Source organism: Cajanus cajan, chromosome 10, assembly GCF_000230855.2.
Source record: "Cajanus cajan strain Asha chromosome 10, NIPB_CcT2T_4, whole genome shotgun sequence".
Lineage (NCBI taxonomy): Eukaryota > Viridiplantae > Streptophyta > Magnoliopsida > Fabales > Fabaceae > Cajanus > Cajanus cajan.
The window spans coordinates 31,435,210-31,507,298 of NC_138526.1; the positions used below are offsets into that span (position 1 = coordinate 31,435,210).

At 34.8% G+C, this 72,089-nt stretch overlaps 5 protein-coding genes and 1 long non-coding RNA gene across 16 annotated transcripts in view; all 6 read left to right on the forward strand.

The window, feature by feature from the left end:
* LOC109790572 (scopoletin 8-hydroxylase) overlaps nucleotides 1–3,534 on the forward strand; it is a 6,663-nt gene extending 3,129 nt beyond the window's left edge. The window contains exon 3 of the mRNA XM_020349750.3: nucleotides 2,927–3,534. Coding sequence (XP_020205339.1) covers nucleotides 2,927–3,184 — 258 coding nt within the window. The 3' untranslated portion in view covers nucleotides 3,185–3,534. The remainder of the gene's footprint in view (nucleotides 1–2,926) is intronic.
* An 18,735-nt stretch (nucleotides 3,535–22,269) lies between these two features.
* Nucleotides 22,270–26,602, forward strand: LOC145952429 (uncharacterized). The gene is made up of 2 exons (XM_083064792.1): nucleotides 22,270–23,429; nucleotides 23,610–26,602. Exons 1-2 carry the CDS (start codon nucleotides 22,270–22,272, stop codon nucleotides 26,599–26,601), a joined length of 4,152 nt encoding a protein of 1,383 aa, XP_082920918.1. The 3' UTR covers nucleotide 26,602.
* Nucleotides 26,603–26,661: 59 nt separating this feature from the next.
* On the forward strand, nucleotides 26,662–27,362 carry LOC145952430 (uncharacterized). The gene is made up of 2 exons (XM_083064793.1): nucleotides 26,662–26,667; nucleotides 26,730–27,362. Exons 1-2 carry the CDS (start codon nucleotides 26,662–26,664, stop codon nucleotides 27,360–27,362), a joined length of 639 nt encoding a protein of 212 aa, XP_082920919.1.
* Nucleotides 27,363–46,151: 18,789 nt separating this feature from the next.
* Nucleotides 46,152–49,717, forward strand: LOC109818815 (scopoletin 8-hydroxylase). The gene is made up of 3 exons (XM_020384341.3): nucleotides 46,152–46,780; nucleotides 48,452–48,794; nucleotides 49,254–49,717. Exons 1-3 carry the CDS (start codon nucleotides 46,281–46,283, stop codon nucleotides 49,503–49,505), a joined length of 1,095 nt encoding a protein of 364 aa, XP_020239930.1. The 5' UTR covers nucleotides 46,152–46,280; the 3' UTR covers nucleotides 49,506–49,717.
* Nucleotides 49,718–51,992: 2,275 nt separating this feature from the next.
* Nucleotides 51,993–53,851, forward strand: LOC114915002 (uncharacterized). The gene is made up of 3 exons (XR_003802846.2): nucleotides 51,993–52,219; nucleotides 52,303–52,369; nucleotides 53,424–53,851. It is a non-coding gene; the product is annotated as an uncharacterized LOC114915002 (long non-coding RNA).
* Nucleotides 53,852–61,289: 7,438 nt separating this feature from the next.
* The window catches only part of LOC145952588 (ERBB-3 BINDING PROTEIN 1), a 14,399-nt gene continuing 3,599 nt past the window's right edge, over nucleotides 61,290–72,089 (forward strand). The window contains exons 1-8 of one of the 11 annotated variants that reach the window (XM_083065232.1): nucleotides 61,308–62,102; nucleotides 62,305–62,379; nucleotides 62,853–63,011; nucleotides 63,600–63,634; nucleotides 64,138–64,281; nucleotides 64,374–64,509; nucleotides 64,674–64,823; nucleotides 64,948–65,101. In XM_083065232.1, the coding sequence (XP_082921358.1) occupies nucleotides 64,475–64,509; nucleotides 64,674–64,823; nucleotides 64,948–65,101 (339 nt within the window). In that variant the 5' untranslated portion in view covers nucleotides 61,308–62,102; nucleotides 62,305–62,379; nucleotides 62,853–63,011; ... (1 more) ...; nucleotides 64,138–64,281; nucleotides 64,374–64,474. Of the gene's footprint in view, nucleotides 62,103–62,304; nucleotides 62,380–62,852; nucleotides 63,012–63,599; nucleotides 63,635–64,137; nucleotides 64,282–64,373; nucleotides 64,510–64,673; nucleotides 64,824–64,947; nucleotides 65,459–72,089 lie in introns of those variants that run through there. The other 10 variants (XM_083065234.1, XM_083065235.1, XM_083065233.1 and 7 more) reach the window with 10 other exon arrangements.

Below are 72,089 nucleotides of genomic sequence, written 5' to 3' on the forward strand. Positions count from 1 at the left end.
CCCCTTTCTCAATTAGAGATTTTCAACATCCATTACACTCTCTCTTTCTCTCACACACACTCCCCTCAAATTTATTTAATATTTCGTTTCATTAATTTAAATTGACTTATATTCATAAAAACATATTACACGTCAATTTGAATTAATGAAATGAAGTATCAAATAATTTTCAAATTCTATAAAAAACTTGTAGACTTGACCTATTTATTAAAAACGTTCAATTTAGCAGTTGAATTTAGCTTTGAATAATTGGATCCCCCATATACATACAAGAATAACTCTTGGTAGAATTAATCTACTCAATAACTAATGACATACGATGAATTTCAAAGATTTAACTGTTAAATTAAAACTTTTAATGAGAATATCAAATCTACAATTTTTACAAAATTTGAAAATTAATTAATATTTCGTTATATAAATTTAAATTAATATATAATATGCTTATATATATATATATATATATATATAAACCTAAATAACGAAATATCAAATAATCTTAGAATTTTATAAAAATATTTGTAAACTTTATCTATTTATTAAAAAAATTAATTTAATGATTAGTTGAAATTTAATGTAAATAATAATTTATTGAATGAAGTAACTTTTAGTAAAGTTACTTCACTCAATAACTTGTACATTGAATTTCAATGATCCAACTATTAAATTAAAAATTCTTAATGAATAAATCAAATTTATAAATTTTTATTAAATTTAAAAACTATTTAATATTTCATTATATTAATTCAAATTAATTTTTATTAACAAAATCATATTATACATCAATTAAAATTAATGAAATAAAATATTATAAATATGTGTAGACTTGATCTATTTAGTATAAAGTTTTAATTTAAAGGTATGATTGTTGATATTCATTATAAAGTTGTATATGTTTATTACAAATTTTAATATTAATATAATTTAAAATTTCAAAAATAATTGTTTATTATGAATCATATTTATAATTATATAAAATAAATAATTATTTTGTGCGATATATGCATATGTTAAGTTTAGTATAAAAGTTAATATATTAATAAGGATAAAAAAGAATACATATAATGATAATATTTTGTTGATAACAAACAATGTCATACTCATAAATTGAATGAAAAATTCGATACATCTTTTTAAAATTTGCGACAACTACATTATTCTTTTAATGTAATAAAAGTGTATATTTTTAATGAAATGTTGTGTCTAATTTTTTATTTTATTTTATGTAGTATATGTCTAATTTGAAGTCGTATTTATTATTTGGCTTTGACTCATAAAATGCCATGATACTCAATATTAAAAATAAAATAAAATGTCATGATAGACCATCCATCACGAGAGATCCTGATAGAGGATTGTATCAAAGGAAAGGCTAAATAGAGAGAATTCTAAGAAAGAAAGACCTACCATCATCATACCCATCTCCACGTATAATCATATAATAGCCAAAATTCACCAAACATCATGGGCCTATATTATTGAATTGAAAAAGATAACACAATTTTAATATATAATATCGAGATAAAACTTTAATTTTAATTGAAAAATAACAATTATCAAACTTAATAAAGTATATATCTAAACTTCATTTTGAAAAGTGATCTGATGACACTATAAAGTCTGATTGCTACAATTTGGAGGGCCTTCATGGTGATTGCTTCAAATCAAAAAGCAGACTAAAACAAGAGAGAAAAAACAAAAGGGAGAGAAAAGAAAAATATTAAGAGAGAGAGAGAGAGAGGAAAAAAGTGACACTTTAGACGACAATGAACGGTAGTGTATGGCGAGTGACGATCATGCATGATTGTCAGAGGTTGGAGAGAGGAAGCAACAATAGGGCTTGTTGGCCACTTTAAATTAAAAGAAAATAAAAATACTAAAAATAAAAAATTTAAAAATTATTATCAAAATAAATAGTTTGTAATTTAATTTTAAAAATTATATCTATTTATTTTTCATTTTTAAAATTTATAAAAAATAAATTTAAATATTAATTTTATTATATGTGTAGATTTAAGATAATATTTATAATTTTATTTATTTATTTATTTAGTTTTTAATATATTATGAATATGATAAGTTGTTTATTAGATTAGATAAAATGAAATTGATTTATTTTAATATTTTTACTTAAATTTAATTGTATAAATTTTGTGATTTTTCATCAATTTTTCTTACTTTAATATGATGCCTTCTCGTAAGCGTTTTCTATTCGAGTGACCCATGATAAAACATGGAAAACAAAATGTTTAAGAGAAATATTTTCTATTCAAATACTCTATGTTTAAAATGCCAATTCTAGAAGTGTTTTTTTAATCCTATCCAAGGCTGATACAAACTATTTTATCAGCTTTAGAATAGGGTAATAATATCTTGTCAATGTGGGAAACAACTCATTAATTAAAACAAAATTAATAATTTAACTTCGATTCGTTGATTATTGAGTTCTATAATAATAATAATTACTATAAAAGTAAGCTGTGGACAATTGTTTTCTACGTGAAAATCATTTTCTGTTTTTAATAAAAAAAAACTTGTTTGAAAAGAGTAGTGTTTAATTTGAAAACTGTTCTCAAAACTAATAACTTGTTTTAGTTTTAAAAACCAAAGCAGAACGTTTCTAAGTTGTTTAGGTTTTCTACTTTTAATTTTTTAATACCCACGTTTTCCCTAAACTTCTACATCTTTTCCCATTTTTACTCTTTAAATTATATATATATATATATATATATATATTTTAAACGGATATTAAAAAATAAAAAAGAAAAAAATAATCAAACACGCTCTAAAAGTATCATTATATAAGTTGGTTGCATGTAAAAATATAAATGCATTGATTTAGTACTGTATCAAAATTAAACTCATGAACATACCAATGTATCATAATAACCATTAATTGTTGGTAATTCTATGTTGAATATGTAAGATACTGAGCAATGGGAGGTACAAGAGTGCTGAACACCGTACAAGAACAACTAGATCCCAACCTAGGATATCCATTCCATTCTTTATTCAGCCTTTACCTGTGGGGAAGATTGGTCCATTCTCAGAGGTGGTGAAGAATGACGGATTTGCTCGATACAAAGAAGTTGAAATACAAGATTACATGGACAACTTTTTTGGGAATGCTCATGAGGGAAAAAACAAGTCTCTTGATTTTGCAAGGATCAATTCTACCAAATGATGAGTTCAATGCTATATATAAGAGCTAACATTTATGTTTCTTTTACGTATCCCATAATAATGAGTTATATTCCATATATACAATCGGTTTCCTTATCTTTCTTTTAATTTGGTGTATGAGAGGATGGGCTTAATAAAAGCACCCAAAGAAAGAAAATTAAGTGACTTTTAAATATTTTATAGAATAACTTGAAATATTATTGTATTTATTTATTAGTATAAGTTTTATTTCAATTTCATAACAATAATAGGTGATGACGCATGTTGAGTTGTCATTCATTGTGTTTGTTATTTAATGTAAGGTTTACATTGTATTGAGGTATCAATAAAAGAATTTGAATATTATTCCTATTATAATATTTTTTATTTTCTCCTTGATTCTAAATTCTAATGATAACTTTAGGTTATTTTCTAGTAGTGTAGCTTTAGCATGCTATTAGTGTCACTTGTCAAATTTTCTTAGTAATGACTAGCTATATGCTAAGGTTTCAAGTTTGATTTCTTTAAGACTGGGCTCCAGATTAAGTAGTTTAATCCCTTAACCTCAACCCCTAGTCCCCCACGAAACGCACAAATTTCAAAATTCAACACATATTAAAACAAAAATAAAAAAGAGCAACTCAACAAAAAGAGCATTTTTTCTAAGGTAAGCTTAGAGAGAAAGTGAAAAATACCCTTGTTGTCAAACTTAAGGTTTTGGGAAACTAGTAGGATTTTGTCCGAGGAGAAGAGCCCGAGCCTCAATTAGGAACAAGTGAAGAGGTGAGTGTTGCTAGGAAGAGTGGCGAACGTTGTGAGTGTATATGTTTCATGACTCACTCCGTCTACCTTATGCCTTCTCGATCTGTTTACTTTACTTTCCTACTTCTTGGAATGGTAGAATTGACATGTTAGGGTTCAATGGGAGTACAAGAAAAAGGGGGCGTGAGCCACATTAGGACTTAAGTTCATATTCTGCTTTTGGGAAGGGAAAATTTGATTAGTTAGGGTTCATTGAGAGTGAATACAGAAGGGGCATGAGCCATACTAGAACTCAGGGTTCATGTTTTGCTTTCAGGAAGGGGAGAATTGATGAGTTAGGGTAGATGTAGAAGGGGGCGTGAGACACATTAGAACTTGGGGTTCATGTTTAATGTGTGAAAGATTTTGACTTGGACGATTTTAGTGAGTTTCAACCCTTTTCGGGTTTCTTTATTCGTATAATTAGTTTTATTAATTAATTTTCAATTCTTTGTGTCAGCTAAACAGACACTAATATTTAATATATTATTTTTTATAAAACAAACTGATTGAGTAATGACTTTCGTCCATAATTATAAATTTTTAAAAATATATAGTGTTGGCTAAACCAACACTAACATCTATGATAATATATATTAAAATAAAATTTATTATTTAGCGGCTGCTTTGATCGAAGTAAATGAAATAATTAATGAAATAATATAAAATATTACATGACTTATGTTTATTGTCCTTCTAGAGTTACCTTAATTGACGTTATATGCGTCTGCTCCATGCCCGACGCTGTGTGGCCAACGCTACTTTTGTGCATTCTTGTAGTGAATCAAGCCCTACAAACAATCATGTATTCTTGTTTTGAATCCACTGCTTCCATTCTTGTCCTTGCATAATAGGCATCCGATAGATCCCTACCCCAAATTGTGTAACACCAATGTCTATAATTTTCCACCTCACCCCTTCCTCCACCAACTCCTCCTCCCCCACCTTTCATTGGCCCTAGCACCTCCCACATACCACCTCCTTATCAACCCTTCTTCCTATTTGCCCCACCACCCTAGTATTTTTCAACACAACAAGGCAAAACCCTAAACATCAATTAAACCCATTTGACGATTTTGAGCCCCTATATTGGATTTTTTAGGTCATCTAGTTTTTCCAATTTTACCATGTCCCATGGGACCAATGTGTTCACATTTTTTGGATTTTACATGAAAGGGGAGGCATTGAGCTAGTATGAATGGATGATTTAGAATCACCAATTCTCGAATTGGTTTTTCATCCTTCCAGCTTTAGAACTTCGATTTGGCCCTTCGTATTTAAGAATCACCAAGATGAGTTATTCAAGTTGCATAAGTATGGATCAAAGGAAGACTACCATGCCCAATTCAAAAAGATTTCTAATTGAATTTTGGGTTAACCTCAGATGTGAGTCTTCACTTTTTTTTTTTTTTTTTTACTAGTCTTAACCTATAAATAATATATCAAGAGATCACCATCCTCCAACCACCATATTTTCAAAGTTGTAGGTCTAGCCATGCTCGTTGAATTCAAGTTACATGATTTTAATTATCCCTACACCTACTATAAATAATCTTTCACCCCACCCAACCACCAACCCTATGAATCTACCTCTAACTTCCAATACCCTACCTATTGTTTGTTTAACCTAGGCTCAATTATAAGAACATAGAGCAGACAGGTTGTGTTACAATTGTGATGAACATTTTGTGTCTGATCACAAATGTTCTACCAATTTTGTTTACTTCTCCTTTCTAATGAGTCATTTAATGAATTAGACCCCCTTTTTTTAAGGAACCTTTGATCTTTACACTTGACGAGGAACCCATACACCTCCATGTCCCTAAGGCCCTCAATTGTCTCCCATCCTTTCAAACCTTCAAATTTAAGGGCTTTATACTTGGCCTACAAGTATTTGTGTTAGTTGATGCATGTAGCTCCCACAACATCCTTCAACCAGACTTAGCTACTCACCTTAAAGTTATCTCCACTCCAATCCCTCCCTTTTTTCATAATGGTCGATGATGGCAAAGAAGTTGCTTGCCATGGCCTTTACTCCCACATCCCATTCACTCTTCAACGCCACACATCTCATATTACCTTATACTTGATTCTTATTGATTGAAGGGGTCAATGTAATTTTAAGTATAAATTGGTTGTATTCAATTTCCCCCATTTAGGTTGATTTTACCCCACCCCAAATCTTCTTTATTCTACAGTAATACCCTTATTACCTTATTAGGTGACTCAACCTTTTTACCCAAACCAACATCTTACCACCAACTATGCCATTACCTTCCCACTAAGGCTACTATTTCCTTCCATCTCCTTACCATATCCCTATTCCCTAAATCACCCCTTACCGACCATATCACTCTATCTCATAACATTCCTCAAATGCTTCAAGCCACCATTCACAAATATTCACATGTCTTTTCCACTCCAATGGCTTTCCTCACCCACCATATCACTCTACCATTATTTATGGCATGCTCGCCAAGGGAATTATTACCCTTAACAAAATCTTTTTTTCCTCACCCATTTTACTTGTTAAAAGAAAAGGACGACTCTTGATGCTTTTGCACCAATTACCAAGCCTTAAATGCAGTTACTATGTGTGATCAATTTCCTGATGTGCAGGAATGCAAGTATACTATATAGTTAAGTAATAAAATGTATCGAATCCACAAGGACCATGTGTTTGGAAACATAATTTCTAAATTAGCGAGATTAAAACGAGAATTTAGAATTGAATTGTTAATTTAAATGTTTGATAATTTGAATAGAAAACTAAGTGCTAATAAAAATAGATTTAGGATTTAATTGAGACTCAATAAATTAATTATCCACCTTTATGTTTCACTTGTTCTCATTTAGGGTGAAATAACCTAATGTATCTTTCATTCTTTCTCAAAAGACAAAAGCGTATCTAATTAAATTGACCTTACTTTCCTAGTAGCTTTGTTCAATTAGATCTTTTTCGCTATTTGTTAATTCAATTAATCCCCAAAGCTTTCACCTACTCTTGTAGTTTAGACCTATGTTCTTTCCCTATGGATCAATTAATTTGGGTTCACCTCTCAATTCTTTCCCAAATCCATAAAATGATATATAATGCTAGCCAATTTGTTTTGCATAAATTAACACAATAAGAAAGAAATAAAGAAGAGAAACAAGATTCACATAAAAGGAAGAAAATCAATTCATAAAGCTAAACCAAATCCTAAAATAAAGAAAGACTACTCACCATAAAATCGTCCTATAACGTACCATTAATATTTCATGTTACTCAATTTACACATATAAACCAATATATCTTCACCCAACTATCATAACATGTTCCTTTACAGTTTCCCATGGGAACCCATAGGGATCTCATATCATGTAATTGTCAACCAAAACATGCAATTAATCATACAATCAAACAATTCATGCCATTAGTTATGTACAAGAAAAAGAATAGAAGCAAAAAAATAAAATTGGGAAAAACCCCTTTTGCACAGACAATTAATAGAGACATGATTGGGTCAATCCCATTATCCAATATACAAATCCACACATTAACGCAAGGTTTCTCACTCCCTCTTTACCTTGTTAAGTAGAAGAAGATGAATACACAATCCTGTGATGATTTCCTTTCTATTCCTATTCTTCGAGCTCTCAACGTAAAACAAAGTGTGTATGTGAAAAATGTAAAATGAAGGAGCATAAAAAGAAAATCGTTCAAAACTGCTCCCTTTAAAATATTAACTCCTTTATAATCCTCCAGTTAAATATTAAATGCTCATAAATCACTTCCCTTTTATTTAATTAAGTAAAATATTTAATTAAAACAACTTATATAATACTCCAATACATGTCAAGTAAATAAAATAAATATTAACACAATTATATTAATTAAAACAAAAATACCAAAAATATTTATTAAATACTTATATTATATTTAATGAAAAATAGGGGGTTACATTCTTTATCATTCATTTCAGATTCAAGTATGAAATATCCAATCTAAAAGAAAATGAAACCAAAAGTGTAACAAATTCACGAAAGGAAAAAATAATAAAAATATACTAAGATCAAAATCTATACATTAGAAATATGCAAAGTTTGGATTACCATCCCGAAGACTTATACAAGACTGTCATCCACACATTTGATAGACACTATGAATTCCTAGTGCTGCCATTTGGTCTTTGTAAAGCCCTATCAACATTTCAAGCTACTATGAACAACCTCTTATGTCTTTACTTAAGACAGTTTGTTCAAGTTTTTTCTCTATGATATCCTAAGTTTTAGCAATTTAATTATATCGAGTGATGAGTTGAAAGATCCACAAATACTACTACAAGTGTCTACATTTCTACTTTTTCAATTGATATTACTTCAAGCTAGCAATTGTATGATTTCACTTGTATGCTTAGATGGTATCAAGGAATTGTTTAGAAATTTTAAGCAACTAAACCGTGTAGCCAACCAGAACTATTTTAACATTTGCTACCTTGTTAAGCCAAAAACTTGAATTTGTTTTGTTTCATTAGAATCCATAACCAAAAGAATAATAATTGTAACCTATGCCTTAAGGGTTAGGAGAAGAATTAGTAGTGATGGATAATAAGTTTGGTGTGGGTATCTACTGCACCCATATAATCTAGTGCCTCTTCTGTCGTAAGAAATTCAAAAAAAAAGAAAAAAAAAAGATAACAACAAAGGGAGACTACATTGTAATCTAAAAGGAAATGATAGGATATCTAAAATAATTTGTTGAAGAATGAGACATTGGAGAAAGATTTGAATAATGTCATGACCGAATGTTCTATTAATCTTAGGTGTTTTTGTAAATTCAAAAAAATAATGAATAACATGGTAGCTTATTCACATCACAAGCTTGAAAGTCCTTTGTGATCCTTGCATACTTGTGTTATTGTATGATTGTTTTGTAAAGCAAAGACAAAGAACAAAGTTAAATTGGATAATTTTGATGTGTGGATTTGAGTGAAACATACCCCTAATTTACACTTGAAATGACGCTAATTGGTGAAGTGAGAAAGTGTATTGGAATTTCATGATTTTGATTGTTGTGATTTTTAGTCTCTTTGAAATTTCTTCATGTATCTTGAATCTGAATCTGACATGGATACCATGGTTGGCAATGTGATTACTTGAGTACTTGGGAAAATGAACCTTTTGTTTAATTATATGATATGTATAATTTGAGATATTCAAGTTTGCTTAGTACTTGAGTATGCTTAATCTAAAGAATTGACATATCATATCCTTTGTACGCAAAAGACGACCTAATGCATAAATCTCAGGTTTAAGTAAGAACACCCGACAAGGATGGATTTGGCATGGCTCGAGGCTAGCGATCCATGCCAACGATTAATGCGCATAGATAAATTTCTTGAAAGAAAAATTAAATTTGCATTTTAAGCATTAGTATAGAAGCATCATTACACTGCATGCATATGACAATTATGCACAAAAGGGGTATAAGTTCACCATATAAAAAAAATCCAATTCATTTTGGCTTTGCATTGCATCTTACATCTTCGCGTTTCTTTCTTTGTGTCTACCACAGTGAGCTCTTGAGCTAAAGCTCTTGTGGATGCCAAAAAGCTCGACAACCAAGCAAGGCCTCAAAAGCTAAAAGACCACATCAATCAAAGGGAATTAGAAGCTTAGCCTAGGAGTACTCCCTACAAGTAGTTTCGGGTAGCCATTAAGCAAAGAAAAATACAACAGCAGCAAGACAAAGCAAAATCTAGCATCATACATCCAAATAAATAAATAAATAATCATAAAAAGGCAAACTTCATTTCATCTTAGAAAAAGTAACAAGAAAAAGGAAAACTTTATACATGTTAAAAGAGTCGAAGCATTCATAAAAAAGGAAAAAAGTAGCAAGAAAAACGCAAGCTTCAAACTGGATAAAAGGCCGAACCTAAGAAAATAAAAATTCATAAATGTACCATTCAAAACACCCCAACCAAGCCATCCAAAGACGAATAGCCGTTTAGGCTATTGGATATCAGATATCCAAATAAGGGGGCCGAGTCACCGTACCTCCTTCCAAAACATAGTCATCACTCTCTCCCTAAAAAGAACCAGTTGAGACCTAAAGCAAGATATCCAACACAAGTGGACACCAAGCATCCTTTGACCATCACCAACATAGGGGCACTTCCAACAAATCATCTACAAACAATCTGATTCAAGCAGCAACCACACACCTGGAAAGGCATCACAATACTCACTTTGGTAAAAATGACACCATATTCTTGCCAACCACATACTTCTCCAAGGAAGACAGCTAGAGAGACATCATAATACTCACTTAGAGAGAGAAACACATTATTCTCGCCACACACACATCCTCAAGGAAGACGCTTGAAGAGGCATCTCAATACTCACACAACAGGAACAACACCATAATCCCTGCCACTCATCTCATTCCCTAACGAAAACACCTGGAAAGGCACTACAATAGTCACCTAACGTTGTATCACACATCTCGTTAGCCCTTTCCCAAAACGGGGGGCATCTTAGGCATTCCCCTACTTGTCAACCCGAGGGGCATCACATAACATTAGTGAGAGGACACTATCGAGTTCCCCAAGTACAAGAACGAAAAATGTTACTAGACCCTCAAAACTAGCACAAGAGCAGAAAAAGTTGTTAGACCCTCAAAACTAGTGCAAGAGCAGAAAAGGTTGCTAGACCCTCAAAATTAGTACAAGAGCAGAAAAGGTTGTTAGACCCTCAAAACTAGTACAAGAGAAAAAAAGGTTGCTAGACCCTCAAAACTAGTACAATAGCAGAAAAGGTTGCTAGACCCTCAAAACTAGTACAAGAGTTGAAAAGGTTGTTGCACCCTCAAAACTAGTACAAGTTCAGAAATGGTTGCTAGACCTCCAAAACTAGCACTTGACTCAAATTGGGCTGGCTGAAGCCTTAAACATTAGCCCAGCCTGGAGAGGCTGAGCTTAGAACATACTCCCTCTTTAGCAAGCAATGAATAAAATCACACTATCACAAAATAAGTAGAAGCAACATGGGATATCTACATCAAGTCGAAAGCCTAGATGGTACAATTTACCATCCTTGTCACCAAACAGAGCACGCAATCCAACACTCAGCTACTCCAAGGGGCAAGGAAATAGGAGGTAAACACCATCTACCTAAAGGAAGCAATGTGGAGACATCTGTTAAGTCTCAATTATACCTCTTTCTGAATGAGATTTATTGTACAATTCTACTCATTCTTAGCACCATTGCAAGATAATTGTTCCCTTTTTGATTCATCTTTTGTGCAGATATAGCTAACCCATTTTAGCTAACAATACCTTAATACACCTCTTTTTTTGTGCAGGTATTGAGCTAGAGATTTGAGGATTGAAGATCTGTGGGATTGGAAACATAAGGAGCCAAGGAGCAGAGCAGAGCGGCTGCGCCGGGCGCAAGATGACGCTGCACCGGGCTTGAGAAGAACAGAGCAGTGGATCTCTAGAAGTCATACATGCGCCGAGCGCGAGACTCCACCACGCCGGGTGTGATCAAGGCAGAGAGTACCTCAAAACTCTCTGGAATGAATTGTGCCGGGCTTAATAGAGAATTGCGCCGGGCTTTCTCTAAGGCAGAGAATGCTGGAAAGCCTCTGGAATACATTGCGCCGGGCTTATAATGAGGCAGAAAGTGCTCAGAAGACTATGAGCCGGGCGCGAAGACTTAGGCACCGGGCGCGAAACCCTAATCTGACCTCCCAGACTCGTATTTGAAGCCATTTTCGAGGGTTTCTCCCTCATTCACACATTGGACGAGTTTTAGGAGCTGTGGAAGGGATTCCCGGAGCTTGGAGCTGTTCGTGTGTGGGTCTTTCCTTCGGTTTCTTCATTTCTCCCTTCATCTCTATTTTGTTTTGCCCTCAATTTTGAGTGGTTCCACCCATTTTTTGTGGGGTTAGATGTAACCAACGAATTCTAGTGTAATCCTAACGTTTTCAATGATATATATATATATATATGTTGTTCATTCATTGTTGTGTTGTTTCTATTCTTAATGCTTGCCTTGGATTGATTCTCCTTGCATGATATAGGTTCCATGGGTATTGGAAAATAACCTTTGAAACTAGCTCTGAAACAAATGCCTAGTGGGAAATGTATCTAGGAATGGATGTCGCCACCCGCCGAAACGAACCTTGGCAATCGCGACGATGGTTGGACTCTTTTTAATGTTTTGAAAGTGGTGGATTGCTAGAACGACTTATTCTCAAACTGAGACCTTGTCGAGCTAACAATTTTATTAAATGATTCACCAATCCATGTTAATCCCAAGCGGGACCCTCCATGGATTAGTGGTTTTCGTAAAAAGAAGGGTTCTTGGAGTCGCCACCAATGTTTTACTCAAAACATTGGAAAAAGGGATAAGGCAATTGATTTTCGCAAATCAACCTTGGCCATTACAACCAGAGTTGGGTAAGGGAGTCGGTTACGTGTGGGGAAGGTGTTAGCACCCCACAACGCCCCTTTCGGGTTCCCTATGACGGATTATTTATTAAATAATAGCGTAAAATTACTAAATTACCCCTATTTATTATAAGCGATTATATATTAAATATCTACATGATGACGAATTTAAATATGCAACAATCAGAAAGCGGTAAAAGAAGGGATTTTTAGAGAAGAAACCTCTTGAAGCGTGCTTTTTATATATCAATGAAGTTTAGGAGGCTTTTTGGCGCTCCCTCCCTCTACAAGCTCGCTCGCTCCTTCCTAAAAAATAATTTTTACTATGGAAATCCAAAAGATTTCCCTTCGACTAAGTTCGAATCTCCAAGCTAAATGCTCGGAATTCCAGAACTTCGTCGGATCGACTCCCAGAGAGATTTCTAGGGCAGAACACTGCTCAAAAACCCCAGAATACTCAAGGAGGGAGTCAAAACTGTGTGAAAAAGTGTGGAATGACGTCCAAATGACGTCCTATTTATAGGGATGAGGCGCAGTACGGCCCCTGGGTTCAATACGGCCCATATTGAGTTTTTGTACTTCAATACGGCCGTATTGAATTCAGTACGGCCGTATTGAAATACAGAAACTTCAATACGGCCGTATTGGTTTCAGTACGGCCGTATTGTAGTACAAAATGTGCAGTATGGCCGTACTGAACTCCAAGGAGGCCGTATTGAGCTCCAAACCTCCCACTTTCTTATTTTTGGCTACTCTAAGACCTCTAAACCTACAGATAGTCATCCTATGGTCTTCTGGGAGTCCTTCTGGCTGACTTTCCTTTGATCTTCGAGAGTCTTCAAGCTTTATTTCCGACCCGGACAATTTTAGGGGTCTACAGCTGCCCCCATTTTACTTAGTCGGACGGCCTTTTGGTGTACCGGCTGACAAGTAAAGGAGTTGACCCAATTGTCCGGGTGATGTGCCATCCTTCTGACTTGTAGCGTCTTCCGGTGGAAAATTGTTGAGTAGCCTCTCCAGGTTGAGTATTAGTCGTCGCCTCTCCAGGCTCATGCATACCTCAGTGTTTCTGACAACCTCGGTAGCTGAGTACCCGCCTCTCCAGGCCCTGCCTCTCAACATGAGGCAGTTGAGTATCGCCTCTCCAGGCCCTGCCTCTCAACATGAGTCAGTTGAGTATCGCCTCTCCAGGCCCTGCCTCTCAACATGAGGCAGTTGAGTATCGCCTCTCCAGGCCCTGCCTCTCAACATGAGGCAGTTGAGTATCGCCTCTCCAGGCCCTGCCTCTCAACATGAGGCAGTTGAGTATCGCCTCTCCAGGCCCTGCCTCTCAACATGAGGCAGTTGAGTATCGCCTCTCCAGGCCCTGCCTCTCAACATGAGGCAGTTGAGTTTGCCCTCTCCAGGGTTTTGAGATAAGTTTGTCTCCACAGTCCACAATGCTGCTTCGACGGTTTGTTTTTCTGATTTTGTGCCGCTGAGGGCTGGATAACGCAGGGATCCGTCTAGGGGATGTGCAGTCATTCATAGGTTTTTGTGCCCCAACTTGCATTGCTTAGTTGGTACCCATGGGGAATTTCTGACTCCTTGGGGTGTAGACACAGATGCTCTCTCTCTGAGTTGAGCGATGCCTTATGTTTGGCTGACGTCCTTTTGACGTAAGTGGAGTATCCCGGTTGTCCTTATTCGGGTGTCTCTTTTGATTTTCTGATTTTTGTAGCCTCTGTGTAGGCTGTTATCCGCTGGGGGATTCTGTCGTTCAATTCTTGACTGGCCTCTTCTGTTAGGCAAATCATCTTGATGTTCGGTGTTTGGCTGGATGCCGAATTCCGCTTGGGGAATATTTATTGATATTTTTTATTTTTCTCCTTTTGTGGGGGTGCCTCTTGAGTAGGCGACTGGGGATTTGGGGATCTTATGTATCCCAGAGTATTATTTAGGAAGCCTCTGCAGGCTTAGCCTCACTCAGCGCTTGAGTCAGAGAGCTATCTTCCACTGAGGAAGTTTCAAGTCCTTTGACTGAATATTTTGCTTGGATGATCGCGCTTCCATTGGGGATTTTGACGATCTTGCTTTGATAGCTCTCGCTGGGGATTTGTTCCATGAGCTTAAGTTGAGGTTTCTCTGGGGAGTATTATTTCTGCGAGCCTCTCCAGGCTCAGTTATTCTGAGAGAGTATTATTTCGGCGAGCCTCTCCAGGCTCAATTATTCTAAGAGGGAGTATTGTTTCGGCAAGCCTCTCCAGGCTCAATTATTCTGAGAGAGTATTATTTCGGCGAGCCTCTCCAGGCTCAGTTATTCTGAGAGAGTATTATTTCAGCAAGCCTCTCCAGGCTCAGTTATTCTGTGGGAGTATTATTTCGGCAAGCCTCTCCAGGCTCAGTTATTCTGAGAGAGTATTATTTCGGCAAGCCTCTCCAGGCTCAGTTATTCTGAGAGAGTATTATTTTGGCAAGCCTCTCCAGGCTCAATTATTCTGTACAATTGGGGATCTTTATGTTTGCCTTTTATCGATGTTTTTGGCTTTTTCTGTGTCTTGCCTTTTTTGTTAATTTTGGCTTTTGCTGTACAGAAATAAAAAATGCTAAAAAATTTGAATTCAAAAGTGGCAAATTTCATTACTAAAAATGAATTTGTACAAAGAAAATTAAGAAATGGGGCTAAGCCCAATCAAACAAATGCACGAAAAGCAAGAAAAGAGTAGCCGGTCTTCACTCCTCTGCCGGCGGGTCCTGTGTCGGGTCCGGAAAGCGGCGAAGCATCCAGACGGACAGGCTGTCAAACCCCTGTCTGAGGGCCTCGATACCCTGCTGATGAGCATCAAAGCGAGCATCAAAACTCTGCTGCAAGGCACTGATGCTATGCTGAGTGGCATCAAATCGACTGTCGATGCTCTGCTGTAAGGCATCGAAGCGGGCATCGAAGTAGGCCCTGCCATGCTGGGAGGTGCCGGCCTCATGCTGCGAGTCCTCATCTCCCGGGAGCTCAATATCTGCGAAGAGCTCGCTGAAGTCGTCGGTGGCCCTCACGTATTGCCTCCCTACCTTGACAATCATCTTCATGTTGAGTAAGGTGGGAGCACCAATGGGTTTAGGTGCCAAATCCGCCGCATCCATGCCGTCGGGACATCCCCAAGCCTCGGCGAGTGTTGATAGGAGTGTGGAGACCATAATGTATCCCCGCCGGGCTTCGCTTCCCTCTCTTGCCCCCAGATTCTTTATGTGCTCAAGGAAGAAGAATCTGGGGTTGGCCTTCTGACTAGTGGCCATGCAATATAGAGCCAGCAAGTCCTGTCGTGTCACCGACTCTGGGCTCTTCTGCCTTGCATGAATGGAGCCTGTGATTAGCTTGTGGCAGATTCGGAGTGCAGTAGGGAGCCGAGTACCCTTCACTCCAGCGTGGTAGTCTGTCTGACCTGTGATCTCTCTCCACATCTCATTTTGGGTCAGACCATCCGGATACTCGCAAACGGCATCCCTATACTTCAGTTGAGCAGCCCGTGTGAAAAATCCGGCCTGGACGTTGAACTCGTCCAATGACAAAGAACGGTACCCCCCGTTCATCCAAAAGTCTACCGAGTAGACCGTCTCGCCGAAGTTGTTCATCGACTGTGTGACGCCGACGGTAGCCAAGAACTCCTTTGTCGCTGTCGGGAAGATCTTGGAATGAGGGCTAAGGAGGAACCCCCATCCTATGGCGTTGATATAGCCTAGGACCTCGTTCTCCCACTCCATCGCTTGGAGGATGCTAACGTCGAGTACCCTTGATGGCTTGAAGACAAACGACTCAAAAAGCTCCAGCCTCTCTAGGTGCTTCGCGGTCATTTCTCGTTGGGCGGGGACCCTTTGTCTTTTCCTCGATGATTCGGCCATTTCTTTGAACTTGAGAAGACCTTGAACTCACTCACAAACAATATAGATAGAGGAATGAAGAATGCTGTGCAGAAATGAGGGAGAAATGGGCTATTTATAGAAGAATTTACGTCAGTACGGCCCGTATTGAATTCAATACGGCCGTACTGACATGGTCGTTGGTGTGCAAATCAGGGAACCAATACGGGCCGTATTGAACTCAATACGTCCGTATTGGTGTGACCGTTAAGGTCAATACGGGCGTATTGGGCTCAATACGCCCGTATTGAAGCTGAAGGGCTGCCTTAACCCTAGCTTCAATACGCCCGTATTGAAATGAATACGGCCCGTATTGAATTTAATTTTTTTTTTTTTTTTTTTCAGATAAACAGAGAATAAGTGACCTTCCATTACACCTATCATCTGTATGCATGTATGTGATGTATGATGCACCTAATTCTATTTGATTTATCTTTCAAAAGAATTAACCGATGCGTTTTTTGTTTGGATTTTGCCATTCCTCAAGACGGACTATGCGCTGCCGACTTCTATAACCGAGGAATAATGCATGTTATATTGAGATTTGGCGTCATCAACCAAATGATCCTTCCCTTCCTCTAGAAGATATGTCAACCCTCCTATTGACCACTATATCTCCATGTTTCCACTAGATTAGCCTAAAATCGCTTGGGACAAGAGAGAAAAGAAAGGAAAGGTATATATTTTTCGAAAGTTTGTGTTTTAGAGGGGTTTTTATTTTCATTTTGAAAAATGGTTTTTGTAAGAATGGCTGGCCAAGGTAGGCTTATTGTGTTTAGGCTTGTTTGTTTAAGCATTTATGAAGTTAAGAAAATCTTGTTATTGACGTTGTGATTTTGACAACTTAGATAGCTTCCCTTGAACCTTTCTTTTTGAATTCAGTTCATGGTACCATCATGGATTTATTTTCGTTTTTTGATTGTCCTTATTTTTGCCTAAAACACCCTTTTGTGGCGTTTTAGCGGACTTTTGTTTTTGTTCATTTTCGTAACCCTAACTTTTGCCTAGGTCACCCTTTTCGTGGGATTCCTAGCGGGTCTTTTGCTCTTATTTTTGCGCAGCCCCCTTTTTGGGTTTCCTGCCGAGCTTTTTGTTTTTAAGATTTTTTATCCATGATGGCACTTGTCGAGGCCAAGGAAAGGTGCTCTAAGTTGTCGCACTCTTCCACATAAAAATGATGCGGATTTATTATTATTAAGACAATTTTAACCTCATTTATGCTTATTCAAACAGGGTTAAATAATGCGGCCTAGAAATTTATTGTAAGCGAGAAAAGAAGCAATAAGAAATGAATAAAGAATGATTTTATTATAATCATAATGGAAACATGTGCCCTATCGAGGCTCGGGGGTCGGGCTGTCCCCGAGGAGTAATCTCTAATAGTCATCAGGTCTATACATCCCTATTGGAAGGAGAAGAGCACTTGATGACGACGACCGGCCTTGATGCTTGTGAACCGGCCTTCCTAAAGATCTGGCTTAAAGAACGTCGAGAAGGATCTTGGTTCCTCTTCGTCCTTTGATCTTTATTAGGGTTGTATCCTAACCCTTGTTTCCCTGGATTATCTTTGATAACGGGTAGCTCGGGAATTCCTTGGGAATCCTTGCCAAGTCCTTGTCCTGGCAAGTATCCGTTCTTGGTGAGCATGGAGGCTACTTTCTTCATTTCTCGGGGAAATGTTTCAACATTGACAATTTCCAATGCTTGGAAGGCGGTTTCTAGAGCTTCCTCCGCTGCATCCACGTAAGGTATGGCGGATGGCTTGCTGATGAGTATGTCATCTTCAGCTTGTACAGTCACCAGTTTGTCACCCACTATGAACTTGACTTTCTGGTGGAGCGTAGAAGGAACAGCTCTTGCATCGTGAATCCAAGGTCGGCCGAGGAGACAGCTGTATGCGGGAGTAATGTCCATCACTTGGAATTCGACATTAAAGATAGTGGGTCCAATTTGGATTGGAAGATTGATCTCTCCCACCACTTCTCTTTTAGAACCGTCCAAGGCTCGAACGATCATGTTGCTCGGGCGCATTTGGACTCCCTTGATTGCCACTTGATCTAGAGTTCTTTTCGGTATCACATTCAAGGAAGATCCATTATCCACCAAGACTTTTGCGATGTGATATTCCTTGCACTTTACGGAGATGTGCAAGGGCTTGTTGTGATTAGGTCCCTCTGAGGGGATCTCTTCATCGGTGAAAGTGAGGTGATCATTAGCCGTGATGTGACTAACAATTCCCTCAAATTTGTCTTGGGAGATGGTATGCGATACATATGCCTCGTTCAAGACTTTCAACAGAGCTTGTCGATGCGGTTCGGAGCTTAGGATCAACGACAATAGGGTAATCTTTGCGGGCGTCCTATGAAGTTGATCCACGATGGAGTACTCGCTCTGTCGAATATACTTTAACAGCTCATCAGTCTCCTCCTCGGATTCTTTATTCTCCTCGGTTTTCTCCTTTTCTTTTCCTTTATTCTTGGGAGCTTTATCCTGAAGATCTTCGGGAGTGTAGATCCTGCCACTCCTAGTCATGCCCCCAAGTCCAGCGATGTTGGAGATATCGCTGTCGGCAGAAGAGTGGATGTCGTATATCCACGGCACAGCCTTATTTGATTCGTAAGGGAAAGGCCTTGGAGCGGTGATCCTTAATGGTGTTGGACCTTCCCCTTTGTTTGTCTTGATTACCAACAACGGAGTTGACGTGTGTTCGCTTGGCGCGGTTGTTGGCTTACACTTGATAACAAACGGCGTGCGATCCATTCTTTGAACATACGCATCGATTAATTTTTTCTTTTTATTAATGTTATTAATGGATTACTAGGAGAGATGTATGAAATGAATGACTCCTAGATCTCTCCATGATCTATATGCATGATATGAGATGATGGTGGTGAATATGCATGCATAGTGTTTATTTAACTAAGCATTATCATGTTTTCGGGATGTCCCTAAGATGATGCATGATATTGCTTGGTTTGGATAAATAACCCTTTTTTATTTTATTTTTTTCTTTGGGTATTTTGTTTTTTGTATTTTTAGGGTGAAAAGGGAAACTACCTATATGAATGTGATGAAGGTAGATGTTAACACCATGTAATGGAAGATTTTTATTCCCATTTATTCTTATTTTAAAAGGGGAATATTGTATGTTTAAAGAATGCAATGTATGCTCAAACAATGTCACATAAACAATGCACACACAATTCACTCATCCACGAACAGTCACGAGCGAATCACGAGGTAGGGGTATCCTGCAGAAAAGTGCATATTCAAGGTGGTTCTAACTGTTCTCACTGGTCTGAGGCCCCCAAGGTGCCCCCATTATAGGGACCCAATTCCTCTCGTCGTAAGTCGATGGAAAGTTCCAACGCACTGTCGGACTTGAGTTCATGGTTATCACCTTGAGTGATGCTTTCCGACAACGGTCTACGGGCACCTATAGACCCATTCGACAACCGGCCGTACTAACATCCACTCCCTATGGATTTCCACTCATGCCCCCGGGTATAGAGGGAACTGTTGTGTGCAAAGGTTTGTGTACAGTTTTTATTTCAAACAATTGCGAAAATTTAAACATACAACAGTTATTAAAGCCAAATAGATAAAGCATGTTATCATACAAGTAAGGGGTAATAAAGTAATTTTAAACTATTATTTTGAAAAGAATCCATCACTAAATGGGACTGACTCTCGAGGCTTCCCCAGTGGAGTCGCCATCTGTCGCCACCCGCCGAAACGGACCTTGGCAATCGCGACGATGGTTGGACTCTTTTTAATGTTTTGAAAGTGGTGGATTGCTAGAACGACTTATTCTCAAACTGAGACCTTGTCGAGCTAACAATTTTATTAAATGATTCACCAATCCATGTTAATCCCAAGCGGGACCCTCCATGGATTAGTGGTTTTTGTAAAAAGAAGGGTTCTTGGAGTCGCCACCAATGTTTTACTCAAAACATTGGAAAAAGGGATAAGGCAATTGATTTTCGCAAATCAACCTTGGCCATTACAACCAGAGTTGGGTAAGGGAGTCAGTTACGTGTGGGGAAGGTGTTAGCACCCCACAACGCCCCTTTCGGGTTCCCTATGACGGATTATTTATTAAATAATAGCGTAAAATTACTAAATTACCCCTATTTATTATAAGCGATTATATATTAAATATCTACATGATGACGAATTTAAATATGCAACAATCAGAAAGCGGTAAAAGAAGGGATTTTTAGAGAAGAAACCTCTTGAAGCGTGCTTTTTATATATCAATGAAGTTTAGGAGGCTTTTTGGCGCTCCCTCCCTCTACAAGCTCGCTCGCTCCTTCCTAAAAAATAATTTTTACTATGGAAATCCAAAAGATTTCCCTTCGACTAAGTTCGAATCTCCAAGCTAAATGCTCGGAATTCCAGAACTTCGTCGGATCGACTCCCAGTGAGATTTCTAGGGCAGAACACTGCTCAAAAACCCCAGAATACTCAAGGAGGGAGTCAAAACTGTGTGAAAAAGTGTGGAATGACGTCCAAATGACGTCCTATTTATAGGGATGAGGCGCAGTACGGCCCCTGGGTTCAATACGGCCCGTATTGAGTTTTTGTACTTCAATACGGCCGTATTGAATTCAGTACTGAAATACAGAAACTTCAATACGGCCGTATTGGTTTCAGTACGGCCGTATTGTAGTACAAAATGTGCAGTACGGCCGTACTGAACTCCAAGGAGGCCGTATTGAGCTCCAAACCTCCCACTTTCTTATTTTTGGCTACTCTAAGACCTCTAAACCTACAGATAGTCATCCTATGGTCTTCTGGGAGTCCTTCTGGCTGACTTTCCTTTGATCTTCGAGAGTCTTCAAGCTTTATTTCCGACCCGGACAATTTTAGGGGTCTACAATGGAGCTTGGCCCATTAGTAGTCTTAAACCCTAGCCCGTAATGCGGGTGTAGATATTGGATACTCAAGGGATTGATATTCAATATCCACACCTAGGCTCTTGCTCTAAGGGATTAGGTTTGAGTAAACTATTGGGTTGACTAAGCAATGAATTTAACAAGAGATTAAGGATTCATTAGTTTAATGTTTGGTGAAATCTGACCCCACAACCTCACAATACCACAATACTATTCCTTACCTTTTCCACTCACAAAACAATATTTATTTACAGCTTTCATTCCAATAGTCACAACTTTGAATTCACTGCACAAACTATGAAATTGGAATTATTCTTTAGTCATGAATAGTCAATAAATGCTTATATTACCTTCTAATCCCTGTGGATACGATATTTTTACTACTTGAACGGCCGGTATACTTGCCGTGTTTGAGACCGTTGATAGAATTAAACGAATTTACAAATATTAACAAAAGTGTTTCAACGGAAATCTCAACAAGTTTTTGGCGCCATTGCTGGGGATTAGCAAGGCAATTTAGTATTTATAGCTATTTGTGACTTGTTCCTTTAATTTTATTGTTAATTTTGATTTTAGCAAATGAATTCTTTGGGCTGACTTGTGCACTCTAGTCTGTTGTTTTCTCTTGTATGCAAGGTACTATCCGAACCAGAGGTACTGCTTCTTCTGAGCCATTGTTGAACGATCGTGAGATTGAACGCACTGCAAGGAGGAATAACAGCAACAGGAGGAGAAGGAGGACTAGAGCAAACCCAGTCAGCCAACCAACCAATCAGATCCCTGAAGTTCTTGTCTCTGACATTCCTGAGTTCAACATGGAAGGTGAAGGTGACAATCATAACCGGAGGCGCACTATAGGTGATGCTTTCACCTACACTAGCCCGAGGGAATTCTCTAGCATTGTGAGGCTTACCAGGAATGACAGACTAGCAGAGATGAAGCCTGCACTCCTATAACTTATCAGCTCTCACCAATTTTCTGGCCTGGACCATGAGGACCCACATACTTATCTCTACACTTTTTATGAGTTGTGCGGTTCAGTTGGAGTTTCTGGGGCTGATGAAGAGGCGCTACTCATGAGGTTGTTTCCATTTTCTCTGAATGGGAAGGCTAAGGCTTGGCTTCATTCTCAGCCAAACCAAAGCCTAGCCACGTGGAGGGATGTGGAAACTAAATTCTTAGCCAGATTCTTTCCCCCGTCCAAGAACACTGAGGCCAGAACTGCTATTGCTACTTTTGCTCAAGGTGCGGATGAGCCACTATGTGAAGCATGGGAGAGATACAAATCACTGTTGAGGAGGTGCCCCAACCATGGTTTTGAGGTAGAACATCAAGTGCAAACCTTCTGTAATGGTTTGCAACCTCAAACCAAGATGATATTGGATGCTTCTTTTGGAGGGTCAGTCATGTTCAGAACTGCTGAAGAGGCTATCACAATCATTGAGTCCATGGCTTCCACAGACTTTAGGAGCCAGCATGGTAGAAGCTCTTCACACAAGAGAGGAGTTTTGGAGCTGAGTACTCAAGATGCGGTGTTAGCTCAAAACAAGATACTTTCCCAACAAATTGAAGCCTTGAACCAACAAATGGCCAAGCTTCCTCAACAATTTCAAGCTATGCACGCTAATAATCCTCCTATGCAACAAGTATTGGCATGTGATTTTTGTGGAGGTGACCACCTTAATGGTTTTTGTGCCGGTTCATCTAATTCCCAAGGTGAAGAAGTGAATTATATGGGGAATCAAGGGCGGCAAAATTTCTCTCAACACCCCTATCCGCAAAGTTCAAATCAGGGGTGGAGAAATAACTATGGTGGAAACAAGCCAGACATGAATGCTTCATCAAGTAGCAGGCCTCCACATCAACACCAACACCCACCTTTATATGAAAGAACCACTAAGTTGGAAGACACATTGCAACAATTCATGCAATTGTCTATGTCCAATCAAAAGAATACTGATGCTTCAATCAAAAATCTGGAGATACAGGTGGGCCAAATAGCAAAACAGCTGGCAGAGCAACAAAAAGGTTCTTTCTCAGCCAACACCGAGCAAAACCCGAAGGGGCACTTGAATGTTGTATCTACAAGAAGTGGTCAGGAATTTGTGGTGAAGGAGAATGAGAAGAAAAAGGAGAGCGAGGAGGTGAATGATATGAGTGTAGAAGATGATGCTAGTGTTGATGAAGAGATCATCTTGGAGGGCCCAGGAGCGTTGAGAAGGAGTGGAGGAAGCGAGTTGGTTGATGAAAATAAGAAGAAAAATGAAAATACCAAAAAGAATGAGAAAGAGAAAGAGATTGAAAAAGAAAAAGAAGGAGTCAGTAGAGAAAAAAATAAAGCACCCTTGGAGGAGAGGAGTATAGTGAAGGTACCACCCACCAAGAGCTTACCGTATCCTCATGCACCTTCAAGAAGGGATAAGGAGAGGCAATATGCTCGGTTCTTAGAGATTTTCAAGACCTTGCAGATTAACATTCCGTTCTCCGAGGCATTAGAGCAAATGCCTACATATGCCAAGTTCATGAAAGATCTCCTCACCAAGAAGAGAAAGTATTTTGAAGAGGAGACTATCACATTGGAGGCGGGGTGTAGTGCCATTATTCAGAAGATGTTGCCAACAAAATCCAAGGACCCTGGTAGTTTCACTCTTCCAGTCACTATTGGGAGTCTAGCTATTGGGAATGCCTTACTTGATTTGGGGGCTAGCATCAATCTTATGCCCTTATCTATGCTTCAGAGGATTGGTGATTTGGAAGTGAAGCCAACTCGCATGACTTTGCAGTTAGCTGATCGATCTGTGAAGTATCCTCATGGAATTGTGGAGGATGTTCTGGTGAAGGTGGACCGTTTCTTGTTTCCCGCTGATTTCGTGGTGATGGATATTGAAGAGGACATTGATGTACCTCTCATTCTTGGCCGACCATTCATGAAGACTGCAAGAGTTCTAATTGATGTGGATGATGGGAAGCTTAAGGTGAGAGTGAATGATGAAGAGGTCAATTATGATGTGTTTGATGCCATGCACTACCCCAAGGACAAGAGCAGTTGCTTCCGGGTTGATGTAATTGATGGCCTTATTGAAGATACAAGGAAGCATATCTCTTTTTCTACCCCTTTGGAGAAAGTCCTAATCAATATGGTTGAATACCTCCATGAAGAAGAAGATAGAGAGATTGAGGCATGTTTGAAGAGCCTTGATTCATATAAGGAGGTGACACCGGGTTCAGGGCATATGAAAGATTTGAAGGAGGAAGGGGAGGTGATTACCCCGAAGCTTGAGTTGAAAATACTCCCTTCTCATCTCAAGTATGTGTTTCTAGAAGAAGGTGGAAGCAAGCCGGTTATCATAAGTAGCTCCTTATCCACATTGGAGGAGGAGAAGCTTGTGAGAGTTTTGAAGTTCTATCAAGGGGCAATTGGTTGGTCTATTTCTGATCTCAAGGGAATTAGCCCAGCCTATTGCATGCATAAGATATTTATGGAGGATGAGTACAAGCCGGTTGCTCAACCACAGAGGAGGCTTAATCCTGTGATGAAGGAGGTCGTGAAGAAGGAAGTGATGAAGCTGTTGGATGCCGGCATGATCTACCCCATTTCTGATAGTGCATGGGTGAGCCCTGTGCAAGTGGTTCCAAAGAAGGGTGGCATGACGGTGATTCGGAATGAGAAGAATGAGCTAATTCCTTCTAGAACAGTCACGGGGTGGAGAATGTGTATTGATTATCGGAAGCTCAACAAAGCTACCAGGAAGGATCATTTTCCACTCCCATTCATGGATCAGATGCTTGAGAGATTAGAAGGCCAAGCTTATTATTGCTTTCTTGATGGGTATTCAGGCTACAACCAGATTGTGGTGGATCCGGAAGATCAGGAGAAGACCGCTTTCACTTGTCCTTTTGGTGTCTTTGCGTATCGGAAGATGCCATTTGAACTGTGCAATGCTCCTGCAACATTTCAACGATGCATGCTAACTATATTCTCCGACTTGGTGGAGAAGAGCATTGAGGTCTTCATGGACGATTTCTCCGTGTTCGGGTCTTCATTTGACGAGTGCCTAACCAATCTTGAAGTGGTGCTTAGAAGATGCTTGGAGACTAACCTTATCCTCAACTGGGAAAAATGCCATTTCATGGTGACCGAGGGGATAGTCTTGGGGCACAAGATCTCTCACAAGGGCATTGAAGTTGACCCTGCCAAAGTGGAGGTAATAGAAAAAATCCCTCCACCCATCAATGTCAAAGGTATTAGGAGTTTCTTAGGGCATGCTGGCTTTTACAGACGATTTATAAAAGATTTTTCAATGATAGCCAGACCCCTAAGCAATCTCCTAAACAAAGACACTCCTTTTTGCTTCAATGATTCTTGTATGAAAGCTTTTGAAACTTTAAAAGCTAGACTCACCTCTGCACCCATAATCACTGTACCAGATTGGACACTAGATTTTGAACTCATGTGTGATGCTAGTGATTATGCGGTTGGGGCAGTCTTAGGCCAAAGGAGGACTAAACTTTTTCATGCTATTCACTATGCTAGCAAAGTTTTAAATGAGGCACAAATTAATTATGCCACCACTGAAAAAGAGTTGCTATCCATAGTGTTTGCATTGGAAAAGTTTCGGTCCTATTTGATTGGTTCCAAAGTGGTTGTGTTCACAGATCATGCAGCCATTAAGTACTTACTCACCAAGCCGGATTCCAAGCCAAAACTCATAAGGTGGATTCTTCTGCTTCAAGAGTTTGATCTGGAGATAAAAGATAAGAGTGGCAAGGAGAATTTGGTTGCTGACCACCTCTCAAGGCTTATAAATGATGAGGTGACCCTGAAGGAGAAAGAGATCTTGGAGGAGTTCCCTGATGAAAAATTGTTCATGGTGCAAGAGCGGCCTTGGTTTGCGGATTTAGCAAACTTCAAGGCAGCTGGAGTTATTCCTGAAGATTTCACATGGCACCAAAAGAAGAAGTTCCTCCGTGATGCTACCTACTATGTATGGGATGACCCTCACTTGTTCAAGATTGGTTCAGACGGCTTATTGAGGAGGTGCGTCTCAAGAGAGGAGGCCAAGAGTATTTTGTGGCACTGTCACAACTCTCCTTATGGAGGGCACTTCAATGGAGAAAGAACAGCTGCCAAAGTGCTTCAAGCTGGATTTTACTGGCCGACACTCTTCAAAGATGCCCACAGTCATGCCAAGCAGTGTGACAGTTGTCAGAGGGCCGGAGGAATCACAAGAAAGCATGAGATGCCCTTACAAAATATGCAGGAGGTTGAGGTGTTTGATTGTTGGGGCATAGATTTTGTTGGCCCACTTCCTTCTTCCTTCACAAATGAATATATTCTTGTGGCAGTGGACTATGTCTCAAAATGGGTTGAAGCTATTGCTACACCCAAGGCGATGGCAAAACAGTAGTGAAGTTCCTCAAGAAGCACATATTCAGCAGATTTGGCACCCCCAGGGTACTTATCAGTGATGGAGGTTCACACTTCTGTAATGCTCAGTTGGAAAGGGCTCTAGAACATTATGGAGTCCATCATAAGGTTGCTACCGCCTATCACCCTCAAACCAATGGGCAAGCTGAGGTCTCTAACAGAGAGATCAAGAGGATTCTGGAGAAGACTGTGTCAGCTTCAAGGAAGGACTGGTCTACAAAGCTTGATGAAGCTCTATGGGCTTATAGAACCGCCTTCAAGTCTCCAATTGGTCTCACTCCATTTCAGTTGGTGTATGGAAAAGCTTGCCACCTTCCTGTGGAATTGGAGCACAAAGCTTATTGGGCTTTGAAGCTGCTGAATTTTGATCCTCTCAGCACTGGTGAGAAAAGGAAGTTGGAGCTGCATGCTCTTGATGAATTGAGGCTACAAGCCTATGAATCATCCAAGCTTTACAAGGAAAAAGTCAAGAGCTATCATGACAGGAAAATTCTGAAGAGAGAGTTCAGGGCAGGCCAGTCGGTACTTCTGTTCAATTCCAGGCTCAAACTCTTCCCTGGAAAACTGAGATCAAAGTGGTCTGGCCCTTTCAGAGTCAAGGAGGTGAAACCCTATGGTGCCATAGAAATTGAAGATCCTGAGGCACAAAGAAGCTGGGTTGTGAATGGACAGCGGTTGAAACCCTACTTGGGTGGAGAAGTCGAGAGACTCTGCTGTATCCTTTCTTTCAGAGACCCTTGAGGTCTCTTCTTGTCAGGCTCGGGACAGTAAACAAGCGCTTCCTGGGAGGCAACCCAGAGTTCTGAACTGTGTTGTTATATGCTTTCCAGTCACTTGTGTTTTAGCCTTTAGTATGCTTGTGTTTTAATTATATACTATAGTCGTTTTTGTGACTTGTTTTGTGATTGTGCATAGTCTATGATATGTATGTTGTATTGTGTTGTTTGTGTTTGATATTATGTGTTAAGTGTGAATCATGCTTGAGTGGATGGATAGATTTGAGTTGAATATGTTAGGAGTGTAAAGAGTGGAAAAGCCTAGGTGTAAGCTTAAAAAGAACTTTTCACGCCGGGCGCGATATAGCCACGCCCAGCGCACCAAAGTCATTTGGTCTCTGCCAACACCCACGCCGGGCGCAATTTTTAATTGCGCCCGGCTGGCTACTGGAACGACCACGCCCGGAGCATTTATTGGCGCGCCGGGCGCATTAACAGTTAGGTGCTCCAGGGGGTAGGCAGGCCCGGCGCGCGTAGCGCATTTACCACTGGAAGGTCTGAGCATTAATGGCGCCGGGCTCACCATCTGCCATGCCCGGCGCATTAAATACTGGCACGTAGTAACCCTAATTGCGCTGGGCGAAGAACGGCACCGCCCGACTTCATATCAGATAAGGTCAACCTTTGGTACTCTACTGATACAGCGCCCGACGCGACCATTTAGTGCGCCCGGCGTGACGGTTCAGATGCTCCTTAACCTTCCACTTCTCCCACTTCTCCCACTCTCTGCCACTCTCTCAACTCTCACGCCCCCTCCTCTTCCATCTCATTCTCCCTCACTCAACCACTCGTGCCTCATTCCCTCAAACCCGTCTTCCTCTCCCAAGGGCACGTTCTATTCACGTTCTACATCTCAAGGGCACGTCTAGGCTTTAGTTTCTTCGCCTTCTTCACTCTCTACTCCACTCAAGTAAGTCCTTTCTTCTTCCTTTTCATTTTCTTTCATTCCTCTTGGTTTTTCTGTCTTGTTTTGTAGCTTGTTCTTTCCGTTTTCGGTTTTTGGGTTCCTAAGGTTTCTGTTGACCCACATTGGGGGTTTAGGGCTAGAATGTTGTCATATGTGTAACCCCTGGGTGCATGACCGCCAGGCGCGCCGAACCATGCCTGGCACAAAACGAGTTAAAATTTCCGGTTGAATTCAAGCCAAGCGCGATGAACTACGCCCGGCGTGTGAGTCTCCAGAGAGATTTTATGCTGTTTCACGCCTGGCGCAAATTTGATTTGCGCCTGGCGCGAGTGTTTCCAGAGAGTTTCTACACTCCCTGCACCAGGCGCATGAAATCCTATGCCCAGCGCAAATCACATCTGGACCCTTCTTTTCATTGTTTTTAGCTTTTTTTTAGGGTTTAGTTTCAGTCTAGGGCTAGTTTCCTTTTCAGTAAATTGCACTGGTCATCCTTATATGTTTTATGCTCATGTCTGTCTGCCTGGGATTTCTGTTGTTTATTTTCCACAGATGGCTTCCTCCAGTAAGCGCCCTCGTGCAGGGAAATCGGGTCAGCCCTCGCGCCGGCCGAGTCGACCCTATTCCAACCTCTTTCTGACAGAGCGCAATGAGAAGCATTTCGAGGCCACTAGTGCTCGGAAATTTATACTGGAGAGGCGGGTCGAGCTGGAGCCAAATGAGGCTCCCGAGTTTCAAGCTGAACTGCGCAGGCGCCGATGGGACAAGCTCGATTCCTATCCACTTCCGGCTAACATAGCTGTGGTCAAAGAGTTCTACACTAATGCTCTGAGACAGGAGGGCCTTGCCCCATTCACTAGTTATGTTAGGGGTGTGCATGTCCCCTATGACGCTCGGACGATCAATGAATTTTTGGGGACTACACTGAGGGACGATGAGCAGAATGAGTACGGCAACTACAGCCACACTACTATGGATCCTAATGTGGTTGAGGCTACCATATGTATGCCGGGACGTGGGTTCCACAGGAACCGAGCCCAGCAACCTCTGCACGTGAAACACAGGGATCTTCTACTGGTGGTTAGAATTTGGTCAGCTTTGGTGCATGCTAACATTCTCCCGTGCTCCCACATTTCTGACCTGCACTGGACCCGGTCCATGCTTATGTACTGTATCATGACTCAGAGGACCGTGGATCTGGGGGGCATTATTTGCATGGAGATCGCTGGCTGCGCCAACTCTGCACCTGGCTCAGCACTAGGACATCCATCCCTCATCACCCAGTTGTGTCAGCTTGCCGGTGTGGATGTCCACTCACCGCCTTTTGAGGGTCCTGGCAGGGCCATTAACAGTAGATACATCTCTGCCTATTGCCAGGACCGCGCTCCACCAGCAGTCCCTGCCCCCGAGCCTATTCATGCTGCTGGGCCCCAGGAGGACGTGCCTATGGATGATGCTGCTGTCCCAGACCCTCCACTCACTATCCATCAGCGTTTTGACGCCTTGGAGGGTCGCATGACCACATTCATGCAGCGCCAGGAGGACCGCCTGGATACTTTTATGCAGAGGCACGAGGACCAAATGGAGTCTCTCCACCGTGGACAGACCTTCATGTTTGATGCATTCAGGAGTTTCACGCTGCACTCTGCCCCTGATTACCAATTCCCCACCACCACTGATTACCATTCTTACACGGGGTGGCCTGGGGACCAGGCCTCTTTCTTTGGGGGGGTGGAGCTGCCGAGGATGCTGGTGTTGCTGCTGCTGCTGAGGAGGGTGGAGCTGACCCCGGACATGATGATGACCAGGCCCCATGATGGATACGGAAGGAGCTTGACTTAGCTACTTTTTATTGTTTTTCTTGTCATTTATGTTTTAGTCTTTCCATTTCAGTGTTGAACTATTTATGTTTCAGAACTCTGCTTTAGTTATTATATTTAGTTTCTGTTGGTGATTACTTTGGTTGGTTCCAATTTTTTTGTTAATATTCTGCTTTAGCATGGGTTTTAATATTGTGGATACTTGCTTTGCTTGTGGTTGATTCTGGATTGTGGTTTGCTTGATTTTGGTGGTGTGTGTACCTTAAACATTTGCAAGTCACATTAGATCTTTAGTTCATGACCAATTGCATACGGGTTTCAATGTTGATCATAGAACTGAGCTGAGTTTGATAATTTGTGGATGCATAGTCGGGTGAGGTTTGAGCCTAAACACTAATGAGTGAACTACGCTTATGTTGCATGATAGACTTTGCTTGAGTTTCCCTGGTGGTTTACTTATGTGTGTACTTAGGTGATCAAGGCATTCATATTGTTCCTTATTTTGTTAACCTCCTAAGCCAAAAAGCCATTTTCACTTCTCACTTGACTCGTACTTTCCTAAGCCCAAACACCACACCTTCTACTTGTCCCAAACCATGAAAAATTAACCATAACCGTTGCTTTGGTTAAGAGAGCAAATTGATGACATCAAATAAGTTTGGGGGAGTTGTTAAATGGGAAATTTTGGGGAAAAAGGAAGTATGTGATCAGCCATTCAAAATATATACATAAAAAAAAAAAAGAGACAAAGCAAAACAAAAACAAAAATATTAAGATGCAAAAGTGTAAATATGCATCTCATAAAGGCTAATGGCTTGGATCCGAGAAAGGGCATGTGTGCTAAATTGTTATATTGGGGTATGGAGAGGGATATCATTGTAAAAATTCCAATTGCTCTCTTAAGCCATAGCACCCTCAATTCTTGAAAAACCATAAGACTGCTACTACTTGGCCCTGCTTGACTCAGATTGCCCTAATAAAGACCTTGTGATAAGTGCCTGCATTTGTTTTACCACTGGTTTCATTTGGAAACGAAGAGCAAAGTTGAATCATGTGGCGTGAGTAGTAGACTCGAGAGAAACACTCACCTTTATACACTAGTGTGCATTGAGAGAAACACTTCCCTAGTGAGAATGCATATACAGATAGTCATTACTCTTCTCAGCTCTTTGATCTCTTTTGAAACCTTTGTTTGCACCTTGTCATGTTCCATTGCAATAATTGTGACTGAAAATTCATTTAAGGTTCATGCTTGCGAAAAGAAAATACAAGTGAACTAGGATGTAGAACTTGACACACTTGCATTGTTTGTTATCTGCTAGATTAATTACTTGTTGCTTGAGGACAAGCAAGGTTCTAAGTTTGGGGGAGTTGTTAAGTCTCAATTATACCTCTTTCTGAATGAGATTTATTGTACAATTCTACTCATTCTTAGCACCATTGCAAGATAATTGTTCCCTTTTTGATTCATCTTTTGTGCAGATATAGCTAACCCATTTTAGCTAACAATACCTTAATACACCTCATTTTTTGTGCAGGTATTGAGCTAGAGATTTGAGGATTGAAGATCTGTGGGATTGGAAACATAAGGAGCCAAGGAGCAGAGCAGAGCGGCTGCGCCGGGCGCAAGATGACGCTGCGCCGGGCTTGAGAAGAACAGAGCAGTGGATCTCTAGAAGTCATACATGCGCCGGGCGCGAGACTCCACCACGCCGGGCGTGATCAAGGCAGAGAGTACCTCAAAACTCTCTGGAATGAATTGCGCCGGGCTTTCTCTAAGGCAGAGAATGCTGGAAAGCCTCTGGAAGACATTGCACCGGGCGTAAAAAGGAATTGCGCCGGGCTTATAATGAGGCAGAAAGTGCTCAGAAGACTATGAGTCGGGCGCGAAGACTTAGGCGCCGGGTGCGAAACCCTAATCTGACCTCCCAGGCTCGTATTTGAAGCCATTTTTGAGGGTTTCTCCCTCATTCACACATTGGACGAGTTTTAGGAGCTGTGGAAGGGATTCCCGGAGCTTGGAGCTGTTCGTGTGTGGGTCTTTCCTTCGGTTTCTTCATTTCTCCCTTCATCTCTATTTTGTTTTGCCCTCAATTTTGAGTGGTTCCACCCATTTTTTGTGGGGTTAGATGTAACCAACGAATTCTAGTGTAATCCTAACGTTTTCAATGATATATATATATATATATGTTGTTCATTCATTGTTGTGTTGTTTCTATTCTTAATGCTTGCCTTGGATTGATTCTCCTTGCATGATATAGGTTCCATGGGTATTGGAAAATAACCTTTGAAACTAGCTCTGAAACAAATGCCTAGTGGGAAATGTATCTAGGAATGGATGTCGCCACCCGCCGAAACGAACCTTGGCAATCGCGACGATGGTTGGACTCTTTTTAATGTTTTGAAAGTGGTGGATTGCTAGAACGACTTATTCTCAAACTGAGACCTTGTCGAGCTAACAATTTTATTAAATGATTCACCAATCCATGTTAATCCCAAGCGGGACCCTCCATGGATTAGTGGTTTTCGTAAAAAGAAGGGTTCTTGGAGTCGCCACCAATGTTTTACTCAAAACATTGGAAAAAGGGATAAGGCAATTGATTTTCGCAAATCAACCTTGGCCATTACAACCAGAGTTGGGTAAGGGAGTCGGTTACGTGTGGGGAAGGTGTTAGCACCCCACAACGCCCCTTTCGGGTTCCCTATGACGGATTATTTATTAAATAATAGCGTAAAATTACTAAATTACCCCTATTTATTATAAGCGATTATATATTAAATATCTACATGATGACGAATTTAAATATGCAACAATCAGAAAGCGGTAAAAGAAGGGATTTTTAGAGAAGAAACCTCTTGAAGCGTGCTTTTTATATATCAATGAAGTTTAGGAGGCTTTTTGGCGCTCCCTCCCTCTACAAGCTCGCTCGCTCCTTCCTAAAAAATAATTTTTACTATGGAAATCCAAAAGATTTCCCTTCGACTAAGTTCGAATCTCCAAGCTAAATGCTCGGAATTCCAGAACTTCGTCGGATCGACTCCCAGAGAGATTTCTAGGGCAGAACACTGCTCAAAAACCCCAGAATACTCAAGGAGGGAGTCAAAACTGTGTGAAAAAGTGTGGAATGACGTCCAAATGACGTCCTATTTATAGGGATGAGGCGCAGTACGGCCCCTGGGTTCAATACGGCCCATATTGAGTTTTTGTACTTCAATACGGTCCAAATGACGTCCTATATATATGTTGTTCATTCATTGTTGTGTTGTTTCTATTCTTAATGCTTGCCTTGGATTGATTCTCCTTGCATGATATAGGTTCCATGGGTATTGGAAAATAACCTTTGAAACTAGCTCTGAAACAAATGCCTAGTGGGAAATGTATCTAGGAATGGAGCTTGGCCCATTAGTAGTCTTAAACCCTAGCCCGTAATGCGGGTGTAGATATTGGATACTCAAGGGATTGATATTCAATATCCACACCTAGGCTCTTGCTCTAAGGGATTAGGTTTGAGTAAACTATTGGGTTGACTAAGCAATGAATTTAACAAGAGATTAAGGATTCATTAGTTTAACGTTTGGTGAAATCTGACCCCACAACCTCACAATACCACAATACCATTCCTTACCTTTTCCACTCACAAAACAATATTTATTTACAGCTTTCATTCCAATAGTCACAACTTTGAATTCACTGCACAAACTATGAAATTGGAATTATTCTTTAGTCACGAATAGTCAATAAATGCTTATATTACCTTCTAATCCATGTGGATACGATATTTTTACTACTTGAACGGCCGGTATACTTGCCGTGTTTGAGACCGTTGATAGAATTAAACGAATTTACAAATATTAACAAAAGTGTTTCAACGGAAATCTCAACAACATCTACACTATTGAAGCAAGAGGGAAGATTCAGACTAGCAACAAAAGAAGCGACATAGACATTCACACGGAGCACGAAGCCTAAATGATACAGTTTACCATCCTTGACACTTAATGTAGCACAAAACTTAACACTTAGTTGCTCCAAGGGGCAAGGATATAGGTAAACACCATCTACCCGAGGAAAACAACGTGGAGGTAGCTATTGTCAAAAGCGAAAGTGAAGACCTGGATCTTCACCTCACCATCACAGGAAAAGCAATTAGAGCAAATGGCAAGGAGCATCTACTTGAAGACAGAGGATCAGGTGTACAAATTTCCACCCTTGTTACCTAACAGAGTACGCAATCCAACACTTAGCTACTCTAAAACGCAAGGATACAAGTAAACCCACCTATTTGAAGGATGCAATGTGGAAACACCTGGATAAAGAAACAAAGAGAAGACCCGGACGAAATGTCTACGTCTTTACTTGCCTTTGAAAAAGAAACATTTAACCATCCAAAGGACAAGTAAAGAAGGGAAGCTATAGACACTCAATTTCGTTTAGGGTACCCAAACCAAGGATAAAGGTATACCAGAGCGAGACAAACAACCCTCGAGGGGACCAACGTGTTGGGAAACAATTTTGTTATATTAACATCTCTTGTTACAGTAATAATTTTAACGATCCAACCGTTGATATTAAATATCAATGTATTGAGAAAATATCATCAAAATTACAGCATGATCTAACAGTTAATGAGTTCTCTAGAAGCCTCGCACTACAGCTAGAAAAAGTAGTACGTATGACCCCTAAGGGCCCAATAAAGCACCTAAATGGGCCAAGATGGGTCCAAAAGACCCAAAAAAACCAAGAAAACGGATCTAGGGCATGTAACGAACGTTCCCAAATTGGAACGGGTCGTTACCAATGCTGGAACGGCCCGTTCCAAAACCAGAACGGCTCGTTCTCCTTTCCAAAAAATTTTGAATTGGGGAGCGTTTTTGTTCTGATATTATCTCTCTCTAAAGACCTAAGTTTCACAATCCGACCGTTGAAGTTAAAGATAAATGTATTAAAAAGATATCATCAAAGTTTTAGCATGATCCAACGGTTAATGCGTTTTCTAAAGGCCTCGCATTGCAGCTGGAAAATATGAATCATGTACCAGATAGTGTTTTTGTTATGATAGTATCTCTCACTACAAAACGAATTTCAACGATCCAACCGTTGAAATTGAATATCAATATATTGTGAGGATACGAATCAATCAACAATATGATATGATGGTTAACGAGTTCTCTAGAGGTCCTACATGGTGCTTAGGAAAATATTGTATTTTTTATAAAATTTAGTCTCACATCGGATAGTTCTCTTATGCTTTTGTCTCCTAGTGGACTATATAAGAAATCCTCTGGCCAAGGGATGAAAGAAAAAGAGTTCCAGAGCTTCCCCCCTCTTTATATAAACCTTTGAGTGATAGTGAGATTTTTGTAGAGCGAAGGACTGCCAAAACGTGCCCCGCACACATTTGGGAAGATTCCCATATAAAGGGCTTGCTTTAGAGGTTCTAAATTGTTCCCTTTTATTTATTATTCAATTATTTTATTTATTTCATTTATTATTCTTTTATTATTTTATTTCTTTATTTATTATTTTTTATAATTCTTATATACCAATAAATAATCATGTAGATAATAGGTATTTTTTGTCATGTAAATAATATTAAATAATAAAATGGGATAAGATATTTAAAATATTATTAATTATTATACTAATTTCATCATAGAGTATCAATTTATGGTGTTGTAAGGGTGCCTAATATCTTCCCTACACATAACCAACTCCCAAACCCAATTTTGGCTATGAAGGCCTTTATTTTAATTTCAAAATATTTTCTTATTCCAATGTTTTAAGTAAAACATTGGTGGCGACTCCATGATCTCATTTTTCAAAACCATTATTTGAGGATTAATCTGACGTCCGGACAATCCTTAATTAATGATATTTTAAAAAAAGGTACGTAGTCCAAACTATTAGTCGTAAGATCAGAATTTTTCGGGTTACGACATTTCTAAATCTAAATCTGACCTAAGGTTGGATTACCATCTCCAAGACTTACAAGACTATCATCCACACATTTGATAGACACTATGAATTCCTAGTGTTGCCATTTGGTCCCCTATCAACATTTCAAGCTACTATGAACAACCTCTTAGTCTTTACTTAAGACAGTTTGTTCAAGTTTTTTCTCTATGATATCCTAAGTTTTAGCAATTTAACTATATCGAGTGATGAGTTGAAAGATCCACAAAATACTACTACGAGTGTATACATTTCTACTTTTTCAATTGATATTACTTCAAGCTAGCAATTGTATGATTTCACTTGTATGCTTGGATGGGATCAAGGCATTGTTTGTGTGGAAGAAAATATGCACAAATGTTTTGATGATGCCAAAGTGATTATAAAGCATTGAAGAAGAATCAAGGTTGAGCTAAAGCAAGTTGATGCAAGAACAAGATCTCAAGTGTTACATAGATAAGTCTTGTCAACTTAGCTAAGAATGTAAAAGAATCTTCTAGAATTGCAAGTATGCTTGGCCTTAAGAATAAGTTTTCAAAAACCTCAAATTAATCTCTTTAAATTTAAGCAAGTTTTAAATCTTTTGAAAGGAAGTAAAAATGTTTTTGAAAGACTTAACAAAAGCTTTAAAGAATAGTTCAAATCATTTCTTAAAAGAGATTTGTGAAAGAAATTATCAATATGAAGTTTTCTACATAAAAGTTTTTGAAACTGCAAAAATATGTTCTAGTAATTCATTACCAGACCTTGTAATCCATTACCAGAACAAGAAAACTTCAAAGTTCATATTTTGAATACAAAATGTGCTCTGGTAATCGATTACCAGACCTTGTAATCGATTAATAGAAGATGAAATTTCAAAATTTGAATTTAATTGATATAACATTTCAAACATTTTGAACTTATAAACTGTTGTAATCGATTACCAAGTCTTGTAATCGATTACCAGAGTATCTTTTCTGAAAAATTATAAAGAGTTACAACTCTTCATGAAAAAACACAACTTAAGAAATAATTGTCTATAAATATCTATAATTTTTCAGAAGAAGGTGACGAACTCAAATGTAAATCTACTCAAAAAACTCCTTGGCCAAAGTCATTTGCAAAAACCTCTAAAGAGTTCTTTAAGATCATCAAAGTGTAAAATCTACTCTTCAAAGAGAGTTATTACATTATACCCAATTGATCATTTGATCTGTAAAGGAGAAAGGGTTTTTCTCCTTGTTGGTTTTTGGATCTCATCACAAGGAAAGGGAGTTCCAAGGTGTTGGAAGATTCAAGTCTTGTAAGAGTTACAAGAATAGTGGAAATCTCAAGTGGGAGACTTGAGGACTGGATGTAGGCAGGATTGGTCGAGCCAGTATAAATTGAGTTTGCAATTCTTCTTTCCCTACACTTTTTAATTACTTGTTATTAATTGTGATTGAGTAGTTTGCATCATCATTCATTCTTTACATATAAATTTATCTTAGGAATTGAATTTGTAAGAAAGTAATTCGGAAAGGTTTTATAAGAGAAAAATTTGGAAAACTTAATTCACCCCCCCCCACCCTTCTTAAGTTATACGAGGCTATTTGACTAACAAGTGGTATCAAGAGCAGGTTTCTTGTATAAGGCTTAAAAGCTTCAAGATTAACAATGGCCTTATCAAACTTTCTTTCTCCCGAAGGAAATTCTATTAGTAGACCTCCTATATTTAATGGTGAAGGATATCACTATTGGAAATCCCGTATGCAAATTGTTATTGAATCAATTGACTTAAATATATGGGATGCAATTGAAAATGGTCCTTATATCCCCTCAACTAAGGTAGGAGAAGAAACTAGGATTTTACCCAAAGATCAATGGAGTGAAAATGACAAAAGAAAAGTTCAATACAATTTGAATGCCAAAAATATAATTACTGTTGCATTAGGCATAGATGAATATTTGAGAATTTCAAATTGTAAAAATGCCAAAGAAATGTGGGATACACTTGAAGTAACACATGAAGGAACTAATGATGTTAAAAGATCTAGGATAAATACTCTCACTCATGAATATGAACTATTTAGAATGAATCCTCATGAAAATATACAAGACATGCAAAAGAGATTTACACATATAATTAATCATCTTGCATCCTTAGGAAAAGTATTTTCAAATGAAGATCTTATTAACAAAGTTTTGAGATGCTTAAGTAGGGAATGACAACCGAAAGTGACCGTTATTGCTGAATCAAAGAATCTGTCTACCATGTCTCTTGCATCTCTGTTTGGAAAACTTCAAAAGCATGAAATGGAATTGATGAGACTAAATCAAAATGAAGATAGTGACAAAAAGAAGAAAAGTATAGCACTTAAAGCATCTTCATCCTCTCATGAAGAAAATGAAAAAGATGACAATATTGAAGATGATGATGATGATGAAGATTTCAGTCTCTTTGTTAAAAGATTCAACAAATTCCTGAGGAATAAAGGAAATAGAAGAAAATTCAACTTCAACATAAAGAAGAAAGGAGAAGAATCTTCTTCAACTTCAAGATGCTATGATTGCAATGAAGCAGGTCATTTAAAATTAGAATGTCCATTCTACAAAAAGAAGATGGAGAAGTCAAACAAGAAAAACTTCAAGGATAAGAACAACAAGAAAGTATATATCACTTGGGAAGAAAATGACATGGACTCTACAAGTGATTCAGATAATGAAGTTGTGAATTTGGGACTAATGGCTAAAGACTATGATAGTGATGAAGAGGTAACTTCTTCAAACAATGATATCTCTATTACCTTTGATGAATTGCAAGATTCATTTAATGATTTACACAAGGAATCTTTAAAACTTGCAAAACTAGTATCATCCTATAAGAAAAAAATTTCAAATATGGAAGACGAAATTACTAAACAAAATGAAGAATTAGATAGTCTTAAATCAGAAGTTAAAATGTTAAATTCCAAGAATGGAAATCATTGCTCTACAAGTAATTTGGAAATTACAAAAATTACACATCCATGTACATCATGTCATGAATTTAAAGAAGAAATTAACAACTTAAGGAGTACCCTTTCAAAATTTACCATTGGTAGAAATAATTTAGATATACTTTTAGAAAAACAAAGATGTGGATTTGACAAAGTAGGATTAGGATACAACCCACAAAATAACAAAAGAATTACAAGAATTTCTTTACAAGTTCTCAAGTTTCTACCTCTCCTTTTATAACATGTTTTTATTGTGGTAAGAAAGGTCATAGTATATCAACATGCTATGTTAGAAAGAACATTAGCAATCTTAAGAATATGATTTGGATTCCAAAAGATTCTTTAGTTAAAAACTAACATTAAAGACCCAAAGAAAAATTGGGTACCAAAATCAATCCATTCTTTGTCTTGAAGGATTCCAAAGACAAAAATTGGTACATTGATAGTGGATGTTCCAAGCACATGATAGGAGATACTTCAAAATTCATTGACATTACTCCTAAGAAAAGTGGACATGTAACCTATGGAGACAACAACAAAGGAAAAATACTTGTCATTGGAAGAATTGGTACAAATTTCTCAACCTTCATAGAAATTGTCTTACTTATGAATGGTCTTAAACATAGTTCATCAAGTTTGAGTCAATTATGTGATAAAGGTTTCTTTGTATCTTTTGATTCATAAAAATGTCTTGTTGAACATAAAAATGATGAACATGTTAAAATAATAGGATTTAGAGTAAACTATATATACAAGATAAAATTAGGAAAAAAAAATATGAGTCATTCTCAATGTCTTGTGAGTAAAGATGATGAATCATGGTTATGGCATAAAATAATTTCTCACATAAACATGGAATACTTAAATAAATTAATATCAAAAGATTTAGAAATAGGATTACCAAAAATTAAATTTGAGAAAAATAAACTTGGTAATGCATGACAAAAAGGGAAACAAGTAAAAATATCTTTCAAACCAAAGAATATAGTTACAACCTCTAGACCCTTAGAACTCTTGCATATGGACTTGTTTAGACCCTCTAGAACTATAAGCTTTGATGGAAGTTACTATGGTCTTGTCTTAGTAGATGATTTCTCTAGATATTTCTTGGATACTCTTTAAATAGAAAATCATACAGAATATACAACAAAAGAACCATGACTATAGAAGAATCATTTCATGTTGTATTTGATGAGACTAACATTGTTTGTCCAAGAAAATATATTATTGATGATATTGTAGAAAGTCTTAAAGACACTCATATTCATGAGCAAACTCAAAAGGACAATGAAGATGAAGGAAGAGAGGATTCAACAATCCAAGAAGATCAAACAAACATGAACCCTCAAAGAGAGTGGAGAATCTTAAGAAAACATCCTCTTGAAAATATCATTGGATATATATCAAAATGGATAACTACTAGACACTCCCTAAAAGAAGCATGCAATAATATGGTTTTTGTTTCTAAAATAGAAGTTAAGAACATTGATAAAGCCTTAAATCATGAACATTGGATAAATGCTATGTAAGAAGAGTTAAATCAATTTGAGAGAAATCAAGTATGGAAACTAGTCCCTGGACCAAATAATCATCCAATTATAGGAACTAAATGGATTTTTAGAAACAAACTTGATGAACATGGTATAGTCATAAGAAACAAAGCTATACTAGTTGCTAAAGGATATAATCAATAATGAAGAAACATATGCACCTATAGCAAGACTAGAAGCCATTAGAATGTTACTTGCCTATGCATCAATAATGGACTTCAAGCCAAAGTAAATATTGTAAGCAAGTAGGCCTGACATCATGTTTAGCTTGGTTAACATTGGTTAATATTTTGGCTTTCTCTTTACCTTTGGATGATTTTGTTATTATATTCTTTTTGATGTTGCCAAAGGGGAAAAGAAAGGATAAGGATCACAAAAGGGAAAAGATAAATAACATCTATCTTAATACTCTACTTGAATTTTTGATGTTGCCAGAGGGGGAGAGATAGATAAGACCGCAAAGGAAAAGAAAATGTTTATTTTTGTCTAACATTACTTTGGGCTAAGTTTGACTAAAATATTTTGACAAAAATATTTTTGATGCTCAACTTGACACTTATGTTTTATATTATAAACATTGATCTCTACAATCTTTTTCAAAACATAAGTACAACTCCTTTTATAAAAATAAAAGTAACATCAATCAATGTTTTACTAAGGGGGAGTGATCGGAATATACTATTTTATTTTCCTTCCCTTTACAATAAATTTTCATCATAAAAAAGGGGGAGAATGTGGAAGAAAATATGCACAAATGTTTTGATGATGCCAAAGTGGTTATAAAGCATTGAAGAAGAATCAAGGTTGTGAGTTAAAGCAAGTTGATGCAAGAACAAAATCTCAAGTGTTACATAGATAAGTCTTGTCAACTTAGCTAAGAATATAAAAGAATCTTTTAGAATTGCAAGTATGCTTGGCCTTAAGAATAAGTTTTCAAAAACCTCAAATTAATCTCTTTAAATTTAAGCAAGTTTTAAATATTTTGAAAGGAAGTAAAAATGTTTTTGAAAGACTTAACAAAATCTTTAAAGAATAGTTCAAATCATTTCTTAATAGAGCTTTATGAAAGAAATTATTGATATGAAGTTTTCTACATAAATTTTTTTGAAACAATGCAAAAATATGTTATGGTAATCCATTACCAGACCTTGTAATCCATTACTAGAATAAGGAAACTTCAAAGTTCATATTCTGAATACAAAATGTGTTCTGGTAATCGATTACCAGAAGATGAAACTTCAAAATTTGAATTTAAATGATACAATGTTTTAAACATTTTGAACTTATAAACTGTTTTAATCGATTACCAAGTGTACTTTCCGTACTGTGAAGCCGAGCTCGAACTCGGTATCATAGCGCAGAATGACATCGGACGCGCGCTACACAACATCGGCCAAGATAAAGCCTACTATTTGAACAGGTCACAACCGACCTCAGGCCCAAGGCCCAGATAAACCCTAATTCATACTAAGGTACGTGCATTACTTATACGAGACTCATACATCCACAAACACTAACTTTAGCATCAGAGTCTCTTTTGCAGGTACCACCCCCACTTTGGAACAACGAACGTACCCAACGTAGGAGGCTCACCAATCTTGCCCAGCAGATCGTCCCTACGACCGATCTCCGGTAAGAACACCAAGTCTTGTAATCGATTACTAGAGTGTCTTTTTTGAAAAATTATAAAGAGTTATAACTCTTCATGAAAAGACACAACCCAAGAAATAATTGTCTATAAATACCTATAATTTTTCAGAAGAAGGTGACGAACTCAAATGTAAATCTACTAAAAAAACTCCTTGGCCAAAGTCATTTGCAAAAAACTCTAAAGAGTTCTTTAAGATCATCAAAGTGTAAAATTTACTCTTCAAAGAGAGTTACTACATTATACTCAATTGATCATTTGATCTATAAAGGAGAAAGGGTTTTTCTCCTTGTTAGTTTTTGGATCTCAACACAAGGAAAGGGAGTTCTAAGGTGTTGAAGGATTCAAGTCTTGTAAGAGTTACAAGAATAGTAAAAATCTCAAGTGAGAGACTTGAGGACTGGATGTAGGCAGGATTAGTCGAACCAGTATAAATTGAGTTTGCAATTCTTCTTTCCCTACACTTTTTAATTACTTGTTATTAATTGTGATTGAATAGTTTGCATCATCATTCATTCTTTACATATAAATTTATCTAAGGAATTGAATTTGTAAGAAAGTAATTCGAAAAAGTTTTATAAGAAGAAAATTTGGAAAACTTAATTCACCCCCTCATGAAAAAAATCCAAAATAAATTAGAGAATGAGGGATTTTTATAGAGAGTCTCACTCAGAGCTAGCCACTCTAGCTGTTTGAGCGAAGCTTGGCCACAAGCAAATGAAACATGATGAAGTTGGCTCGCTTAAACGAGACCAACCACTGGGAGAATTATGAAGGCTCAATTAAGTGAACCATCTTGGCCGCTAAAGCGAGTGAAGTGCAACATTCCCAATATTAAAGGCATATAAAAGACTCAAAATTTCTTGTCATCTCCTACCAATTCAAGGTGCTAACATGGTTTTGGGCATTGAATGGCTCCGCACCATTGGTCCCATCCAAGCTGACTTTGCCATTTCATAAATTTCTTTTACTTACGAATCTACACCTATCACTATTCAAGGTGATGTAGGTCCAACTAACCCAGGCCACCTATCAATAAGTGTGTCATACAGTTCAAAAAGATGTTGTAACTTCACCCCACTTTTTGCCTTTTCATTCCCTAGTTTCCCTTTGTTCGCAACAAGACTTTCCACAACCCAACATACCCCCTAATATCACTACATTATTGGATTTTTTTTCTTAAGCTTCATGGGTTACCTCCTAAACACCCACATGACCACCATATTACCCTTCTACCAACTGTTTCTCAGTGAACGTTAAACTCTATCATTGCCCTCATTCTTAGAAGGACATTATGACCATTCTCATACAAAAAATGCTCAATAATGGAATTATCATACCTAGTAATAGCCCATACTCTTACCTTATCATCCTTCTTGTTAAAAAAAATATGGCACCTAGAGATTAAGTGTAGACTATCATGCTTTAAATGCAAATATTATTCAAGATAGATTTCTAATACCTATAGTTGATGAACTCGTAGACGAACTAGGCAATGCTATTGTATTTTCCAGAATCAACCTACGTTCTGATTATTATCAAATACTAATTAAACCCATAAGACACTCATAAGATCGCTTTTCGCAAATTTAATGGCCAGTATGAATTTTTGGTTATGTCTTTTTAAGTCTTTCAAATGCACCATCTACATTTCTAAGTGTCACTAAAGACTTATTATGTCTTTACCTTTGTAAATTCGTTTTAATTTTTATTTATTTATTTATTTATGAAATTCTTATTTATAGCAACTCCTTTAGTGATTATTTAATTCATTAAAAGACTATTCTCTAATTATTGGTTACTAATAAGTTTTTTGCTAAGCGTTCTAAGTGCATTTTGGAGTACCTAGCATTGCCTATTTGGGTCATACAATTTCAAGTGAATGGGTTAGTCTGGACCAAGACAAAATCAAAGCCATTTTAAAATGGTTAACGCCATGCTCTCACTCAATTCTCTATACACTACAACAAAATAGGCTTTTAGTAGCATTTAATATAGCTTTTAGTGGTAATAAAAATTGCTACAAAATTTTTTACCAGCATCTCCATATTAGTCATTATATATAATGTCGCTAAATCATTTAGTAGCAATTATTTTGAATGCTGGTAAAAACTCGTATAATGGTCGAAAAAAGTATATAATTTTTTTTGGCATTTTTTACTTCTAGACGATGTGAGACTTGTAAGATGAGTACAAATACTCTTTAATTACCTTATTTATAATCGATGTGAAACCGTTATAAGATGAAAGTTATCTTCTACTTAAATATTCTTTAATTGTCTTATCTCCTAATTAATAATTTTTATTATTTTTTTAATGCACTCCCTCAATTTTAGGGACTATTGTGTTTGGTAATAATGAGTAATCTAATACAACTTAGAATATTAAGTTATAAGTTTAACTCAACCCTACAAAATAAACTTAAAAGTTGAGAGTTATCATCCATTTATATACTCTTTAATTATCTTATTTATAGTCGATGGAAAACTTACGTTTTTTTCAATAAATAATTATTATTAATAAATTTTTATATGATATAAATATATTTTTAATAATTATTATATATTAGTTATTAATATTTTTATTAAATAATAAAATAAAAATAATTAATTTATTGTCGTTAAATAATTATTGATTATAATAAATTTTGTTGTAACGACGTTTTCTTATGCCATATGTACTTTTATCGCAAATTTGTTAAGAATTACATTGTTCACGTCTCACCTCTCATAGATATTCTTATGTTCCCATAAGTTGGCTGAGAAGTATTACGGACCCTTTCATATCTGTCGACGCATCAGTGTAGTGGCGTACGAGCTTCTACTCCTTCTTCCTCTCGAATTCACCCCATCTTCCATGTTTCTCTCCTTCGCAAATACTATAGTGATAACCCTTCTCTTCGTATCAAATTCTTGCCCACCACTTCAAACATTATTAATCACCCCACTGTTTTAGACTTCCAATGACGTAACACCTCACCCACTATTGTTGGATACCACTTCTTTTTCCCAATCACTCACAAGCATTTGATTTGCCAGATAACACTAATGGCCCATCCACACCGTTTGTAGAAAGCACAATCCGTGTGTTATATCCTTATTCGTCCAACCTTGAGGACAAGACCTTTTTTCCTCCCTAGGACAATGATAACAACGAGCTAGGCCTATCAAGCCACGAGGCTCAAGAGAATTCACTTACTTTTACCATGGCTAAACGATTATTTCTAATCGGCCTAAGTGTTCTTTTCCTTTAAACCTCTCAAGGTATGAATGAGGAATGAAGTTTATTTTCCAATTTAATTTTACTTACGATTATTAGTAATTCGTAGCTTGAGTCTATCAGGATACATATCTATTCAAACCATTAAAAATATTATGAAAATTTTATTTGATATCAATATTCTTAAATACTTCATTAATACTTATCAATGATGCATATTAGAAAAATATCAAAGCTTTTAAAAATTTATGAATATCAAATATAACTAAATAAGACATCTATACACATGTTTAATATAGAAACATAAAAATATTATTTTTTGATGAACTAAAAATAGAAATTATCTTTTTTGTAGATGACAAAAATATTTTATTATATAAATATTAATGGATATATAAACATGTATCTTACACATATCATATCTTATATATTTTAAAATAAACATATTATTCTATACGTATCATTGCATCATAGATCTCGTTCCTAATTTCAGCATTTGATTCGTGTCTATACATGTTAGTTGCGTATTATATATAAAACACATACTACGTAAGGTGGCTTTTTAAAATGCGTTTACTTCTTCAAGCCGCCTCGATCTCTAATTTAAGAAAATGTGATAATCATATAATAAATTGCAAAACAATATCCTCTACAATAAAGCCATTGAATAAAAAATTGTAGGACATATATATAGAACGTTATTCTTTATTCATAGAAGCATAATATATATACATGGTGACTATGACTTTGGCACTGGAATTAACACACGAAATTGCCCTTTATGATCTCTCACCAGCAGAAGCCATAAGCATACTTAATTCACTTAGGCATGGCTCAAAGTTTGAACTCTCCAAATTCCTTGTACGACTTTGTGGTTAAAGAGGGCAATGGTGTGAAAGGTGTGGCAGAGTTAGGGTTACTAGAGGTTCCAGAGAGGTACATACAACCCCCAGAGGAACGAATCAAGAAGGAAGATTCAAGGATATGTGATGCTCCACCCATTGACTTGTCAAAGCTGAATGGAGCTGAGCATGAGAAAGTGATGGATGAGATTGTTAGAGCAGCTGAGACTCTTGGCTTCTTTCAGGTGGTGAACCATGGTGTGCCTTTGGAGTTGTTGGAATCACTCAAAGATGCTGCACACACATTCTTCAACTTGCCACCAGAGAAGAAAGTTGTGTATCGTGCAGAAGTTAGCCCTAGTCTAGTCACAAAACTTGGAACTAGCTTTATGCCTGAGAGAGAGAAGGTTTGGGAGTGGAAAGACTATATCAGTATGGTTTATAGAAGTGATGAAGATGCTCTTCGATGTTGGCCTAATCATTGCAGGTATGACCATCTAGATTCACTACAATATTATACCCCTTAATGTATCAAATATGGGAAATGTTATAGCAATCTTAAACATGTTTTTAACATGCTATTTATTCATTGAAATTTATTGAAAATATGAAATTTTAATTTGTGTGTCTTTTATTACTTAATAAGTCTCGCATAATTTTATAATTTTTAACGAACTTAATTGAGAATTGTGCATCAGAAAAATACTGTTAGAGAGTAATCCTACAAAGGATCTCATTAAATATTTGAATGATTTATCGTCTACTTGAAAGTTAAAAAAGTTGTTTGTTTAATTAACCTCAAAGAACATTGAAGTGTTCGGTTTGAATTTATATTAAGCAAAAAAAAAAATCATTTGATCGAAAGGTTAATTAAAATAAATTACATTCTAGTTATATTAAATTAAAAATAAAAGAAAAGGAAAAAAAAAGTATATATAATTCTATTAAATGTATTAATTTTTTATCAATCAAAAATTATAATAATGATAACTAGATTTAAATCAATAATTTTATGTACACTATCTCAATTATCATCACTAGGTGAACTCCAATAATTCATTTTACTAAGTTGGACGAAAAAAAGTATAATATAAATAACAGTGAAATAGCGGAAAGCATGATAAAATGTACAGAAGATATATGCAAGTAAAACAGCACACTATAGTTCGGTTTGAATTGGTATTTGGATTAGCAAACATCAACCAAAAATTTATTGGATCCCATCAATTATGCAAAAATATGGTCCATAAAACTTAAAGAAAATTATCTTTTTTTGTTGATTTTCAATTTTTTTGCATCGGTCTACAGTTTTTCTTTTTTAAAATTTTTATTGGATTGGATCTAAACACCTTACTCAAAGAAAAGTAATTTTAAGAAGTATGAAACTGAAAAGTGGTTAATTTACTAATTTAGCATGACAAAATATAATTTATTTTATATAATAATTATATAGCAATATTTTTTCTTTATTTCCTATTATTTCTAGAATGCATCTAAGAGCATCTCCAATCCTGTGGCACATCAGTTATGACTCACTTTATGGATTGCTTAAATTTTAGCAAAGTTACTTATAGAAGCAACTTTACTAAAAATTAAGCAATCCATAAAGTGGGCCAGAGTTGATATGGCAGTGATGTGGCACAGGAAATTGCTTATAAGCAACCCCCATTGCAGATGCTCTAAGAAACAACGAAAAAATTTTAATTTTGTTTTCGCTCTTTAACGTTCAAAACATTGGAATATACATATAAAACAATGTAAAAAGAAAAGAAGTTATATTTTAGTAATTATTTAGGTTTAAGAAATAAAAAAATGTTGTTTTCACCATTTAGTGTTTAAAATCTTGAAAAATAGTAAATAGAGTGAAAACAAATTAGTGACAATATTTTTATAATTATCTACAAAGAATAGAAATTAAAAAAAAAAAAAATCTTGAGCCAGTCAAGCCTAAAATTAGTTTTCTAAAATATTCAAAGCTACAATCTGACTTTCCTGTATTTTTTGTTTTATTTAAAGAATTATGATGAAACAATTTTTTTATTTAAACATATTTAAAAAAAATTAAAGAAAGTTGTTTTGATTAAGTGCCACTCTAAACTACAACAGTTTCAACAATAGCATGTGTTGGTCTAAAATATTTGTTTCTATAATATTTCAGGGAAGTAGTACTTGAGTATTTGAAATTATCATCAAAGATGGTTAGGGTGATCATAGAAATCTTGATAAGTAAGCTTGGGGTCTCACTGGATGACTCAAAGGTTGAAAGTCTTATTGGAATGCAAACAGTGAACATGAACTACTACCCACCATGTCCAAATCCAGAACTCACAGTGGGTGTAGGGCGTCACTCAGACCCAGGAACTATTACAGTGTTGCTCCAAGATGGAATTGGAGGCTTATATATTAAAATGGAACAACACAATGATACTGGAAAAGGAGAGTGGTTGGAAATTCCACCAATCCCTGGTGCCCTAGTCATCAATGTTGGTGATAGTTTACAGGTTTGTTATCTTGAAATTTGATATTCGATGTAAATTTCAGCAACACTCTACACAATTTCTCTTTTTGATTGAATTTTATTAAAAAAAATTATAAAATTACGCATGACACATCTAATTTAATACTTCATTCTATCCTGATTTTGTGATTTTTTTAAATAAAATTTCAACCAATAAAAAAAGTATTGTTAGAAATTTTAATTTTCTTTAGATTAAGAACTAGCAAAAATAAAATTTAATTGGAATTAATTGATGGTTTACAAGATTTTGCACTTGCAACACAATTTGGATTGTCATATGGAAATTATTAACTTTTATGATAATTATATTGAAAGTTATATTTCATATGTTATTTAATTAGTTGATAATGGAAAATTGTTAACGGTGCATTAAAATTAAACTTGAACATATCAATGTACTACATTAACTCTTTGGGGTAACCCTATTTATGTCACATGTAAGATATTGAGCAATGGGAAGTACAATAGTGCTGAACACCGAACAAGGACAACTAGCACCAAAACAAGGGTATCAGTTCCAATTTTTATTGTGCCCTTACCTACTGAAAGGATTGGCCCATTGCCAGAGGTGGTAAAAAATGATGGGTTGGCTCGATATAAGGAAGTTATAATGCAGGATTACATGACCAACTTCTTTGGGAATGCTCATGAAGGAAAGAAGTCTCTTGATTTTGCTAAGATCAACTATGCCTAACTAGTATAAAGAATGTAATGACTTAGAAGCGTTTGTATCTCATAATATGTTATTTGCCTTATTTTTCTCTTTTTGTATAATATGTAGAGTTAATTACTTATACACTACCAGTGTAAAGTTTTTTTTACATTAACAACCAATCATATCTTTTAATACTGTCATGTCAGTTGCTTATTTAATGAAATAATAATAAAATAAAATGATTTAAAAGATATGATTGATTGTCAATGTAAAACACTTTACACTGATGGTGTATAAATGATTAACTCTAATATATAAGCAAATTAATCAGCAACAGTCAAGTTTCACTGGTACAAATTAATAGTAATCAATTTTAAGATCTTATAATCAATTTTAAGATCTTATATAGACTATGTCCATAAAAAAAATTAAGTAAGCAAATTAAACAACCCGTAACATTTAATATCGTATTCGTTGAAATTGAAAACAAACTCAAAACCTAGCCTTAGTCGGGTACTCAAAAAAAATTACTCACGGTGAGTAATTTCCTTACCTACTATGTGTGTATTCTTATTTTCACTTATATCTTTCACATAAGAAAATCGTTAAATAATTAAATTAAAAAATGTAAAAGCACTAAAAGAAAGAGATTGAATAAAAGAAAAAAATAATCATCAAAATATCAACATCACAATTATTCACACATGTCATGGCAGGAGCATACACACGTGCCAAAAGGACCATATATAGGCAAGGCGGACCCAACTCCGAATATAATAATTATACACTAATAATTATACTTTTGCTTTAAATCCCTTCAAAAAAAAAGTATTTTACACTAATAATTATATATATATATATATATATATATTTAAGATTTCATAACTTAAAATTTATTTTTTGAATTTCTAAAAACGCACTTTAAAATTTTCATTTCTAAAAAATATATATAAATATAATTATTTTTTAAAGTTCATTTCTAATTAAAATATTTTTATTTCTTTTATCAAAATATATTATAGATGTTTGTACCATTTTCCATAGGTTCGCCAATTGATTGATTAAAGGGTGTATGTTACTTGCATATTTTGTGTTTTTGTACTTGTGTGCCTGTTTCATTAGTCTTATATATGTATATGTTTCTATATTGTTATGTGGAAAACAAAGGAAAGTTTTTTGATAATGTTTTCCCAATGAAAAAGGTGAGGACAGAGACGAGGCGTGTAAGTTTGAGGAGTAAGTTATGGAGGTTATAGGTTCAAAGAAAGGGACTTTGTTTATTAAATTTTAGGACATAAAAATTTAATTAGAATGCATGTGAACTCATGAAATTGACATTCTAAAATAGTAGGAAGCTTTGCGTGATATTATTATTTGCGGTGTTAATTTCGGTTAGCTTGTCATGAGTGGTGACGATTCATAAGTCATAATAATCATGATTGGTTTTACATTCCCAACTTCACAAAACATTATTTTTTTCTAATATATATATATATATATATAGAGGAGGGTTCAAACGACACCAATGTAACTTTTACTAAGTGTTACACCGTTCAATAACTTTATATTAAATGTGAATTTTGAAAATTCAACCATTAGATTAAAAGTTCATATCTTTTAGATCATATATGTCAAATTTTATATTAATCTAAGATGATTTGATACTTCATTCTCATAAAACAAAATTGACGTAATATATACATTTCAAAATATACTAAAATATGAACACTTTGATTACCTTCAAATTGTTGTTCAATTTTAACAAAAATTGACATATATGATCTAAAATATATGAACTTTCAATCTAACAGTTGAATTTTCAAAATTCACATTTAATATAAAGTTATTAAGCGGTGTAACACTTAGTAAAAGTTACACCGGTATCATTTGAACCCTCCTCATATATATATAAAGAATTATATCATGATAGACTTGAATGGCCAAGCATGAAAAGCATTTCATAGGCTTCATGTTGATATGTAACACTTGGCTTGGTCAGTGATGGATTCTATCCATTTAGCATTATGAGCATATCACATAGTACGTGATTTATCATGATAGAAGTATCCAATTGTCCATTATAGTTATGTATGAAGTCTGAATATATGATGTTGTCGTTACTAATATTCCTAGTCCAAAATCACCGAGAAATGATATTGATGTATAATTATAGTTATTGATCGAGGAGTTGAAAGAATTATGAGAATCAAAAGTGAAGGAATATGATACCTCAAAAAAATCACATTTCAAATGTATGCAACTCTTTTATGAACTATCAAAAATTATCTTGGGTTTGTCATGCTCTCTAGTTGGAGCACAAAAAGGAAAATTGACATATAACACTTCATTAGTTTATTTGAAGCATAGTCATAAGATGTTGCATGGATCATCATGTTTTTTGTTAAAAAAATTAACCAAACCAAATCATTTAAAATTGAGTCGAATTGATCCAAAAAAAAAAAAATAACCGATCCAAATTGAAAATATCCAAACTGAACCGGTTTTAAAAAAATCCCTAAACCCTAAACTTGTACACTACACACAGTACCCGCACGCTACAACTTGCGAAATGCGAAATCGCGAACGAAAGTTATGAAACAAAGTCGCGTTAGAGTTTCGACATTTCGCAAGTTGAGAATGAAATAACTATCGGCTATCGCATTTAATTCTCTACCTCTCTGGTGGCTGGTGCTGGACTATTCGTGGTGGCTGGTGCATTTGCTTCTCTGCATAAACTCTATTTCCTAAATTTGGTAGAGACCTTCCCTTTTGCTTTCTCTTTAATTTAGTTCTTAAAATTTTAAATAATTAATTTTTGGTGAGGTTTCAATTTCAGGTGCTCTAGAAAAGTCCATGGGTACTGAGAGATAGTACGAATCCTGAAATATATTTTGAAGGATTAGGTATTAATGTATTATTGGCATTTGGCATGAGTCATGCATGTACTGTTGTTATAAATACTTTCATTGTTTTTAGTCTTTTAAAAATATGTTTATAGTCATGTTACCAATATTGGGAGTTGGGACTTGGGACAGTGATAATAGGATGGGTGCATTTATGTAATTGAGAAATATTAGAATGCAATTTATTTCACTCTTTTTGTTGGTTAGGCTTAAGGATAGGAAATGAAATGAGATAGATGGATGCTTGTCATTATTATTCAAACTTTTCCTGTATATGTAAAGAGAGTGTGTGCCTTCTATTTTTGAAATGTGAGAATTGTGAGAATCCAAAAATTTGACTTCCTTTTGTGCATTATTTTTCAACTGATATCAACAAACTGTCGTGGTCCTTTCTTTTTCTAATCACGTGTAAGAAAAGATACAATTTTAAATCAAAATTCTACTTTTTACTTGAAAAGATTTACGTGTAAGAAAAGATTTAATATTATTGTTTAATTTAGTGCATAGTTGAAAACCATTACATGATGCTGAAACACTGGAGTACTGTGGTGCGTTGTTTTTTTTTTTTTTTCTATTCATGAAACAATAATGTTATCCAAGAGTATCTCGTGCACACAATAATAAATGATGGTCCAATAAAATATGCAACATCATCATGCCATTTGGGTTACAATTAGCTAAAATTCCCCTGAATACTTTTGAGTTTTAATTAACTAAACAAAATAACCTTAAAGGAAACATTCTAAAACATTGAAAAGTGTAGTTCTGCTTAATTTTTCTTGGATTCCTATTGTACCAACATTGGAATACTATTGATGAAACAGGACATTGTTAAAATTCATTACTGTTTCTTTTTCTTCCTTTCTCATTTTCAATTATTAAACATAACTAATTCTTGGACAGAGATGATATATTAGCCACATGATTAGTGATGACTAATTTCTATTATATTTTCCTCTTACCCTTTTATTATATTCCCCTTCTCATGTTTTAGCATGACAACTTAATCTATGATCTCAATAAATTAACATCTTGTTTTTCTTTTTTATTGCAGAACAACTACATGACTGAGCTAAATGAAGCTTTAGTTCCTGACACTGCAGAACATCTAGTTGAGCAAATATTACCACCTCGCGATTCTAAAGGGCGTAAGAATCGATATGATGTATGGAATCACTTTATTGAGGAGCCAAAGCCCAACATAGATAAGAGAGCTAAGTGTAACCATTGTAGTACATTGATTATGTTTGAGAATGGAACAAGTGCTATGCAAAACCATTTACGTAGATGCAAAGGTATATCAAATAAAATGGTGAGCAAGAAAAAAAAATCAAACTAATCTAAAACCATGGTTTCTTCCCCTTCATTGGCTAGGCCCAAAATTGACCAACAAGCATTGAGAATTGCAATTGTCAAAATGTTTGTGACAATGGATCTCCCCTTTCGATGTATCAAGCATGAAGTTTTTCATGACTTTTTGAACATTGTAGCACCCTCTCTTAATGTCATCTCACGTACTACTCTAGCAAGTGATATTTATAGACTTTGGGATAGTGAAAGAGAAAAGTTAAAGGAATTTATTTCTCAAAACTATGAAAGGGTTTGCCTCACCACAGACACATGGACTTCATCTCAAAATTTGAGTTATATGTGCTTGAATGCTCATTTTATTGACAATAATTGGAAGTTGTAAAAGAAGGTGTTAAACTTCTGTCAAGTCACTAGTCATACAGGAAAGACCATGGCTAAGAAGGTTGAACATTGCTTGAGTAAATGGGGGCTGAATCGTGTTATTACTTTGACAGTTGATAACACCTCGACAAATGATGTTGGAATCCAATATTTAAAAAAAGCATGATGTTTTGGAATAGTTTGGTTATGAAGGGAGATTATATTCACATGCGTTGTTGTACACATATTCTGAATTTGATTGTAAAAGAAGGTTTCAAGGATAACATTGATGCTATTTTGAGAACTTGTGGTGCTGTGAAATATGTACGATCTTCCCCTTCAAGGTTGTTTAAATTCAAGGCGTGTGTTGAGCAACAAAATATTAAATACAAAGGCCTTGTTTGCTTGGATGTGGAAACTAGATGGAATTCTATCTACTTGATGTTAGAGGCTACATTGAAACTTCATAAGGCTTTTGAAGAGCTTGAGATGTAAGATAAAAAATATATTGAAGAGTTACGAAAGGTAAAGGGTGTTCTGTAACGCCCGATTTATATAATAATAATTATATCTTTTCTTATATAATATTTTCGCAATTATATCATTAACATTTTTTTTTTTAAGATAAAGATAAAGAAAAAGAATATTTTGTAAATTTATTACATGACATATTGTTCTAATATATTTACAATAATGTATTATTTTACACAATATTTCTTTCTTTCACTTCTATTACAAAATATTTACATTAATAGTGGAAAGAAAATTACAATTAAATAATATGGTTGACAAATAAAATTATAACAGATCCATCAAATAGCCTCCATATTCCAATTTCTTCCAAGTAGGACAGCAGTAACAACAACTGCAAAATGATTTGGAATCTCAAGTAGATTCATCTATTTTATAATATATTTAATTTTAAAAACAAAGAAAAGAGAGGAGTGAGAACAATATCCAATAAATATAATAACTCAAAAGAATATACAAAATTATTTATAATCAATATTAAACATATATATATATATATATATAAATATATATACAGATCATATATTAGATTTTCATGATACAATAAAATTTGAATTATACTTGTAGTGACTAGTTAGGATAAATGAGCATTATCATAACACCAACCAACAAAAGGATATTTCACCTTAACCAACAATAGGATATTTCACCTTCATTCCTTACTCATTTAAATCCCCAAGGTCAAACCTCCAACTACAAATATTTCAAACTTTATCTTCTATGGCCATAGAACAATATTTATCTTCATAAATATGTGAAGAAATAACAAGAAAACAAGTCCAAGATATCACAACTATAACATAGTTGATTATAAATATATTTACAATAAATATATCTATGTAAAAAGAATATATTAAGAATACCAATAATATAAATAAAAATGACAATCATTATAAAATAATTAAACAATATAAAATATGAACACCTTAATAATTAATATGGATAAAAATAATCATAAGTTAAACAAATAAATGAGGTTAGGGACACCCCACTAAATAAATATACATAAGAAATAACAAATAAATATACATAATAGTATATAAAATTTTAAAGAGATAAGGTTCTCCTCCCCCTTACCTGGATAAGCAGGAGCTAAAACTTGAGCAGAACCTCCTCCTCTAGATTCCCTCTTTCTTTCTCATTCTCTGTCTCTTTCTCTCTCTCTCTCTTTCTTTATCTCACTTCTCACTTTTCTTTAAAATTTCCCTGTCCAATTTTGTTTTCTCGAGTTCTTGTTGAATGTGTTGTTGTTCCGTTCTTATTTCACTACTAGAAAAATTAATATTTGTGACGAATTTTGTGACGGAAAAAATAGCATCGCTAATAGTGACGCATTTTGTGAGGGAATTTTAAGTTTTGTGACGGACAAGAATTTATTGACTTTTGTGACGGATTTTGTGACGGAATATATTCCGTCTCTAAAAATCCGTCACTGAATCAAAAAAAAAAATATTTGTGACGGATTTTGTGACGGAAAAATTTTCGTCTCTAAAAATCCGTCACAAATTTCATCACTAAATAAAAAAAAATGTTTGTGACGGATTTTGTGACGGAATGAACTTCGTCTCTATAAAATCCGTCACAAATTTCGTCACTAAAATGAAAGAATTTAGTGACGGATTTTTTCCTCTCAAAATTCCGTCACAAATAGGTTAAAATATTTTGTGACAAATTGTTCCCTCTCAAAATATTAAATTTTATTTATAAAACTTTTATATTTAAGAATTATGCATAATTAAAGAAAATATGTTAATTTTTTTTAAAAAAATAATAAAATTAAAAATATTTTATTTCATTAAAGGACTGAAAAAATTATGAAATTCATTTAATTAAATAAAAAATTGTCAATTTTGAACATAAGAAACTAAGACATTCATTAAAAATATTTAAAAAAAACTTGTGAAAATAAAAAAAAATATTAATTTAATTTTGGCTTAATTACATTTTTGATCCCTCAAGTATTGTAATTTGCAATTTTGATCCCTAAGATTTTAATTGGATAATTTTAGTCCCTAAAGAATTGTAATTGTACAATTTTAGTTCTTTAATTTTTAATTGAACAATTTTAGTCCCTCAAATATCATAATTGTACAATTTGAATGTCTTCCATTAAAAATTTAATAATTTTAAAATTTTAATATATATATATATATAATAATTTAAAATTATATAATTATTTGCTTATTTAAGTTAGCATATACTATAATTTTTATTAATGTAACAAATGATATATATTTAATATTACTAAATAAATAAAATGTATATATTATTAATAATTTAATATTGCTAATAAATTAATATCAATAATATTTTTAGTATATTTATAGATAAACTCATAATTTGATAAATATAACTTAGTATATGTTAATATAATTTTACAAAAATATAAATATACTAGATAAGATATGTATATTTATAATTAATATACTTATAATTTTGTAAAAGTATATTAACATATAATAAGTTATATTTATCAAATTATGAGTTTATCTATAAATACACTAATAATATTATTGATATTAATTTATCAATGATATTATAAAAATAATAATATATAAATTTTATTTATTTAGTAATAATAAACAATTATACTAATAGAAAATTCGGGATGTTACAATTTGATATATTAATGAAAATTATAATACACGTTGATTTGAATAGACAAATAATATAATTTTAAAATATTGTATATATATATATATATATATATATATATATGTATATATAGTAAAATTATGAAATTTTTAATGAGAGAGACTAAAATCACACAATTATGATATTTAATAGACTAAAATTGTTCAATTAAAAATTGAAAAACTAAAATTGCACAATTGCAATCTAAAATTACCCAATTAAAATCTTAGGGATCAAAATTGCACAATTGCAATACTTAAAAGATCAAAAATACAATTAAGCATATAATTTTTTAGCTAAAAAAGTTAAAAATGAATGTGTAATTAGAAAAGTTTAAAATATTTATTTTTTAATTTAATAATTTAATTATAATATAATAAATTTTAAAAAAACTTATAATTTAAAGTAAAGAAATCAGAAGTGTCAATTTATTTTTCTAAGTTATTGATTTCTTATTTTTTAGTTTAGTTGTTTATTGAAAAATGTCTTTCTAATGTCATAATTTTATAATTTTAAAGTGTAAATTTTTAGTTAAAAAATTAAAAGTTTCTTATTTTATGTTAATAAAATAATATCTTTTAATTTCTTTATTTTTATGTTTAAAAACAAACTATAAATTAATGTAATTTAGATTTAAAAGTGACAAGGATAATTTACAAGTTTTTAATTATTTTTTTTAACTTTAATTGCTTCTAAATGAAGGAAAAAAAAGTAAGAAAACAAGATATCTTGAAACCCTTCGTTGAGTCATATCTAACAAATTATGAGAAACAATCTCACACTCTAGTGAATAAATTTTTATCAATACCATAGTACTTGACTCAACCATGGGTTTGACAGTAACACATGGTCGTTATGAATTCGATTAACAAGAACATGGAGAGGTTGGGAACCTTATATCGAAGATTTAATTCGAATGAAAATAGAAAGTACTACTACTGTGATGAATTGGAATGCATATTCGATAAACACTAAACACTTTGATTTTGAAATGCAAGAATTGCTTTGCTCCATCCTCTTTCAACTGTCAATAATTTATCTGTTTTAAATTATGTCTTATTTTTATTATAAAAACCAACAAAACTGTAAAATTGGATAACCAACAAAACTACTACATGGAGGTTATTTTTTAATAAAGTGGAGACCAAAACCTTTGTATTTCTTTTATCTTTAGTTAAGTTATAAATAAGTTTAAATTGATTTTTTTTTAAAATGAGTAAACATGATTTAGATTATAAAAAATGACTAAATGTAATAATTTATTGTAGATTTTATTTATAATTTTTTTTTTTGGAAAAAACTCAAATGAAATCAAATTTCTAAATAAAATATTCAAAATAACATAAATTTAGTTATTTGAATTTTTGTAATTAAAAAACCATAAGAATTATATAAATTTCAAAATTCAAAATTAGGCTAATTTTAAAATTGAATTTATAATAAAATATGATTATATATTTAAATTTTTAAAAATGAATTTAGAAATTATTGAAACGATAATTTATATTTATGTTATTTTATATAAAAAAAATGAATTTGGTAAATAGAAATATCTTAAATTTAGATTTTTAATAAGTTGAATATGTAATAACTCAAAATTGCTGGTGGCCGGAACGGGCCGTTTCAAAAGTGAAACGGGCCGTTCCGGAATAAGAAAAATGCCCAAAACTGGAGAAGCAGAACGGCCCGTTCTCATAACCAGCAGAACGGCCCATTCTGCTTCTCCAATATAGGGCATTTTTGTTATTCCGGAACGGCCCGTTTCACTTTTGAAACGGCCCGTTCCGTATACTGTTACGGAATAAATATTTAATTAATTAATTTTAATATATACTAAATTTAATATTAGAAAATTTATAAATATTTTAGTTATAATTTTTATTATCTTTTGATTTAATATTGGATTTCTTTTGATGGTGAAAGATATTTACCTGGATTTCCCTTATGGTGTGTTTGGATGAGTAATTTTACAAATTCAAGGAATTTGAAATTCTTGGTATTTGAATTACTTTGATTTCAATTTCTATCATTGTTAAAATATTTTGTTTGGATAAGTCAATTCAATTTTTTTTAAAATAATGAAAAGAAAAGATAAAATATATAGGTGAAATAAGAAAAACAAATATGAGAAATTTCAAATTCTCCTATTTTTGCGAGAATTTGAAACTATAGTATTTTAAGGAATTTCACAAATGTTCCAGTGTGAGAACGGCCCGTTCTGGACTACTTAAAAATCAAAATATTATAAAAATTAATTTTCATAAATATTCATTATTAAAATACTAATAATTATTAAAAACCTTTAAAACACTCTATAAAAGTCATTAACTATAAGAAGATAATGTCCACAAATATAAAATAAATAATAACTAACTAATTTAGTTATTTATTGAAAAATATCTTTCTAATTTCATAATTTTTAATTTTAAAATTTAAATTTTTAGTTAAAAATTAAAAATTTCTTATTTTTTTTTAATAAAATAATATCCTTTAATTTCTTATTTTTTTATGTTTAAAAGCAAACTTATAAATTAATCTAATTTAGATTTATGAAAGAAATAAGCACAACCTAAAAAATGGAGATATTTTATTTTGCATGAAAGTTGTTAATATGACAGGTATTACTCGATCTTGTGTTTTCAAGTATCCTAATATTGTGAAAAATATGAGTTAGAATTGATTCAAATGAATAAATATTAGAACTATATATTCATATGTATCTCAAAGAAAAAGGAAGGGAAATAACATATGAATTAATTGACAATGTAATAACTATCCACAGTCAACGGTAGAATGAAACACCATCAAATTAGCCTCAAACAACTCTAACCTCTCGTTTGTACTCTCAAGTGATAATTTACAAAGCATGCACACTCATTATAAAGTATACAAATTTTTAGACTTATAAATTTCACTTTATTATATAAATCAACAATTTTAATATTTAAAAAGATAAATAAAAGTATATATAATTTCAATATATTATTGTAAATTTAATATAATAATAATAATAATAATTATTATTATTATTATTCATTTTTATTGAAATAGATCAATCTTTTAATATATTATAGTATATATAATTTTAATATATTATATATAGTCATTAAATTTAATATAATAATAATAATAACTAATATTATTATTCATTTTTATTCAGGTAGATCAATCTTTTAAGTGTAATATAAGTTTTTTTTTAAATAACTTGTAGCCTATGCTTTTAAACTAAATACATATTATAGTAAAAAACTTTAGTTTGACCTATTTAATTTTAAATATATTTGATTACTTTGTACGTTTATTAATTTTTGTATGTGAGCAGAGTAAATTACATTATTTTTAAAAAAATATTGTGTTTTTTGTTATATATTTATGTTAAGATAATTCTATAAGATATAGTTTAGATATACTAGTTTATCCTCTCCTAATTTCTAGTTTAGTTTCCTTAGTACTTGAATCTGAATGATTTTCATGTTATTGAATTGATAGATACAATAAAATAAATAGGCATAAAACATAATCAATCCCTAAAGTTTAGGAATTTAGATAAAACTGACTAAGAAAACTAAACAATAAATTAAGATAATATAAACTAGTATATCTAAACTATATCTTATAGAATTATCTTAACAATTTATATTGTTTATAATACTTTTTAGTTACCGTATTAACCAAAAAATTATTTTTAATTAAAATATATTTTTGAATTTTAGTTAATTCATTATCATTCACTCACTTTATTAAAAAGTGATAAAATTTAATTAATTTAATAAAATAAAAACTTTAAAATAAATATCTAAAATCTTTAACAATTTCTTAAATACAAATATTTAATTAATTAATTTTAATATATACTAAATTTAATATTAGAAAATTTATAAATATTTTAGTTATAATTTTTATTATCTTTTGAATTAATATTGGATTTCTTTTGATTATGAAAGATAGTAAATAAAATTTAAAATCTGAATGAGTTTGTTTGATAAAAATATTTAATTAATTTTAATATAATAAATTTAATATCAAAATATTTACCTCTTCTAATTAAATTAAATTTTCCCTCTTAAATCCCAATGTTATTCTAAAATAAAAAAAATTTCCCTAAAACTACCCGCGCCACAAACACCAAAAACCCTAGAATCCTCCACTTCTCCCTTGCCCCCTCATCCACCGCTTCACCCTCTCCCACTCCTCCACCCTCCGTGCCATCAAGTCCTGCCCCAACATCCTCTACTCCAACAACCCCTCTCGCAACATCGACACCCTCCTCCGCCACAATGTCCCCCATTCCAAAATCTCCATGCTCCTCCGCTACTGGGCCTCCTCCCTCGTCGCAGCCCGCCCCTCCTTCCACACCGCCGTCCTCCAAGTCCTCAATCCCGTCTTTAACCCCAACCACATTCTCTTCCTCGTCGCTCTCCGCGCCAAGCTCGTCAGAAAATCCCTCTTATAGAACTCGTGGTGCATGCTCGCTTCCGAGGCCAAGATCGAGGCCATGATGGGGTTTTCCGGCAACAAAGAAAATCTCACTCAATGCCTCCTTCAAAACACGCGCAATCCCCTCACCTACAATATCTAGGGTTTCCAATTGATTCGTTCAACAAAGATTCGATCCATGGTAGGGATTCTTGCGTGATTGACGCTCGGCAGTGGTGTGGGTGGTGGTGGAGATGAACGTGGCGTCCATGGAGACGACGGAGGTGCTGCGAAAGATGGGCGTGATGTATAGACATTTGGTTTGCAAGAAGAATTCGAAAGATGTGAAGGACAGAGGGGTTCATCAGAGGAACTCGGCATTGGAGCACATTGAGCGCCATAGGCTTGATGGGATTGTTTACTTTGCAGACGATGATAATGTGTATTCTCTCGAGTTATTTGATGCCTTGAGAGACACCAGGTACTTACTACTTACTTGCTTTCTCTTGCTTGATTGGAGTGTTGTTTGTTCGTTTTGTGTTTTTCCTTCATGTTTGGAATTTGAGTTATTGTGATGATAGGTTTGCATCTGATTCGTGTTATCACGCATGTTTTTGGAATTTTGCCTCTTGTTTGTTTGTTTGTTGCCTCAAGTTACTTACACGGCTCAAAATATTTCATAGAAGTTACTGATCATGGTCTGGTTCCAAGACACGTCAAGAAGGTTGCTATCCTTGGTGGAGGACTAATGGGCTCTGGTATAGCAACAACTTTAATCCTTAGCAACTATCCTGTCATCTTGAAAGAAGGAAATCAGAAGTTCTTGGATGTTGTTTAACACAACAATTCTAAAAGAAATATCTTTTGCTGCCAATAGAAGTGATTAGCAATTTAATATGCATACTACAAAGAAATAGCACACTATTAATATTTCTATTATTTTGATATTCACATTTCTATAAATTCTCTAAAATTCTATACAATTTTTAACTTGGATATTAACAATTGGAAATCTGATTTAATCCGAGATGTTGCTTGAAAGTTGAAAATAATAATCTTTAGTTTTTTAATGGTATGTCTTATTTTTACCTTTGTTTCCATCTAGAATTAGCATTTACGTTGATGATTCAGATAGAGTCACAGTTTTAATTTTTTGTAATTCAAAATTGGTTAATAAAATTTACTCCCTTTGCTGAGTTTCTCTAATTTAACTTTCATTTTATTGTTGTAGTACTTATTGAGTTAGAGAAGAAAAAGATTAGCACGTGCATAATAATTGCGGCTGTAATAGCAGCAGTTGCTTGTGTTTTAGCAATATCTGCAATAATCATTCTCCTGATGTCTAGAAGACATAAGAAATACCAGCCCAAGTTTTCCAGGAAACGGATGTGTAAGTATTATAAGGCTTTCAACAAATTATATCATTTTCGTATTATCTTTGAAGAAAGAGACTTAAATTCTTATTTCTTTTTGTAGCCTCTAATATGTCTATCAAAATAGATGGCATGAAAATATTTACTTACAAAGAATTGGGTCTTGCTACTAAAAAATTTGATAAGAATGAACCTAACTATTAAGTCGGATTGAATCTCTTAGTTCCTGAGATGCCTACTGTTTGTCTTCTTTAGTCTGTTTAAGGCTTTAAGCCTTTTCTTATGTTTGTTCTTTCATTTGATCTGATTTTGCGTGTCTGTTCTGTTAAGCTCACATGTAAGATGGACTTATCACTAATAAGGGGCAAATGAATTGAAGGCTGTAACAAATTTCTATATTGAATCTATCACTAGATATTTAAGTTATGTCAATGTGTCCTATAGTTCTTTTCTTGGAATTTTCCATTTTTTTTTATATATTTACATAAGCTTATTTTTTCTTATCACAAATATAATTTGAGTCTAGACATAAGTTTTTCCACATTAACTTGACATTTTACATTGATAACAACATTATTCTCATATACTCTTTTCTGTTGGTTCAGATGCTGGTTTATGAATTCAAGGAACTGAATTTCTGGTATGAAATTGTTGGGATTTTTTGCATTAAAATTAGCACTTCTTTATATTTCAAATATATTGATACCTACTTTTTATTTGGTTTGTGCATAACTTTTTTCCTTCTTCATGTTTTCTTCTCTCCAGTTTTATGCTTCATTCATAAAAATATTTTATATATTCATGTAACTTAGAACACATTCTTAAATGTTTAGGATTGTATAATAAGTTTAATTTAGCTTTTCAAATCTAAATTTTGACAATCTTCATTTGCCACTGAACTGAATATATATATTCATCGAAAGATTCAGCTGAAGAATCAAATCATTGAAAATGTTCGGCAATAATAGGAACGACAACAAATAACTTAATAACATATTATACCTACTATTTATAATGATTGAACACTTAAATCAGGAGGGTCCATCTAAGGTCTGTTATCTCTGAATGAGCAGGTTTTTCTTTGTGGTATATTTGGAATCTTCATGCTTCACATGATATCTTATCTATTATGTCATTTTGCAGGGTAAACAAGGAATTGTCAAGCACATTTATAGAGGGATTGTCTTTTTATATGATGGAAATGACGAAGAACATGGAGGTTATTTCACTTGTAAATCTAATGTGTGTGAGAAGGTCAAGCTTGCTGTTGGTGATTGTAGTGGAAAGGTTTGAAATCCTTTATAATATCCTGCTCTGTTATAAACTGTTTGACGACTTCAGTTGATTTTTTGATTTTTTTCATTCTGCTCCATGGCCAGGATAGTGAACCGGGTCCTTTAATCTTCGAAGACCAACCATCATCACCAAGATCTCCCCTGTCACCCAAAAAACCATGGCAAGCAAGAGAAAATAATCGTGAATGTCTGTAAACATACACGATTCCTATATTAGAAAGTAAAGTTTTATTATTTATATATGAAGGAGCATTATTTGTGAATTGTGATACTTTTTTAACATACATGTTCATATATGCATAGGGAATTGCTGTTTTGTTTATTTATTTATTTTTAATATTTTTGGATTATAGCTTATAGAGTTTGTTTTATGTGTGTGTACAGACAAACTGGAAATGTGTACAAGAACGTGAAGAGGAAGATTGAGAGAGGTGTTACTTTCCCAACTTGCTTATCTGTAAACAATGTGGTCTGCCATTTCTCTCCACTAGCCAGTGACGAGACAGTGTTGGAAGAAGGTGATATATTGAAAATGTAAGATTTTTGAGCATGGGTTTTTTTTTCTCAGTAGGAATTTTGTTATGAGTGATGGGGGAATGAAATTTGTGTTTTTCGCTATTACTGGGAAGTTGATGGTAGTTTCTTTGGTTGTTTGTAGTGATTTGGCTTGTCATATAGATGGTTTCATCGCGGCTGTGGCTCACACTCATGTTCTTCAGGAAGGTCCTGTCACAGGAAGGGCAACTGATGTTATTGCTACTGCAAATACTGCTGCTGAGGTGGCCTTGATGCTTGTTAGGCCGGGAAAAAAGGTAATCAATTTTAAGAATTTTTTCCCCTGTATTTGAATTTTTGTATGATTTGATTTGGAACATGTTGCCTCTATTAATTGTATGTTTGGTAGATAGGTATAAGGTCATCACTATATAAGCAATCTAGCTTAGTAAAATTAGGTTGCTTCATGTGTATTGTTTGAAGGGGTTTCTTTGCCTAAATGTGTGCCTTGTGGATTTTGATCTCTAAATGATGAAAAGTATCATGGCTATGGATATACTCCAATGAAGCTTTATTGTCATAGTTACACTGATAGAGGTCATTCATTATTTTTCATGTGTTGTCTTGCCGATTAAGCACATCATTAATCTTGGGAACTCCTCTTGATGTCTGTATTGTTCTTTTATCTTCATTTTAAATGATATCAAGCATTTTCATAAAAAAGACTTGATATTTTTGTTTTGATTGAAATTGTTTCAATAATAGGCTTTGGTAATCGATTACAAGAAATGGGTAATCGATTACCAGAGACCCTTTTAATAAGTTAATTTCGAACATATATATGATTTCCATTGTTTGGTAATCGATTACATGTATAGGTAATCGACTACCAGAGTTTTAAAACAATAGTTTTCTCAAATTCAGTAATCAAACAGTTAGTGAGGGATTCATCCAAGTTAGTGACGGATAAAATCCGTCGCAAATTGTGACGGATTTAATCCCTCACAATTTGTGAGGGATTTAATCCCTCACAAACTGTGAGGGATTAAATCCCTCGCAAATTGTGACGGATTCTACTTAATTAAAGTCATCACAGATTGTGACGGATTTAATCCCTCACAAATTGCGAGGGATTTAATCCCTCACAAATTGCGACGAATTTTTATTAATTTCTAAACATTTATTATTAGAAATTAGTGACGGAATTTATACTGTTTGTGATGCCTTAATTCCGTCACTAATTGTGACGGAAAAAATAATCCGTCACTAAATATTTTGTGACGCCAAATTTTGTGACGGAATCATTTCCGTCACAAATTCCGTCGCTAATTGATTTGTGACGGATTTTATCAAAATTAGTGACGGATTTGTTCCCTCTCTAATTTTAATTTTTCTAGTAGTGTTTATAGGCTCGTTGGCATGGACATTTCTTCTTTTCTATTTTCTTTTTATTTTTATTTTTTTTACTGCACACCATCTTATCTATATTGTACACCTTATCTATTTTCTACCTTATCTCTTCAGAATCGTACACCTTATCTCTTCAGAATTTACTATCTTATTATCCCTTCAGAATTTACTATTTACTATCCTATTATCATCTATCTTATCATTATATACTGCACCTTCGTGAATGCATCTTCGAAAATTACTATCCTATTATATATTACAAAATTATCTATTACAGGAATTCGTTGATAAGATTAAAAAAATTATTTAATTACTATTATTTATTTTAATTATAAAACTCTTTTAATAATCTCTATAAATATTAAAAATAAATAATAATCAATCATTAAAATCTCTAAAATGTTCTATAAAAACCCTTTTTATTATTAATAACTTTAAGAAAATAATTTCCATATATAAATATAAAAATAATAATTAACTATTGTATAAAATTTGGGATGTTACATGTTCCTTCATACGCTAATTGGGAATTTGTGCATGCAATCCTACAATTTCTAAAATTGTTTTATGATGCTACTTTGCACATGTCTAGCTCAGTTTATGTAACTAGCAATATGTCACTAGTAGAAAAAACACTTTTCACTAGTGCAAAAGAGGCTTTTTACGTCAGATATTTTAAGGTTTTTACGTCAGAAAAACTTCTGACGTTAAAGCGGGAGACGTAAATTTACGTCAGCATTTAAGATCGACGTAAATTTACGTCGGACATTTTTGAATACCGACGTAAAAAAGTTGCAAAACCCAAAAAAAATTACGCTGGAACGGCCCGTTCTCCTTACAGAACGAGCCGTTCTCCTTGCAAAATGGCTCGTTCTCCTGAGAGTCGTGTCCCTAACTTAAACTGGTAGTCCATATTCAAGATCCAGAAGGCCTTGTACAAATTTTGCACTCCTTGTCATACTCTACTCTTGTCTGCAGCCAAAGATAAACATTATGATACCATGCAATCTGGTGAATAAAGAAAATAGAAAAGCGAAAGGAGCGAAAAAGATAAGAAAGGAACCTTCGAACGTAGGAAAGGAGCGAAGAACGGGAAGGAAATCGGAGTGCTCCCAACCAATGGCGCGAGAAGCGCATGTGAAACAATGCATTTTTGAATGGAGAGGCGCTACGCAACTTAACTATGCATTTATAAAAAACTATTTTACGTCGGAGAACAAAGGGTCCGACGTAAATTCAACAATCTACGTCGGTTATAGCTGAGGTCCGACGTAGATTGTTGAATTTACGTCGGACCCTTTGTTCTCCGACGTAAAAAAGTTTGCATTATTTTCAAAAATGCCACCGCGTCATTTTTACGTTCGATGTGTTTTGGTCCGACGTGAAAATACAGACGTAAAAAGCCTCTTTTGTACTAGTGTTTAAAATTGGTCATTTTTTACTTTTAAAATCGGTTATCTGACCAATTTTAAAAGAGTCGATTTTAAAAAGTGAGACTTTTAACATCGGTTATGGCATGACCGATGTTAAAAGTGGTTATTTTTTTTAAAATAATTGACTTGTTTTAGGAGGATCCCTGAACAAAACTTGCAAATTGATAAAATACCAGACAATTCAAATGTTTTCAATGGACCAAATTACATACAAATGACAAGAGTTGGTAAATATCAACCATATATGTAATCAAAGTAACTTACAAATTATTATGCATCCTAAACTACAAAATGAGTAAAACTATAAACATAACTCGTAGCTAGTCAATGTTTCAATGAAAAATGTAGCCCATTGCTCCCTAATGGTGTTTATATCTTCTAGCGACAATGGTTTTTTTCCATTGCAAACAATCTGTTGGATGCCTAAGACTTCCATCACACTTCCTTTCATCTCCATGCCATCTCATTAGCTTTGCGTCATCTGCATTAGCAAATAGATGTTTTAATCTAAGAACAATTGGCAAATACCATAAAACCTTTGCTGGAGGACCCTTAGTGCTTACATCATAATCAGAATCATCTTGTTTCTTTCTATATCGTGACAACCCACGTCTTGGACATTGATGTAACCCTTCAAACTCACCATGATATAACATACAGTCATTTGGGCACGCATATATCTTCTTATACTCCAAACCCATAGGACACAACACCTTTTTTACCTCGTAGTTACGATTAGGCAATGTGTTACCCTCTGGAAGCATTTCGTTCAGAAGCTCTAACAATTCTGTGAAGCTTTTATCACTTCATCGATTTCTTGCCTTCAAATTGAACAATCTTAATATCGCTGAAAGTCTTGTGAATTTTGTACAATTTAGATACAACGGCTTCTCCAAATCGTTGCACGTAGTTTCATACATATGTGCACGCTTGAATGATTGTAGACCCACATCATGAAGCATCTCCTCTAACTGATCATTCATATGTATCTCTTGTGTAAATGTTTGAGTTTGAGTTTCGACTGATACACTTTGAATGCCAACATTTTCACCATGTCATATCCAACGTGTATAATTCTTAAGAAATCCATCACACAAAAGATGTTCTCTTATAACATCAAGTTCTAGGCGAGTCGCATTACAACAATTAACACAAGGACAAAAGAACCTTCCATTCATATCATCATTAGCATTTTGTATTACATATTCAATAAAATATTCTCTCATATTGATCACTTATACATGATGCATGTATCCAACTTCGATTCAATAACCAACTTTTATCCATAACTTCTGTTCTTCATAAAAAAAACATAGACCATGAATGTTAATCTCACTATTTTAATCATTTGTATTAAATTTCAAATGGGAAACTAAGGTTCACTCAATATGTGCACAAATATAACATCATAGTAATTTATAAAAATCAAATAAAGCACCTAATTTTTCTAAACACTAAATTACTAAGTAGACATTAATTATATCACAAATTATTAATAAAATACAAATATATAACACATACATACAAGGTGTCTAATTTTCTAAGTTGAGTACCTAATTTGTCTATATAAAGCAATGGTGAGTCAAAAAAGAAATTATAAAGGTGCCCAACTTGGAATGGGCCGTTCCTAAACTGGAACAAGTCGTTCCAGGATCTGAAAAATGCCTAAAACTATAGTCTGGAACGGGCTCAGAATGACCCGTTTTGTTTGCAGAACAGGTCATTCTGCTTTCAGAACGTCTCGTTCTACTTGCAAAATGGCCCGTTTTGCTTGTAGAACGGCCCGTTCTGCAAGCAAAATGAGTCGTTCCAGATTTGAATTTTGCCCAGCAACAATGAAACTAGAGACATGAGAAGAGAATGTTACCTTGATATTTTAGTCTTGCAAAGAAAATGAGAAGCTGGAGAGTTTAGATGAGGGCCCAAGAGAGTAAAGAAAAGAATGGAGGGATAAATGAAAGAGAATGGAGCCAAAGATCAAAGAGAATGGAGCCAAAGATCAAAGAGAATGGAGGGGAAGGGAGAAATACTAAGTCTGGACATTTTTAACATCAGCTATCTATGAACCGATTTTGTATGTAGTTTCTAAAATCGGCTATTTAAGAGCCGATTTTAAAAACTACATACAAAATCAGTACATAGATAACCGATGTTAAAAGTAGAACTTTTAAAATCGACTATTTAAAAACCGATTTTAAAAACTACATACAAAATCGGTCTTAAATAGCCGATGTTAAAAGTAGCACTTTTAAAATCGGCTATTTAAGAACCGATTTTAAAAGTAGCATTAGAGACCTTTTAAAATTGGTCATAAGGTAGCCGATTTAAAAAGTAATGTCATTATTTACAAAATTGTCACCGTGTCACTTTTAAAATCGGCTACGTTATGACCGATTTTAAAACCCCAATTTTAAAAGTGATTTTTGTACTAGTGTGTACATGTTTGAGGCCTTTGGAATTGGAAAGAAGATCAACCAAATGTATGGTTTTAGGGATATAAATGTATGCATTATGGCTAAAAATATGAAGAAGAAATATGATAAGTATTGGGGCAATCATGGTCGTCTAAATATGTTTTTTCTTATTGCTGTTGTGTTGCATCCAAGATACAAATTATAGTTCATGCATTGGTTAATTAATCAAAATTTTGAGGGTGAGGTGGCATTTAGTTTGAAAGAAAAAGTGGGGTCTAGTTTGAAATGACTTTTTCAAGAGTATAATGGTAGAAGAGATGAAGTAGAAGGAGGTAGTGATGACACTTATGGTTATAACCATTTTTTTCAAAGAACTAGCTCTAATAAATCTGAATTAAGAAAATACTTGGAGGAAGCCTTAAAAGAAAGTTATGGAGATTTGGATATTTTGAATTGGTGGAAGCTCAACTCAGGTAGATTTCCAATTATTGCAAAAATGGCCAGAGATTTGCTTGCTATACTTATTTCTACAGTGGCCTCTGAATCTGCCTTTAGTACTGGAGGAAGAGTTCTTGATTCGTATCGCAGTTCTCTTACACTTAGAATGGTGGAAGCACTTATTTGCACACAAGATTGGCTTAAAGGAACACAATTACCATTGTTTTCAAATGAAAATTGTGGTGGAATATTATCTAATTGCTAGTCTGTTATCAACCATCATCCAATGTTGTTTGCCTTTTAAATTTGAATTGGAAAAGTTGTTATAATTCGTTTGTTATCTTTCTTATCCTAGTATCAAGTTGTTATTTCCTTTGTGTATATATACCCTCATATATCTTAATGAAAGTAAGCCATTAAAATACTCTTTTTGTTCTTATCTTTTATATGGTATTAGAATTGCCTTAGCCTCACGACACCTTTTTCTTTCGATCTCCATGGCTTCCACATCCAGCACCTCTAATGCTTCCCCACTTTCCTCTACTCCAAAGGATCTTGTGGAATTCAATAGTCCCACTTACCTTCCAATAAAATTAAACTCCACTAATTATCCTGCCTGGTACAAATAGATTACCTCTCTACTTGTTGCTAGAGATTTAGAAGGCTTTGTTTCTGGGGCTACACCTTGTCCCCCTGCAACCATCTCTAATAGTGATACTTCCATCCCAAATTCGTCGTACTTATTTTGGGTGCGACAGGATAAACTACTTTACATAGCTCTTCTTAGTTCATGCGATGACGAAGCACAAGTTGTTATGTCCTCAGCTGACACTTCTCATGAAGCTTGGGTTGCTCTTCAACGAGCTTTTTCCAACCGCTCTCGCTCCAGAGTAATGTCCTTAAAAGAACGTCTTAATTCCATCACTAAAGGTTCCTCAGTTACCTCTTATTTACAATCCATTTGTACCATTGCAGATGAATTGTCCTTAATTGGTCATCCTGTTGATGATCTTGATTTGGTAATCCACACACTTAATGGATTGGGGCCCATTTTTCGTGAATTTTGTACCTCAATCAGAACTTGTGACATCCCTATTCGTTTTGATGCTCTACTTGATAAACTACTAGACTTTGAAATGTTGCTTCAACGTGATGATTGTCTCCAGTCCACAACCCCAGTGACGACAAATTACACAACATCGTTTCAATAAGGACAAAAGGCATGCTCCACAACCTTCTTATCCTTCACGTAGACGGAAAAACATCCTAATAATTATCTGTTAGGTTTGTAACAAAAGAGGCCACTCTGCCTTGCAATGCTACAAACACAACAAAAGTTCTCGCAAGCACGCATCTCCTGCTGCCAATGTTGTACAGACTATTGTGCCCCCACCTGAATGGCTTTTTAACTTAGGTGCATCCCATCACATAACTAATGATCTTCATAATCTCTCCATTAAGTCTGACTACAATGGTTTTGATCACCTACAAGTAGCTAATGGTACGACATTTCCCATCTCTCATAATGGCTCTACCATTATTTTAACTACACAAAATATTAAACCTTTGCGTTTATCCAATATCTTGTGTGTCCCTAAGGTTACACAAAA

Bases quoted from the DNA above. Each gene is read 5' to 3' on its own strand.
- LOC145952429 (XM_083064792.1), top strand. From the start codon at position 22,270: ATGAGGTTGTTTCCATTTTCTCTGAATGGGAAGGCTAAGGCTTGGCTT. The intron at 23,430-23,609 runs GTTGGTTGATGA...ACCTTCAAGAAG, and splicing joins AGAAGGAGTGGAGGAAGCGA to GGATAAGGAGAGGCAATATG.
- LOC109818815 (XM_020384341.3), top strand. From the start codon at position 46,281: ATGGCTCAAAGTTTGAACTCTCCAAATTCCTTGTACGACTTTGTGGTT. The intron at 46,781-48,451 runs GTATGACCATCT...ATAATATTTCAG, and splicing joins TGTTGGCCTAATCATTGCAG to GGAAGTAGTACTTGAGTATT. The intron at 48,795-49,253 runs GTTTGTTATCTT...GTCACATGTAAG, and splicing joins ATGTTGGTGATAGTTTACAG to ATATTGAGCAATGGGAAGTA.